This window comes from Mixophyes fleayi, chromosome 8 (assembly GCF_038048845.1).
Source record: "Mixophyes fleayi isolate aMixFle1 chromosome 8, aMixFle1.hap1, whole genome shotgun sequence".
NCBI classification, from domain to species: domain Eukaryota; kingdom Metazoa; phylum Chordata; class Amphibia; order Anura; family Limnodynastidae; genus Mixophyes; species Mixophyes fleayi.
In genome coordinates, this window is record NC_134409.1 from 11,381,792 (window position 1) to 11,433,337 (window position 51,546).

Consider the following 51,546-nt stretch of genomic DNA (forward strand, 5'->3'; position numbering starts at 1 on the left):
AATTGTCCAAGTTTATCGCAGCTAAACTTGGATGGTTATGGAGCATTTTCAATAGTGGGTGGGTCTGACCAACACTAGAGATCAGTGGTTCCCAAATTTTTTCAGTTTGCAGCACCCTTAGAGTCTCCATAATTTTTTCAAGGCACCCCTCCAAAATAATTACCGTGCAGTACCATTTTATGAGTAGTTGGGTCAAAATAATGTAATAAGTATTTAGGTCAGGACAGAAATACTTAGTAAGTTGTTTTTGGAAATACATATAAATCCAAGGGAAGAAAATATTTTTATATATTTTTTTACAATTAAATTTCTGTCAAAAAATAGTTTACAGCTAATACTAAGAGGAATAAGATGAAACAAAATACCCTTTTTACTTACCATACTTGGCCTTCTTTCGTCACAGGGGTGCCACAGACAGGAAGACAAAAAAAACACCCCACAAAACTTGCCAATCCGGCAGCGCCCGGGAACCAGCATTCGTCTCTCACCTGCTGCTTCTCACTGAATACAGCGGATGTGATGACGTCACGTCCAACAATCAGTGAGACGCAAGGGAGGAGGAGGATGCCGGGTCCCGGGCTCCGCTGGATTGGTAAGTTTTGTGGGGGGGGGGGTTTCTTCCTGGCCGCGGCACCCCTGGGAGCCGCTGCTATAGATGATGTACCATTTGTACAGTAATAGGAATACCACTCCAAGATATGAACATATTTGGACAAAATCTTAATGTGCTATTAGACCTCTGGTGGGGATATAGGTAAGTTGAACACTGGGACCTTATAGGTTTGTATACAATGTACTTCCTAAACAGAAGTATGCAGATATGAAACTGACAAGTTGAAGTCTATTATATGTGAAGTGACCTGCTGGAGACATAGGTTATATAGTACAAGGTGAATAGGATGAATGGGCAATGAAGGCTATGTAAGTATTGACATTTTGTACTGATTAGAGTGGATATACTCTTCTGGCTTTGCTACAAATGATAGGTTTTATTGTGATTGGCTTATACTCTGTATACGGAAGCTTAAACTATAATAACAATGTACCGGATTGTTGGGGATTGTTAAAGCAGGGCAACCTTCTGTGTATGTCTTTATATGTTCTGTTTATTGTTATTAATTTGCTAGGTACCAAGGACCTCACTGAAGCACTGTTGAGCCAATATGTATTAATTCATTGAGTCCATTCAAAAGATACCACTATTGTGTGCAGGTGACAGGCCCAGGTTATTATTTTTCTAGACTGGGCTTCTCCTTTGATGTATCCCTCAGAGACTACAATCTGGGATCCAACACTGGGACATCTCTTGGCCTATGGAAGGTTGGACCACAGGAATTGCACACAACAGAAAAGGCTCCATTGTTCCTCCCCATTTCACTATAGTGCGCACACTAAGCAATGGAGCCCCAAAGTCACACGTGTGCACTGTTATTAGGCTAAGAGTACAGCATACATAAACATTCAATTTGTTTGTGTTCCACACCCACAGGTGACAATTTTGTGAGCTGAACCAATTTTCATGTGTGCACAACATATCAGTAACAGAACTTTGGTAGGAGACCCTTTGTGCAGCCACTGGCCAAATTATCATGTTATGCCTCCCTATTGTTACTACCTCCAGAAAAAGTCATCATCCATTTCCAAATCCACTGTTGTCTTCTTACAGTGTTCTAAGCAGCCAGAAATAAAGAAAGAACACAACACACAGGAAAACGAGTGAGAACAGATCGAACTTTGTTTAATTGAACCAGAACTAGGTGCGAGTCCAGCAAGAGAAGGATTTTCATTTACTGGTTAACAAAAACAAAAACAAAAAAAAGGTAAAAATGAGTGAAGTGTACAACTTCCAGTAAAAAGATCTAACGAAGAATGGAAATTTGAAACATTAAATTCTTCAATGGCAGGGGGAGGACACTAGATTCCCTTTCAGTAAGAAGCAGCGATTTGGAAGACCTGACTGTTAGCCTGAATCTCTGCTTCAGGTTACCCAGAGTGCATTGCATGGCTGATACATCACATCTACTAGGGTTCTGCGGCTCAGTAAGGTTGCAGAACTTACCGCAAGTGAAAGTCCCGCCAGCCCCAAAACACCGCTGCTATGTGCCCTCATCCGTTCATTTGTTTTCCACTATGTAAATATCTTGTAGCAAAACGTAGTCTATTTTTCTCTTAAAACTGCCCTTTTAATGTAATCTAGGGGTGTACAAAACCTCAGCTCTGTTCTTTATAAGCAGATGTATGACTAATATTGCAGTATTAAAAAAAAGACAGGAGGGGGTGCTGTTGTCCAGTAAAGACATCATGCCGAGTATAAAAAGTCACAGGCCTGTTCTTTTCATCCCTTTGTATAGAATTTTAAAAAGCCCCCTTAAAGCTCGTTCATGGCTGCTGCTATCTTCCCTCATTCTGACAATGATTTTCCACTTAAAGGCTGCAGTGCGTCATTCTATACAGAAGGTTCGCTTTCGGGCAACAACTAACATTCTCCAGGTATAAAACTAAGCAGCAAAAAAATTCAAAACAATTTTTATACAGAACTTATATTTCCTGCACCGAGTAGGTCAGTGTCTGATTATCAAAACCTCCATGAGCTTGTAGAACATGGAATACATGGAAATTAACAGCAAACAAAACATTTGTACAACGGAAGAAAACATTACCATGAAGAACATTTACTGTAGATATTTAAAAACAAAAAAGAAAATCCATTAAAAACGGCGCCCACCACTTTAAACGCGCAGAGCGCATCTTGTCCGTGCTGACGGCAGCGTGGCCTCTGCAACGATTTATTGAATAGACATTTGCTTAACTAAAGAAGAAAATTTCTTCTATTTTATATTTATATCCAGCAACCAGTAATCTATACATAATATTACAGTGCGTATAATTTATGAATTAAAAAAAAAAAAAAAAGCCAAAAAAAGATAATTTAAAATTTCACCCTAAAAGGTAATGTGAATTTATACAAGATTGTGGTGTCAAGATTACTCTTGAACATGTTTGAAGAGCCGACTGCAGTGAGGAATGGAGGAACTGAAGAGATAAGACCTGGACGTGAGGCAGAGGGCGAGGATCTGGATTGTCCAATAATATTGCTGACTTATCAGACCATGCAGCTTGTAGCAAATCCTACAGTTTCGGGACCTCAGAATACACTTTACACTTGCAGAGGGACCACAGAGAACCAGTTATGCTTTGCCTTTAAAGGACCTTGGACCACTATTCCCACTTACATCCACTGTAGATCGTCAAGTAATTTCCAAGTTATAAGTCAGGAAAACGACTCGGGTCCTCTTTGTAGTCATCCGGTATCGTAAAAATGGACTCCTCAAATTCTCCGTAACGGAACTCTTGAAATGTTACAGTGGCTGTGATTGTTGGGAAAACGGGAATATCTACGGACACAAGAAAACAGCAGAGGATGTTGGGAAAGAAGTCTGGAGAAGAGAAAAAGATTTTACGCTCAAATCTTGTAAGCAACCTACCTAGCTTCACAGGAAACCCCGGGGGAAGCTTCATCTGTACAAATTCTCGGAGTTTATTAAAGTGCTTGAAAGGTGCGATTACCTCTAGAACATTCAGCAGTCTGTAAGACAAATGAATAGAACATTATAGGGCTTGGCTTTAAGGAACACTATATTGAATGGACATGTTTTGCTGAGCAAACAGATATACAATACAATACTTGTTCAAAAGAATGCAGTCATTTTCCATGAGGATTTGGCCACAATGAGTAGTATTTAATTGAACACCATGGTCCGGTGTGCAGTATAATGATTATATCTGGATGCACTGGATGAGAAGTCTGCTCCTAAATGTTTTACTGGGCATTTACGGAAAAAGATTCTTATATCAAAACATATAATTTACTTTTTTAAATCCAGCTGGCATTTGTTAAAAGAAAAAAAAAAATCCCAACACTTGCAGACATTGAGACCTCCTACAGTGGCCAGGCTTGACCTCAACCCCAGGCTCAGTGACACAGGACTGTGGAGGTAAGTGAGGGCAACGGGGCTTACTTTATTTAGATCATGGTGAATCTGCAATCATTAGCAGAGTGTTTGATTTGGGGATTGTGTTTAGTAACCGTTACATGCAGCTTCTCAACATGGGAGAATAGAACTTATAGCTTACGATTCAATTCCCAGAGGGAAGTCCTGGCTCACAGCGATTGTTGCTTTAAAGTTTTTCTTGTTCTCTTTGCAGACAAGTTCCCTTCCAAGATGGGGAGCCCTAAGACAAAAACGCAGACATGCATGAAGCTGCAAAATGTTTCTAACACCATGAGAGATTACAATGCAGACAGAAGGCATATACCACAAGATCAGTAGATAGTTTATGTTTTCTGCTGCAATGGTTTTACCAAGAATAACTTTTATACCTATCCCCACCCCTTCTTGAGAGCACCTCTGGCAAGGATGGACGATGGCTTTTCGCAGCGATTGTTAGAATGATTATGGCAGTGACCTGGGCAATAGTTATGGAGCTATGGCATGACTGCTTGGTTACTCGCTACAATTTATCTATGAAACCACCAGGGCTCTGATACTAAAAGGAATACACCAATCTGTGTGGATCATCCTCATTCCTGTAGTAATAGGTCAAACTGCAGAGAGAAATCCTGCCAACCCAAGTCCACTCAACCTCGTGGCCCCACCAGTCCATGTTATTTTATTTTTACTGGTCAATGATGCAAGGATAAATTGCCCTCTAGCCAAAATGGACCATTGTGGATGACAGACAGCAGCTGCTATAAATGCGGACACAAATCCTGCTTCTGTTCCCACCCCCAGCAAGTACAAGTCAGCCACGACAAGACCGAACATGCAGTCCCGACAGGCCTTCAGAGCCTTTTAAACAATACAACTCAGTTATCGTTTTATATTAGAGGGGAAAAGTCAGTGGTGCCAGGGCCAAGAGAGGGCTGAGCCACTACGAGCCGTCAGTAACTACTACTATAGGAAAACCTATAAAACGTGGTTGAAGACAGAGTGGCAGAGTGAGCCCATCATATCACAGCAACATATTAGCGTGTAAAACTCCCTAAAACAATGTTTTCCTATAAATTTAATGCATGTTGGCTCTTGGGGTGTAGGAAGCACTGTCGGAGTATGTGCTGTGCTACCTATGAAATGCACTCATGTATTACAAACAATCCAAGTAATCAGACACTTACTTTCCGTTCTCGGCAGACATATACTCCTCCCACGTAATGGTGTTGGGAGAAGGAGGTGTCAGTGACTGTCTCCGCACAGGCTGCAAGAAACACACGAGATCAGCAGCAGTATTACAATGCGCACAGCTCTGTTGTCCCTGAAAGTCTAACCCAGCAAACAGTCTGTATCATTCAGGTAATATAAAAGACCATTGGTAAATAAAGTCACTCCCAGTTGGATGCACACGTTATTTTGGCTGGGTGGTTCTGTACAAAATGAACAGGGAGCTTGGAGAGAGGGGGCTAAACATGGGGAGATGGAGAAGGGAATATTTTGATGGTTACTGGAGTATAAGTATAGAGAAAAGTGAAAGATAAGAGGCGAAGGGTATGACAGGGAGGAAGAGAATGGGGATTGTGGGGAATTAATGAGGAGGTTTTAGGAGAACATTATAGACACTGGATTATAGGAAGGAAGAAACAGCTAGAATGAATGTTATCAAAGAATTGAAGAAAAAGTCGATAAGGGACGGAAGGAAACGGAGAGGACTCTGGAGTGAGTGAAGAACAGGAACACAGGTGAAACAAGAGGAAAAATAAATCAGAAGGACATTAAGAAACGAACATAAGCAGGATTAAGGGAGGAAAACACAAGGAGTACATGGAGACATATACGGGGCAGTTGGAGAAGTGGAATATAGGAAATAATATATCCCATTCTACTGGCTTCTAACTAGGCCTCACATAGGGATCAGTAAACTGAGCAGTCTGAACACCCCTAAGTTATAGAAGGAGGATATCAGGAATGATGGAGGATCAAAGGCTGGTGGACAGGAGCCGCGTACCTCAAAGTTTTGTTCCATCAAGTTTCCCCCTTTACTCAAACTCTCCATGATGGCTTTATTTCGCAGGATGTCCTCTTCACTAAGATGCTCCCTCCTCTTGCGGGATTCCAGTATTAGCCCATTCACCAGATAGAAATCTGCTAAGAAGTTCCCTACACGTTCCTGAGGAGAAGTAAAATTACTGACATTTATTACAGAAAGCAGGTACTCATAAGATCAACAACAGCCGACGGCTGTTTAACGGAGCACAGAGAATTCCCAAAGAACCTTTTAGTTACCAGTCAGCCCACTGATAATTTCACAAATTATGAGAATGTGAGGTCTGGCTGAACTTCACATAGCTCATTAGTATAACTTATCTACTGTACACCAACTGACACAATCCTCAAACCCCCCCCCCCCCCCCCCCCCAAAAAAAAAATAACCCCACGTTACAATACCTCCTATGACATTTTTTCCCTTTTAATCTTTTTTTTGTCTGGCTTCAAGTCCTCCTCCCACATAGTTTTAGCTCTCCTGGGGTTCCCAGATAAATGTACTATAAAAGTAAGACTCAGGACACCAATAGACACATTATAGGTTCTTGGTTCTGCTCTATATTTACACTGCGCTTCTTCCTCAGCTTTACTGTTCCACTTATTATAAAATTTAGACACAAACCTGCTTCTGCCCCAGACTTTTACAGCATGCTCACTGTAAGGGAGCACTCCCCCCCCCCCCCTTCCCCCACATAAACCTATTACACAACACCTTATTGCATACTGGTGTGTGCTTCCTCCCTGCACAATAACATTAGCGCAGAGGCATGGCTACACAACACCCTACAAGAGGGATTCTCTTTTTGTATGTTCTACAACTTAATCACAAACACGTTAAGGTGCTCATCACGTGTGATAATATGTCCAGTGCACAACACTCCAGCAATCATTCTGCTCAGTTGCTCATCACATGAAGGTGGAGAGACACCCCAGCAACAAGGATAACGCAACACACACAACCGGCAGATACACACGTCAGAGGAACAGAATAAAAGAGTTGTGCAAGACCGGCCCAGACTCACTGACACAACCAAGGAATAAAGCACACAATCTGCAAAATACAGCAGAGAGGTGTATTCACTGCACGAAGCACGTTTATATTAATGTTATGTCTGCAGCATTGTGGGTTATCAGTAGAAAGTCTGTGTCCACGTTACAGCATGGATACAGACAGCAGTGTGTGTTACAGATTAGTAAAAAGGACTGGGGGGGAGTGGGGGGCCTTGGTGAGAATAGCAAAAAGAGAAGTGTGAAAAGGAACAAGGAAGTGCAGTACAAATACAATATATAACACATCCATTAAATTCACCATGAGCTGGGCCATATATCTCTAGATTTTACCAATATACAATTAACAGCCAAGCGAGTTGTTTATTAAAATGTTCTAGAGGATCTCTACAGTAGCAGGATGACGGCTCTGCTTTGAAATGAAGAAAAACAAAAACAACCTTATATATTTGTGACATGTAACCATTGAAATACAAGGACAGGCGGTATACCGTTTTATCCTCTCTGAAAAGCCAGCCAGTTTGGGCACGTGAGAACGAGATGGATTTCGTTGATAAAGTTGCTGAATATATATCACTACTCATTAATATATCCACTTCCTCCTCTGTCTCCATCTCGGATTCCTGGAAAGGAAAAGATAAACATCCTCATTTTTAGAGAAGACGTCATACATGTTTAGACAAGAGATCTGGGGCTCAGGACATACCCTGCTGCCGACACTAAAGAGAACAATGTGCTCTTCACAAATCTACAAGATACCAGGATTAATCAATTCCTCATACATAGATCTATACACATTTACCACAACACTAAGGGGTAAGTTTATCAAGCTGCGGGTTTGGAAAAGTGGAGATGTTGCCTATACCAATCAGATTCTAGCTGTCAGTTATTTAGCACAGTCTACAAAATAACTAGAATGTGATTGGTTGCTAAAGGCAACATCTCCACAGTATCCTGCTCATGAACAAGTGCTGGCCTCTGTATACAATTCTACTAGACAAGAAGGCTCCTGACACTCGCTACAAAACTACTCCCAGGCACCATCAAATGTACAAATTCACTTTTGTAAAATTGCATCTCAATTAAGGTCCACACACACCCTTTGTCTAGAACACATTTTCAGTGAACCGTCCATCAATACGCCACAGCTGATATTGGTTACCCTTGTCGGAACAAGGAGCAATGCAGCACCCATTGTAAGGCATGCTGGGGTAACATGTATATAAGACACTGCTCAGCTTTGTAACCAGCCCTTAGACTCACCTCGTGGTGTATTCTCTGGTAAACTTTCTGTTCATTGTCTAAGACTACGAATGATTCAGAGGGTATAGCATCGCCATTAAAGATGAAGCTGAGGTCCCCTCGTTGGCACTTCATGTCTGTGAAGTCTATGAGAGTTGTGTCAAGCCTGAAACAAGAAAATGCGGTTCAATCGCCCACTCAGTAATATGCCAACAGCTACACTGGCTCTCTCCCAGAGTGTGATGAATGTGTATCTGTGTAACAATGTTACTCCACTTGTGGAGGCACAAGTGCTGTGCTGGCCTTTAGCCCGGGACATGGTCATTTTCAATTAAGTCATACACCTGGGTGTCCAAATTGGATGGACTTGGCCAATAATTGCTTGTAGAGGGGGCCTCCAAGTGCCGTTGAGAGGTCACCAGCAGTCACCTGCTGACTGCATCATCCGTGGGCAGAACAGCCCGATATCACGTTTGGCCGGTTTTAGAGTGAACCAAGCAATATAATATGGTTTCATATTGCTTACTAAGGACCTTGTTAATTAAAAAAAAAAAAAAATATTCAGCAGCCTTCTGGTGATTTAGAAACATTAACGTTGATGACATGAAATCAATAATTTGACTAAGAGGGTGTGAAAGGTGGAAGCAAACGGAAGAAAAACAAATATAAAAGCAAAGATGGTAGAATCCACAGCAGATATAATACCGTAGGATCACATGGTAATGGACACTTGGGCATATTCAATTCCGATCCGCGGGATCGCGCCGGAACGGCCGCGAACCTAATCTGCGGTACCGCAATAACGTGGATTGGCTGCGTACGAAAATCCGCATTATTGCGATACCTTATTACCGGCAGTAGTGCGCATTTTCCGCGTTACCACGGATCGGATCGGAATTGAATATGCCCCTCATAATTTAGCATTTTTTGCTGTTGATGATCATGATAAGAATTTAATTACAGACTAGTCTTCATGAACAGCTCGTCACAGCGACACCTGCTGGCTACAGGACTATTACACAACTGACAGTTGAGTCACAATAAAATCACAAAAAAAAAATAAAGACTTTAAGACCTGCAAGTGGATAGTCAGATCGTTTATTGGTTCAGCACACAATGTGACTACCAGTAAGCCTCAGGGCCGTCACTGGATCCTATGAAGTGTCTAATATTGGTTACAGTCAAAAGGTTTAGGTGTCAGGTGCTTCATATTAATTACTGACCAGAGAACAGAACATTCTACTCAAACAGCATAAAACCATCAATAGGACAAGCTTGTTAATATGCAGAATATCCCGCCCCAAACCCCAGTATAAGAGATGGACACACACCTGATATTAATACCTTGTTTATAGATCTTGCAGGCATCGGAAGGCAGGATACGGGACAGTAAAGGCACTGAACGGGGAGAAAACAGGGGATGCAATTATAGAAACGATTGATGTGTGGAAAACTAGATGGGTGATTTTCAATTAACTAATTTGTATATACCTTTAACGGTGTCTCAGCCCAGTTTGTGTATTGAAGTCACGTTTATGTACATCAGTGGTTTAATAACATATTATGATATATTGCAAACGTTCATATTCAATGTCATTATTCATTTATTCCTCCTATTCGTTCAATTAGCACACTATCAGTTATTTGGATAGGTTGGGGAAGCAGTGTTTTACTTTACTTGGGAGGAATGTAGAATCACATCTATAAATTTATTAGAAAATGTCAGTCATTGCTTTCACTATAACCTAATCTGGGCAGCTTTTAGTAATATACCTAATAAAGTCATGAAATATCCATAAGCCTAAATTAAACAAAAATTGCGAGTAGAATGTTTAGACTTTTGTCTTGCTCTGAAAAGCCAGGATACATCAGAGCCCCAACCTAATGACCACTTACCCCAACTTTGAAAATCCCAGTGAAGTTCCAGGTAGAAATCTCCCAGCTGTAAATCAAAACACAACATAACAAAAAAACAAGTTAAAAATTTATTGCATACCCTTTACACAAAGCGTATATACGATGTAAGACAGTATATACGATGTAATGTACGATGTACATTTTTAGATTCAACGCTCAGTACTGGCATCATACGAGGATTAAGGGAGAAGGGATTTTAAAATAAAGATCGCCCCTGTTACAAGCTCTTTCAGGCGGGTGTTGCAACTTTTTAATCATCTAATAAAAAACATTTGAGGTGTGAAAAGCACCATCGGTAAACACAGAGTGGGCACTAATTTGTGTGTTGAACAGATATTCATAATGCAGACAATTCACTAGGAAACAGTGACAATTTGTCGGTAGATAAGAACCGCTTGGTCCATCTAGTCTGCTCAATTGTTTTTTTTTTTTTATTATTAACCTATGGTAACCTCAAACCCTATTTGATCCTTTATAAGGATATCCTTATGTCTATCCCAAGCATGTTTAAATTGCTCTACTGTATTATCCTCTACCACCTCTGATGGGAGGCTATTCTACTTATCTACTACCCTTTATGTGAAGTAGTTTCCCTCACATTTCCTCTGAACCTACTTCCCCCCCAGTGTCAGTACATGTCCTCGTGTTCTAATACTTCTCTTCCCCCCAGTGTCAGTACATGTCCTCGTGTTCTAATACTTCTCTTCCCCCCAGTGTCAGTGCATGTCCTCGTGTTCTAATACTTCTCTTCCCCCCCAGTGTCAGTACATGTCCTCGTGTTCTAATACTTCTCTTCCCCCCAGTGTCACTACATGTCCTCATGTTCTAATACTTCTCTTCCCCCCAGTGTCAGTACATGTCCTCGTGTTCTAATACTTCTCTTCCCCCCAGTGTCAGTGCATGTCCTCATGTTCTAATACTTCTCTTCCCCCCCAGTGTCAGTACATGTCCTCGTGTTCTAATACTTCTCTTCCCCCCAGTGTCAGTACATGTCCTCGTGTTCTAATACTTCTCTTCCCCCCAGTGTCAGTGCATGTCCTCATGTTCTAATACTTCTCTTCCCCCCCAGTGTCAGTACATGTCCTCGTGTTCTAATACTTCTCTTCCCCCCAGTGTCAGTGCATGTCCTCGTGTTCTAATACTTCTCTTCCCCCCAGTGTCAGTGCATGTCCTCGTGTTCTAATACTTCTCTTCCCCCCAGTGTCAGTACATGTCCTCGTGTTCTAATACTTCTCTTCCCCCCAGTGTCAGTGCATGTCCTCGTGTTCTAATACTTCTCTCCCCCCAGTGTCAGTACATGTCCTCGTGTTCTAATACTTCTCTTCCTTCCAGTGTCAGTACATGTCCTCGTGTTCTAATACTTCTCTTCCCCTCCAGTGTCAGTGCATGTCCTCGTGTTCTAATACTTCTCTTCCCCCCAGTGTCACTACATGTCCTCATGTTCTAATACTTCTCTTCCCCCCAGTGTCAGTACATGTCCTCGTGTTCTAATACTTCTCTTCCCCCCAGTGTCAGTACATGTCCTCGTGTTCTAATACTTCTCTTCCCCCCAGTGTCAGTACATGTCCTCGTGTTCTAATACTTCTCTTCCCCCCAGTGTCAGTGCATGTCCTCATGTTCTAATACTTCTCTTCCCCCCCAGTGTCAGTACATGTCCTCGTGTTCTAATACTTCTCTTCCCCCCAGTGTCAGTACATGTCCTCGTGTTCTAATACTTCTCTTCCCCCCAGTGTCAGTGCATGTCCTCATGTTCTAATACTTCTCTTCCCCCCCAGTGTCAGTACATGTCCTCGTGTTCTAATACTTCTCTTCCCCCCAGTGTCAGTGCATGTCCTCGTGTTCTAATACTTCTCTTCCCCCCAGTGTCAGTGCATGTCCTCGTGTTCTAATACTTCTCTTCCCCCCAGTGTCAGTACATGTCCTCGTGTTCTAATACTTCTCTTCCCCCCAGTGTCAGTGCATGTCCTCGTGTTCTAATACTTCTCTCCCCCCAGTGTCAGTACATGTCCTCGTGTTCTAATACTTCTCTTCCTTCCAGTGTCAGTACATGTCCTCGTGTTCTAATACTTCTCTTCCCCCCAGTGTCAGTACATGTCCTCGTGTTCTAATACTTCTCTTCCCCCCAGTGTCAGTACATGTCCTCGTGGTCTAATACTTCTCTTCCTTTGTAGAATGTTTCCCTCCTGCACCTTGTTATAACCCTTGATATATATGAAAGTTTCTATCATGTCCCCCTGTTCCCTTCTCCAAACTCTACATATTAAACACACATATACATCACTGGAACATTGCAGATAATGGACTGAATTTCACAGGCTTGAACTCTGTGCAGAACAGAGAGGGCATTTTTTTATTTTACCCGGTTAAACAATGCAACCGCACGACAAAGGGTACAAAATGCGTTTACTGGCAAACAGAAGAGCTGCCCATCACCCCCCCATCATTGAAAAGCTTTGAGTGTACCAACAGAAAGCAGCGTGTAGACTTCATATGCTACAAGACACAATGAAATATATATTTAAAATAAAAACACTGGTTTCATGTCTAGTATATAAATATAGGCCATCTACATAGGATGATATAACGTTATATCAGGCAAGCAGAGCAGCCCATGTCCTCTTTCCGTTACCTCTTTTAAAGCATTTAGAAGACGAGGTCTCTTTTCCTCCACACTTTCCCTGGATTGTTGCTTCAGCTTTCTCAATAACGCTGTAACTGAAATAGAAATAAATACCATACTCTGCCAGGATTCACTGAAATACTTCACCCATTACATTAACCATCTACTGGCTATAATAGATGTCATTTTAAATGACTTTTGCACACCATACGAGTTTTAGATTAAAGCTGAATATATTAATGACTGTTCGATACTAACAAGGCATTATGCACTTGTAAGACCGTCCTAAACTTTACATGGTCCCAGTTTGTGTGATCAACTGCAGCCACAAGTATAGCCAGTAGCAGAAGGAATGGAGGCTTCTGATTGGTCACTGGGGCATCATTACAGCCAGTTTGTGTGTTTATGTTATAGTGTATAGTTTACTTTTTAAACTTGGCATTTATTGAAGAAACTTTAGCATACATAACAAATAAAAACGACAACAGAATGTTAGTTTCTTCTTGGTTTTTTTTCTATATAAAAACAAAAAGGGGATGTTTGGGTACAGGTACAGAACAGGGAGACATTTCAAAAGTTATTGTGATAAGTAGAAATACTGCAGTCTTTGGAATGGCTAAAAACAGCAAATAAAAATGGGATAGGACATAATATGTATTAGTTTTATTTGTGAAGCATCAACACATTACACATCACTGTGCATTGAGGGGCTTATCATGGAAACAGGCCTGCCCTCCCTGTACACACCGTCAATTATCTGAAACACAGTGAGTGAAATACGACTTCCTAAACAGCATTTAACCACATTACATATGGATGACTAGGTCCCCTATGACATTAGGGGACATTTATAAATCCTTCTCTAGCAATGTGATGTTTCCTATAGTGACAAGACATTTGCTTTAATATTTTAAACTATTGGACAAGTTAGAATCTCCGCTATGGTGAACACCATCTTTTTTGCACCGTTACCTGTAGAACAGTTTGCATTAGTCTGCTATGTATGTTTTCATAGCTACGAAGGTAAAAAAGTGGCTCCCGTTAAGGACAATAGAAGTCTTTATGTAAATTTCTGCAAAGGCATGTCTGCAAGTCATTTGCATGCAAGAGGGGGACGGATCAGGGATGCAGAGCCTGTACATTCGGTAACTCGCTGCTGTTAACAGCATTTAAGTAGAAGTACAGAAAGAAAAAGGATATTCATAAACTATACATGTAAAAGGAGTTCTGGGAACTTAATGCTTTACTCATGAAATTACTGCTAGTGACGTCATTATACTGCTTCATAAAGTGAGGTCAGTGCTGCTCTCAGGACAACAGAAAGTCTTGACAAGCCATTATTTCCCAATCAGCATATAAAAGACAATCAGCGGAGACATGAATAGTCTCCTTGTCTCTCTAGTTTACAGTCAAAGAGACAAAAGATGAGGAGACTAAAGCCTGTAAGGATGAAGTAGAGGAAAGATGCTTACTCATCTGTCTGTCTCCGTAGCTGATGGCTTCGGCTAGGGGGCTCCATCCCTGCGCGTTCTTCACCTTCACAGGAGCATTGTGCGCCAGGAGCAGGTGGGCACATTCTACGGAAAAGAAATCCCCAAGATTAGCAGGACCCGAAGAAATTCATATTTAACATTGTTAACAAATTAAATGTGGGAACAATCTTCAGAATCAGACTACAAGACACGCCAGGGATTGTAGTTTAACACCTGGAGATTCGGGATCAGCGAGCGGGTGCACAATTGGGGATTGTGTGTGAATAGTGGGGGTTCGATTTTGCCAACTTTGCCTTGTGCCAAAATAGACTGTTCCACCACTGAATGTGTCACTTTTAAAGGTCCGGCTGTTGGAGGTATAATTTCCAAAAAGGCTGGACTCAACCTACCCCAGCCTTAAATGTGGGTTACTACATGTGAAAGCCATCATAGACCTAAATGTGCAATTATAATTACCAAGACCCATCATGTGACAACTGCAGGATTTACTACAGTAACATTCTAAGGAGAGTGGTAAATCCGGTTTCTAATGAGGAGGAACAAGTGCTTTGTCTGCAGTTAGAAGGTGACTGAGTGAACAGCGAGCATAGTGCTAAGAAACAAAGTGACAGATCATCTGAGACTGCAGCGTCAGCAATGTTACAGTTACGTATGGTCAGAGAATGGTGCTTTAATGGACACAGAATGTGCATGATGTACAGTTAGGTGTCTCTGGTAACACTCTTTTGATCCGGATTCACCTGACATGCAAGTAGGTATACTGAACAGCCAGATCACATTAACAAGAAGCACAAGTTAAGAACAGAGCAGGGAGGTAATTTGGAAAATTGCATGTTCTGTGCTGCAAGCCACTGAGATTCAGGCTGTGTCTCTGGTTAGTATACCTGTGCTGTACCATTACCTCTCGTAATACTCACAGTAACAGTTGACTAATGTGTAAGCTCAAGCCACTGTCATATAAGACAGGTCAGAGACCAGCAAGCCTAGCGAGTATAGAAAACACTTTCCCCTATAGAACACACATCCGTGGATTTAGTAGGTCTTTCTGAATTATATAGCAGCTCTAGTGATCTTTTAAGAGACAATTAAGACTAGTTTTGAAAACATTAAGGAAAAGCACTTACCCTTATTGCCCAACATCACAGCGAGGTGTAATGGAGAATTACCTGTAAGAAATGAGAATCAGGGAGTGTGAGTCACTGCAGCTGGGAAACAATTCTTACATATATTATTATTGTAGATTTGTAAGGGGGCAGCGCCAACATTTCTGGAATCTTATTCAAAGGACTCCTGTCTATATAGCAGCCAGTCTGATTATTTTCTAGTATATCAGCACACCATGAAACCATCTGCTTCATACAGTTACAAGCTCACAGTTTGTCTTTTGTTTTTAACTAGATACCTTAACCTGAAAACTGTTATTTCCTCATACGTGCGCAGCAGAAGAAAGAAAGAAAAGACAAACTAGGAGCAGACTTAGGGCAATGCCCCTACCACCCCTACGGCTCTTCTGCATTTTCAAAGCAGACGGACTGAGGCTTCTTTTCACCAAACCTACCGCGCAGCTCCATCGTAAGGAGCAGGACATGATTCATTTAAGACTGGCAGGAGTTTTTTGGACAAAGACAAAAGCACTTTACAGCAAGGTAAAACTTTTAACCCAGTAGTAACGATTACATTAAAGGTAGGGAAGGTCCTGCAACATGATTATTAAGGTTCAGGTCTTAAAATTTTCATTACAAAAACAATTGGTGGGCCTGCAATATTGGAACACTTGCAAAACTATTTTGTTATCAGCTAAAACTCATCAACACGGTCACAATTTAATTTAATTAAAAAAAAACAATTGGTGGCTGTAACTTCCAGGGCACTGGACATTTTAATTCTCCGGAGCTTGTGACATTTACAGTTTTGTCGTCGGCAAATTTTAGCTCACTTAGTTCAAAATATAAAATACAAACACCTTGAGATGTTATTAAACTCCAACCCTGGGGTTAAAGCCCCTGTAATATACCATGCTGTCCATTCTATTTAAGCACTCAAAGTTTAACGCTCTTAAAGCATTAACTCCCCTCACAGGTACTATGTGCCGTTTTGTAACTCCATTCTAAACAAGATCAAAGCCCCTCATTACCGGTCCATGGCCGGCTACAAAGGTGTGATTAGCAATACACCAGCACAGAGTCACCGGCTCCCTACGGACTGCTTAAGCTGTAGGGTAATATACGTTAGTTTGTTACTGGCTGACGCTGTAACACAGGGGTAGACTAAATAATCAGGCTTCTCTGCCAGTGATTGGCACAGCGTGACCCAACATCAAGTGCAGATGAAAGTGATCAGTAACACAAGCAGACATTTCAGCATTACACGAGTACAAAGACTAATTAATGGGTCAGTACTTAAAAAGGAAATAAGAAAAATCTTCTGAAGAAGTCATGAAAGCCGATGACGACAATCTGTGCATGGAAGGTGACAGATGTAGGGCAGCAAATGCGCAAGTTATTCTCATAAAACTTTAAATAGCACTTTACTTCCCTGTACCTGAAATATTTATATATTGATAATAACTCAAGTTTCATATGTTAAGTCTGCCTGATAAAGGCACTTAAAGTGAACGTCACCAAAATAAACAAAAAACAATTGGTTTCATTATTGGAGGGAGTTTTGTAAACCTACTAGTAAAGTGAAACAATTCTTGTTATTTTTTTTTTTGTTATAAAACAGATTTGTAGGATAATAAACTGAAAAATAAACGATACTTGATCGGTCACCAGAAATTTATCTTTTAATACCCTAAACACTGATACCTCCTGCCATATGTACCAGAGAGGCTCAACTTTAGGCACACTCGCATACAAGGGCCTATTATATAGGTTATTTTCATCCATGTGTAAGCAACATTGAAGTTAGTGGAGTTAGAGCCACCCTCTAACTAAAGTATTACAAGGATTAGACAGCCCATAGCCAGATCAGAGCACTAGAGGGCTCATAAAAAAAAAAAAAAAAAAAAAACTTTAGCAGAGTCAATCATATACAAGTTAAAGGGTGTGAAATATTAAACACATATCAAGCGTCCAGTGCGTCTTGTTATATCCTGCAGACCCATTGGCATCTATACGCATTTCACAGATCACTGTAGTGATCTTTAAAACTTTAGTAAAATGCATATAGATGCCAATAAGTCTGCATTAGCCAATGCATTTAAAATCTGGTAAAAACAAAAACCAACTAGCATTTGGTAAAACGTGCAGGGTTGTGAAAACAAGCAATTCCAGTGTCCGTCTTCTTTGCATAGTTGTAAAACATTAAAAACACATTTAAAATAAATAAAAATAAATACTATAATGAGGCCTTAAACTATTTCGTCCGTCTCATTTGCCGGTAGCCCCTGCCAAACGCAAGTGGCACAGGTTCAGAAAGCATTCTAAAAATGTAAAAAAAAAGATGGACCATTGAAGCTTTGGAACACCAACAGTGATTAAAATTAGTCAAGGGGCGGCTGCATAACAATTGTTTTACAAGATCTGCAACACTGTGTGGCAGAACATAACAAATATCAAACTATCGTTCTAGGCATTCTGCCATTATTCTTATATCACAACACAGAATTAGGACGTACCCTACAAAATTGCACAATACCCCCATAGACTGCTAAAACCATTTGGCATTATTTTACATCTCCCATTTACAAAATTAAATTTGCAATTAATGTGAAGTTAGCCAACAACAGAAGGGTTATTAAACATATTTTCACATGAAATAAAAATGAAATCGCCTCATCTGCTTGTGCATCTAAGCGGTAGTGATTGAGTAACCTTCTGTGCAGGGCGATCAGTAACATTCATTAGGTTTTAATTTACAGATTTCTCTATGGGATACTATGCACTAATGACTTTTAAAATGGCAACTAATGGTTGGTTTCTCTTTAGGATAAAGCAAAATGTGGAAGCTCGGAACTTAATTAGTAGAAAGAAAAAAAAAAAATAGCTAACATAGTGGTAATATATTCACTTGTGTGAAAGTACGCCCAGGTTTTGGTATATAAATATAGTGCTATTGATTGTAAGTGAATGTCACAGTATGGCTCTGCACCAAGAGAGCAAATGGTTTGAATGAACAGAAGGTTTTTCACAGACAGAAGGGATATAAAAAGATTGCTCAGGGTGACTAACTCCAACTAATTCCAAAGAATCTAAAGAATACAGCCAAAAATAAAACGGCAATACGGAGTCTTTTCTTAGAAGGCCTTTGTAGACGCTCAAGTGTGGTTTCTGTGGAATGTAGCTCCCATATATATGAATACAGCCAATCAGTTCACAAGGAGCTAGTGACATCACCGAGGCACTCGGCACTGCGCCTCAAGGGTGTAACTTGTTTCTAATGAACGAACAGGCCGTATATATATTGGTTCAGCTCACATAAGTCACCACTGTGCATAGACAACGTCAGGAGAAGGGACTCATTTATGCTCTTTGGCATATACCCAAAAGGCGGTCAAAAAGAGCAGTTGGTGCAATGTGTCACCGAAAGCTGGCACCAGAACGGGCCACAGCGCGACATCGGCTATTTATATGGCGCCACTAATTCTGCAGCGCTGTACAAAGAACTCACATCAGTCCCTGCAGCATTAGAGCTTACAGTCTAAATGTCATCACACAAAGAGAGAGAAACCAATTTAATAGCAGCCAAGTAAACTACTTATAGGTCTTTGGAGTGTGGGAGGAAACTGGAGCACCCGGAGAACTTACAAACTCCCCACTGATAAGGCCATGGGCGGGAATCGAACTCACGACTCCCAGCAATTAGGCGTCACACCAGAAGAAACCTCTTTCACTGCATATATGGAGAATATTCAACTTATAAGCCAGTACTGTATTTTTAAACATTGCTATCTGCAGTCTTGTGCCATCTCTTTCTTCCGGAGAATAATTGTAATAGCTTTTAATATACAATGAATGAACCATCCTCACACAGAACTACGTTACCTTTCAATAATATTGTGCCTGTGTTAAATACAAAAAGGAACTTTTGTGATGATTGTTTGTCAATTCAGCTCATGGCGATACTGCGTCTCCGAGCGGAGCAGTTTGCGTTGTCCGTTCTGGCTTTATTTATTTCATTATAATTGTAATAAACATTAAATATAAAAATTATTCATTTCCTGTAGATAACAAAAGGAATTCTAATTAATATGAATAAATTGATGAACACGGGTTTGGGAAGTATTTCAATAAAGGTTTCTAGCAATTGTGCTTTTCAATTACATTTTGTAGCTATTTTAGCATAACTGAAGATGGCCTATTTTTATTTCATGGCGCTTCCATTCATCTCAATAGTCCATTCATTTCAAAGAGGTTACTACAAGTAGCGCACATTATAAATAGGCTATGGAATTGGAAAAGCTCTGTGCCGTCTGCGTTTTGGATTAATTCGCAATTGGCTCCAGCAAATATCAGACAGTTATACCCATGTGAACCGCAAATGCAGAGCGTGAATACGCGATTCCATGTCCGGTTTGCACTTGAGGTTTTTTACGCAACTGAAACTCCAGTAGGTAAAGTTCCTAACAGATAAGTATTCCTAATCCTGCATAACACAGTAAAGGACTAGATTTTAATTTTTTTTAAAAAAAAATAAAGACAGTTCAGTAAGTTTGATTAATGAAAACGACTACAGCCAGATGCAGATGTATACAGAACATACTGTAACAAGATGTTAACTACTAAGTGGTTCACATTTAATTCACACAAAAGGTCCACACCAGTCTCTCCCAAGTGACCATCTGCATTATAGGAAATCTGTCAGCTTATAAGAAAGATAGGACTTTCAGCTGCATATTTATGGCAGATTATGAAATTATGTTAAAAAAAAACAAAGGTATAGTTTTTTGCCCACCACCCTAGTTAGCTAAAAATATAGCCGTAGCCATATTTCAGCTGTCAAAAACACACAATCCCACCTGTCTACACTTTTCTAACCAACGTAAAAACCTGCAGAACAGTAGACAAAAATAATTTCAGAAATTATAATTATGCCGAACGCTCCCATAAAATCTATGTGCTACGCCAAATCATTTATTTTACCCCATTATAAACCCACACCCACCAATATTTATATATAACCACGGTTTTCTAATAGTTTTTTCTTCTAATTTCTATATGGTCAAAAGGTAGGTTGCTATGCTGCAGTCAGCATAGCAACCATGACATCAAGATTGATGTTCTGGCTCCTGTGCGTGAAATATATAATTTTACGCAGGAAAACCCTGGAGTGTAAGGAGCACAGAATAAACAAATACGTAATCAGGAACTTCCATAAAGAGAATAATTCAGACAGACAAGGGTAAACCGGCCAATGCATAACGCTTTATAGATTCGGCTGTGGTACTTAAATGTATAGCTTATGCCATTCTTTTGAGAACATACATATCAATGGGTAAACCTATTTAATTAAAATGATTGAGTGGCTAGTAAGTTTATCGGAATTCTACATCACATTTTGTACGGATGCAATTACAGGGGGCATAATATTACAAATGTAAAGCACCATTTTATAAAGTTGCTCTTCTGAATAAAACATTATCGCCACTTAGATCCAAAGTTGTGATGCCCATAAACAATTCAGGCCAAACGACGAATGACCTGAACTCCGTAATATTTGGCCCCTACGTGGTAAAATCACAAACATCCGGCTGATCGGCACTCAAGTCAAACATGACCGACTAAAACGATGACAGAAGAAACTGTCAACATCTGATAGATTCCAAAACATGGATTGAATTATTAGTTTTTTCAAATCCATGCATGCAGCGATTTCTGGCTAATTTGAATTCAAACATCCTCAACAGGCCATGAAAATCATCAGCGACTCTTTACTGCATTTAAGGCACAGTTCTGTAGTTACGGTTTTATTCTTCAAGGTACGCAAAGTGCTGACTCATCTATATATTAATAGCATAGGTACGACTTTTATGAGGGACATATTTCTATGATGACGTTGTCTCAGGAGGACACATCATATACCAAATTAAAGGTCTTAATCTGTAGATTTGCAGAAAAATATTGGCGATATAATCAGAGTTATTTTGCAAAACGTCCACCTGCCATTTACAGCAATGCATTACCAATGTCCTCTGAAAAATTTGACAGATGGCAATACATCTGTGCAGCAGCTGGGTGACCTGGAACATGTGACCTACTGGGTGGTCTGGAAACTGTGGCAGTTGTTTGCAGCCACATATATCACTGCGTCTTTCAGGGGACCTCAATCACTGACTGCTGTGTTATTTCATTATTCACTTATCCTCGCTTTCTTTACAACAAACATACAAAGAGGCTGCCACCGAGGATGTTGACATGGTGGGACCTTTACAGGTCACCCAGAGCGCGCAGTTCAAAGATCTTACAGTGAAGAATATTAGTCACAAATCAACTGATACGCCGCTTGCACTGGACATGACATTCACCACAATACTACTCTATGGGTCCTATGCAAGTGCAATATGTGAACTATGGTGCCGTACATTTTTTAGTAGACGAGATCAACAGCCATTTTTCACACTGCTGTAACAATGGAAAGTATTCATTGCCCGATGTGGTTGTTCCACAATATTTAGCAGTACTGTATGACAACTACCCTCAAATTACGTACTCATTATCTCCATAATATCCTCAGTTACAACTCATTACATTTCAGTTTAATTTAAGGCGGTTACTGCCGGGTTTCCCTAGGATTTCTTAATAGACACAGAAGTTTCTCTATGCAGGATATCTCTGGCCTATGTTTATCTGAACAACTAATAAAATGTGCAAATAAAGTCTTCTTTTAGAACCGCAGGGCTGTAATGTACTTATTAACTTATGTTTGCATGTGTAATAAGAGACAATAGTTTGTTTAACTTGCTTTGTCTTTTTAAACTGCCACTGTTCCTGTAAAATCTATTACTTCCTAAAGCTGGGGACACACTACAGAATTTTCCACCAGCTTTTTATGCCAATCGATTTTACATCCGATATATGGTCCGATCGCTCGGTTCATGGACTGCATACACACTAGCCTCATTTTAGACCATAAAGGGAAGAGCGTCCGTCCCGTTAGCGACTTTTTATAGCCATGCTGTCGTGAGCAATGATTTTAATTTCCTACACACTGAAGCAACATCGATCTAATCAGTCGGAAATTGATACACTACACCACGGAAAGGAGATTGGAACGAAAATATTGAACGGTACGAGCAACCAAATGAGACGACAATCGTTCATTTAGGCAGACTTTCGACCATCGTGTCACTACACACACTGACCCGACTTTCGAACAAGCGGTCGTATGTCGGCTGGTTGAGCCGATTATTGGACAAAAACCCTGTAGTGTGTACCCAGCTTAAGTCGGCAATATTAAGTAATACGATAAACCCTTTCTGCATTGAAGGCTACAGGTCGCTTTACGGTTATGTTATACTATCACATTATTATGCGGTTTGTTTTTTCATTTTGGATTTTTTGTGAACCAAGTGCATTAATCTGCATTTTTGGCATTAAATTCCTATGATACTTCTCAATGTCAGATGCTCTACAACACGAACCAACGTCTCAGCAGGTTCTCAGAGCACACTCCCAACCTTGCCAAGTTCTCTGAAATGCTAAGTATTCGTTACACTGCATCTTAATTCACATCTCTGATCATGAAGCTAAAAGTTGCATCATTTAAACATTACAATCATGTACTCTGGAAATTGTCAAATTACTGATACTCTACTTAGGAGTTAAGCTGGGTACACACTACACTGTTTTCGTCCAATAATCGGCTCAAACAGCCGACATACGACCGCTCGTTCAAAAGTCGGGTCAGTGTGTGCAGTGACACGATGGTCGAAAGTCTGCCCAAATGGACGATTATCATCTCATTTGGTTGGTCGTACCGTTTAATATTTTCGTTCCAATCTCGTTTCCACTGTGTAGTGTGTATAAACTTCCGTCCGATCCACAACAGGGAGTACGAAATTACAGTCATTGCTCACGACAACATGGCTGTAAAAAGTCGCTAAAGGGGCGTCCGCTCTTCCCTTTATCGCCCTAAACAAGGCGAGTGTGTATGCAGTCCATGGACCGAGCGATCGGAACATCGATCACATGTAAAATCGCTCGGCATAAAAAGTTGGTCAAAATTTCTGTAGTGTGAACCCAGCTTTAGGCATTTAGTTGGTCTCTGGCTGTTGTGGAACTACAAATGCCAGAATAGCCTACCAGGTGCAGATCGTACCACAGCAACTGGGGACAAATGCAAAGGAATCTAACGTACTAATTCTCATACGAGGGTATTCACTTACACACATTTACAGTCCTCCTGCATCAGAGTGGAAGCATACTATTAAGAATTCCAATCAAATATTGGATTTGCAATATAATACGAGAGCCTATTATCTATGCTGGGCAGTTTTACCTATTAAATCAACGTAGCTTCTAACTGCATTGCTGGGTGAGCATTGGAAGCTGCAGGAATAGTTCAGCGACAAAGGACTGAAGATAAAACTATTCCTGGTTCAAAGAACAATTTCATTTTCATAAATACAATAACAGAACTAGATTGCTTTCTAAGCATTCTTATTAAACAAAAAAAAAAAAATCATAGTACAAAGCAAAACAATGAAAACAAAGATATGAACCTGCCCAACCCTGTCAATTCTTGATATACAACTGCAGCAGCAACCTTGTTTACAGTCATATATTCATGAGAAATTATATTATATTGTGGAAGCTAATTGTTTTGAAACCTAGGTCAAATTAGAAAAAAAAATCCCAGTAAGCAATCCAAATTATAATAAATTAAACAAGCATTTTTACTTATACCAGCTTCTCTCTCTGCTGGGTACCATAGTCAATAATTCATAAAACATATATATATTTGGAGGCAGTCAGTGAGATGTTTGCCCTTACACAGTATATATAGCAGTCAGTAGTATAAAAAATATTTTGCATAATACATGTCTTGTACACACACACATATATATATATATATATATATATATATATATATATAGTACAAGCAAATATATTTTCCAAACAGTGCCACTCAATATTCACAACAATAGAGAGTACTAATATATATATATATATATATATATATATATATATATATATATATATATATATATATATATATATTTATATTCATCAACAACCAAAAGCATACTAGAAGGTTAACTAGCTGCTGACATGATTAACCCTAGTCTATGTGTGTATGTTAGACATAGAAATGAATGGATGTACTAGGTATCAATACACATAGATAGATGGCAATGGTGGGAGTGAGAATAAGGGAACTGACGAGCCTCAAATCAAAAGAAGCTTAAAAGCTTGAGGAGATATGAGGGCCTCACATTATATACATGGGAACTTGTATACATTTTTGACACTGGATTAAGGGGTGAAGCTACAACATTAAACGCATGCTATGGTCCCAAACTGTTGAATGAGATATCCAAATTGTTAAGAAAAATATCAAGAACATTTTTCTTTATTTTTTTTTTTTAACAAATCAATAGTCATGATTTACAGATCGTTTGGTTAATCAGTGACCATTGTGCTATGCGGATGTGCAAATATGAACTGTGAATCAGCCTATGCTACAGCAAGATTCCAGGGAGGGTGCAGTGCTTAGAAATCATTTACTTAGGTTACTAAAGTTATGGATACAAAAAAATTAAAAAAATCAATACCTGTGGGAAGCAAGAGAGAAACAGGAAATAAGCTATTACATGACTCATTCAGGAGTGGTTTACACGCATTATTTAACGTGCAGTAAACATTGAGTAATGTTACACATAGATAGATCGACTGAGTACTTAATTTTACCAGTGACACTTGAAACATGGACTTGTCAATTCTTTTATCACTGGTAGTACAATCTGTGCACCAGCTGGCCCCAGGTCTGCCCCCCAACCAACCAGTAAGGCACCTATGTGTGCTCATAATATACACCTGTCTCTCGGTCAACATGTCCCCATATAGACAGATAGTGTGAGGTGAGAGCAACCTGTCTGAGGGGAAGATTCACTTCTGCCACGAATAACGCGGAGTTAGAAGTTTTACAGTTACTGCGCAGAATTACCCTTAATACAGCAATTTCAACGCTGGATTTTTACTCCGAGCCAGGAGAAGAAATCCAGGTTAAAATTACCATATTAACGGTAATACTGTTAACGCCGCGTTATTCGTGGCAGAATTGAATCAGCCCCTGAGTGTCAGGGTCTTGGAAATAGACCATGCCAGCAATGCATGTGGGTTAGAACCATATTACTCCCCTCCCTGCCACCTCAGTTGCCCACCTTACTCCCTGATGTCCTTGCTCCCCTCCTCCTGTGTCTGTTCATAACATCCACCTGTGTCTCGGTACACAGCCCACGCGGCTCTTAGAGGTAGGGGGCATGGTGGAAAAGTCAGTCATCAGAACCAGCTCACCACTCACTCAAGATAATCAAATGCTCCATCATATGAAAGAAGCAGGCAAGTGGCACCTATATCACGTATATCTAGAGCGCAATCAATACAGACAAGGACAACTATACACTGTTTACTTAATTGTAAAATTAATCAGATTTGATCTTCTTACATTTTCAATACCACCACTTAAAAAAAAATAAAAAAAAAATATATATATATACATACACACCCACACAAAGATGCACTCAATTCACAATAAATAAATGGATCAAAACTTGAAAAGTTGTATTTAACCTATAATGGAAAAAACAGGATCCATAGTTGTTCAAACAGAGTAGCAATAAGAAAAATACAGAAATGCCCCTGATAAAAGCAACAGAGCTGAAGCAATCATTGGACAGAGCATACTATTGTGATGTATCTTTCTGTTTTTTGCTATTAAATGTTGTATTTTTCTTATGGCTGGTACTGGTCAGTTAATTTGAGATAGATTATATATATATATATATATATATATATATATATATATATATATATATATATATATATATATATCTCCAATAATAGAAGGCTAACTGGCTGCTGACAAGATTAATCCTGGTCTGTGGGTGTTAGGGAATTTAGACTGTAAGCTCTATTGGGGCAGGGACTGATGTGAGAGACAAATACTCTACAGTGCTGCAAAATTGAGTGTGTGTGTGTGTGTAATATATATATATATATATATATATATATATATATATATATATATATATATATACACACAGATACATATTTTACCACCTACTAGCACCTGTCAGTGTATTTGGGTCCTAGAGGAACAGAACAGGACTTAGTCTGCGGCCACCACTATCTGACATCACTGGTGAGTAATAAACTCCGCAGCTGCTGCAGAACCTCTTCCCCCCACCCCCTGCCTGGCACTGACCGTGGTTGTCCTTCTGGCTGATGCTGTGGGTCCGGATGAGGGAGGACAGCCGGCGGATGTCGCCCTTGAAGACACACTCGTGCACGGGGTAGTGGCTGCCGGGCTTGGACTCCCCGTCGCTGCTGGTAATGGCCGGGTTAGAGGGGGCCCGGATCACCCGGTGGTTGGTGAAGCCCTTGCTGCCGCTCTTGTTCTTGCCGCCTCGGGTGAAGCTGCCGGCCGTGGCCTCCTCCTCGGGCTCCAGCAGCTCCTCGTCCTTGCTGGGCTTGTGGTCCCGGCGGAGGGAGCGGATCTTCTCCCCGGTCATTGGGGCGGGGGAGGAGGACGCGGCGGTAGAAGACGGGGCAGCACCCCGAACATGCGGTCCTGGCCCCGGGATATCCGACACCGGGTGAGCAGAGAGCGGGCACCTCACATCCCCTCACCCGGAGCACAGCAGCGCAGCGCCCGCCGCGGCCATCTTACACTGACAAGTCTCGCGAGATCCGCTGCTCGGCTGCACGAGACTCCCAGCTGGAGTAATGGGCGGGGCGCTGTCACCATGACGGCGGGCGGTGGGCGGCGGCGCATGCGCAGTGTGGTTGGGGCAGTGACGTCACGTAAGGAATGGTGGAAACAAGAAGACACTCAATGACTGTGAGGGGAGAAACTAGATGGATGCTGGTTACATGGCTGTCATCTGCCATGTAGACATATTACTGTGTTATATGTAAATAATAAAGCTATAAAATTATTATTGCACAAGTGACATATGTACCATACTTGTCCACTCTCCCTGAGTAGGTCATTCTTAGGTGCGGGCTGGCATATTTCAGCCCGGGGGTCGCACAGGCGGCCGCATCACATGACACGTGATGCGCGGCCGCATCGCGTGTCATGTGATGCGGCCGCCTGTGCGCTGACGCGGCCGCATCCCGTGTTATGAGATGCGACCACGGGTCAAAATCAGGTCATTTTCCACCCCAGGGGCGGCCTTCCGACCTGCCCTAACAGTGGTGTAACTGAGTGGCCCGGGGGACCGATACCCTCCTGCCCCCCCGGGCCAGCCCTCCCCTGGTCACTCTCCCGCCTCTGCCAGGATTTGGACGCAATTGTAAGTGAATCCTGTCATGTTGGCCCACCCCCGCGATAAAATGACGCAGTTGAATTTGATGGCATTGAGATACAACCATCAGGTTCCAAGATTTTGAACAAGAACCAGTGATCCTTTAGCAGTAGCAGTGGATGTAATGTCATTGAATTGGGATTTCAAACTGGGATATCTTTTTCCCCAAATTCCAATGATTTCACGAGTACTGCGAAGAGTAAGAATGGGAGTGCATCCAGTAATTCTAGTAGCACCAAATTGGCCAAGACGAGTTTGGTTTACAGACATCTTGAGGATGGCAGAAGGTCAGAGTTGGGCTCTTCCCCTCAGATCCAATCTGCTAATTCAAGGTCCATTTCATTATCTGGACTTAACTCATTTGGCTTTAATGGCTATTGAAGCCAAACTGTGGAGCTCCAGAGGTTTCTCATCTAGCGCAGTGGATACCCTGATGAAAGCTTGTAAACCAGTATCGGCAAAGATTTACCATAGAATATGGAAGATTTACGTACAATGGTGTGAAAGTAATAGTCATGATCCTGTGTCTTTTAGTCTAACTCGGTTTCTGTTGTTTCTCCAGGATGGGTTACAGAAGGGTCTTAGATTAAGCTCCCTGAAAGTTCAGGTCTCTGAACTGTCTATTTTCTTTCAACTCCGCTTGGCCTCCATGTTATATATTCATACTTTATTTCAGGGGGTTCTGCATGTGCAGCCTCCCCATACTCCTCCGTTGGCCCCATGGGATTTAAATTTAGTTCTGAATGTTCTACAACATCCTCCTTTCGAGCCTCTGGAATCGGCTGACATCAGATTTGCGACATGGAAAGTTGTTTTTCTCTTAGCCATCGCTTCAGCTAGAAGAGTATCTGAATTAGGAGCCTTATCTTGTAGAGTTCCTTACTTAATTTTCTATGAGGACAGAGCGGTCCTCAGGACAATTCCGTCTTTTTTTGCCAAAGGTGGTTTCAAGTTTCCATATGAATCAAGAAATAGTGGTTCCAGCTTTTAAGGAAGAAGAGTCCTCTCCAGGGTCCTCTTCTCCATCTTTGTCAATAAGTCTGGATGTGATCAGAGCTTTAAAAGTATATGTGGAAAGGACTTCTATTTGTCGAAGAACTGATTCTCTTTTCGTGCTTTACGACTCCTCAAGGAGAGGATGGCCAGCTTCCAGACAGACAATTGCTTGCTGGATTAAGTCTGTCATTAGGCATGCCTATATGAGTGTGAACCGGCCTGTGCCTACAATTGTCACGGGACACTCTACCCATGCGGTGGGGCATCCTGGGCAACTGTGTAGGGCAGCTACCTGGTCTTCTGTCCATACTTTTACTCGGTTTTACAAATTCAACATTTTTGCGTCTTCGGAAGCCAATTTTGGCAAAAATGTATTACAAGCAGGTAGACCAATTAATTTCCACTCTTAGAGGGGCTACTTTAGAAGGTCCCCAAGGTAGCAGTGTCCCCCAGAATGGATGATGGAGAAAAGAGGATTTTTGTACTCCGAGTCCATCTGGAGGACACTGCGTTCCCTCCCTTTTGCTGTTATTTTAGACTTGCCCAATTTTTTCTTGGAACTTTAGTATTAACTGAAGTGGATGGGATTGCAGAGGGGAGGAGTCAGCAGCAAGTTTAGTTCTTAACTGTTGAAGTGCCAACTCCAACGCCCTCAGACATCCCCAAGGTAGCAGTGTCCCCCAGATGGACTCGGAGAAAGAGATTTAACATAAGTACAAAAATCCTCTTTTTACTGTAAGTTCGTTATATAGGGGCAATTGGCAAAATTATATGGAATAAATACACTTTTTCAGGATTCTTCTTATTGTAACTTTTACCCAGTGCCTAAAGCTATAATCAGCTTTACACTCCAGAGTTTAACAATACCATATTTGTGTTGTTTGTTTTGCTACTCTCTCACGCTGTATCTTCCTGTAAGTGTCCCCAGAGGTTGGAGCTATCACAAAACAGAAATGCCGTAATTTGAGTGGTCAGGAATCGAGCACATAGATGTGACAGAGAGAAGTTTTTTCAGACATGTCTAAAGAATAGTTTTATCTTGTAAAACTCTTGCCACTGGCTTTGAGTGGAACAGATTGTTTTAACCGACTGGGTAAACAAAACTAAACCTAGGAAATTCTCAACAGCAAATCAACATTAACATTTGTAAATGGTTAGTGACTTTAGCAAGTTCTGAATAATAAATTAGTGCATTTTAACTTTTGGGTTTTAACAGTTGACAATTCTTAAACAGTAGAAAGGAAAAGCAAAGCACGCGTGCCTGGGGCTATTTTTTAGTTGCAATATAACATAACAGTGAACAGCAGATAAGATGAGTTACAACAGTTCAATAATATGTGAGAAGGTTCTATTATGTCAAAAATCATCACAAGACTGGGATATATAGCATACTTGCCTAGTCTCCCGGAATGTCCTGGAGACTCCCGAGTTTCGGGTAATCTACGATGACTCCAGGCAGAGAATGCCACCCTCCCGTATTCCATTTCACATCAATCTGAAGTGGGCGTGACCTTAATGACGCGACTCTATGCAAATTACATCATCACGAGCTACCCCACTGCGAGATGACACAAATCGTGTCATTGAGCAGCTCGGTTGGGACCATGAAGATGCAAATTTGGTCGTCATGCCCCCCTGCACTATGGGGGTCACATGGCGTTTTGAGTTCATATGACATCACAAAGAAGCCTTGTCACGTAGCATCAGTAATTAAGGAAAGGAATCCCATTAGAGAAAATGCAACTTATTATTCTAAGGAGGAAACAGAGAGATCTCGGAGGGCAGGTCTAAGGGGAAGTGCTGGCACTGAGGACCGAATTTCCCCCACCCCTGAGAGCCATGTTGCTGCCCACATGAATACTTAATTTACAATATATTTGTATATATAATATCAACGTTATTCTGGTAGGGGCAAGTTGTCTTGTTGCTGGCAGGTGACGTACAACTGACCGCGTGAGAAGCACAGATTCCTGACCACTTTGAAGGACTGTCCCTGAGTGACATAAGAGCTACTAGTTTGAAGTTTCAACTTTCTAGATCTTCCGGAAGTGGGTTAAACATTTCCGAACATACTGACCCCCACTCTATTTTATATAACAGCGCATTGCAAAATTATTCAGCCCTTTGAAAAATAGTTTTCTTCATGTAATATTGTTTTACCTTACAAAAGCATTTTAAGAAAAAAAGAAAATTGGTTTGAGATCAGAACTGGGCCATTGTAGGACATTCACCTTTTTGTCCTTCAGCCACTCCAATGTTAGTTTGGCCTTGTGCTTGGGATCATTGCCCAGCTGAAAGATAAACTGATGGCCAAGCTTCAGATTTTTAGCAGACTGAAACAGGTTTGCATGCTTAATGTCCATGTATTTTGCACTGTCTATTCTTTTATTTTAGCGAGCTGCCCAGTACCTGGTGATGAAAGCAGTCTCACAAGATAATACTACTACCGCTCTATCTTGGTCTCATCTGAGCACAAAACCTCTCAACTGAATCACTGTCATGCTTTTTGGAAAATTCCAGACAAGCTTATATCATCATCATCATCATCAACAATATTTATATAGCGCCAGCAAATTCCGTAGTACTTTACAATTGGGACAGACAGTAATAAACAATACTGGGTAAAACAGACAAAGAGGGAAAAGGGCCCTGCTCGCACGCTTACAATCTATAGGTCAATGAGAGTCAGATACATGAGGTTAAATCTACATACTGCATATTGGTCCAGCCAGAATGCAAAAAATGAAAAGTGATTTGTATACTATGTGATCCAGTCACGCAGCAGTGTTGGTCTGGCGTCTGAGGATTGTTGTCTTGTGTGAATTGTATAAAAGGTGGTAATAGGGTAATCCAGTGTGGTTAAGAGGGTGGTTGAGGAATATTATAAGCTTGTCCGAAGAGGTGGGTTTTCAGAGAGAGCTTAAAAGTTTCTAGACCAGAGGAAAGTCTTATTGCTCGAGAGAGGGAATTCCACAGAGTGAGTGCAGCTCAAAAAATGTCCTGTAACCGGGAATTGGAGGATGTGATGAGAGTGAATGAGAGACACAGATCTTGTGCAGAACGGAGGTGTCGAGTTGGGAGATATTTTGAGACAAGTGAGGAGATTTATGTTGGTGCAGTTTTGTTAATGGCCTTGTATGTTAGTAGAAGAATTTTATATTATGTTCGGTAAAATACAGGCACCCGATGTAGAGACTGACAGAGTGACTCAACAGAGGAAGAACGAATTTCAAGGAAAATGTCACAAATCCATGCAGGAATACAGCTAAGGAGCCATGAATAAGGTGAAAAAACATACAAGTTTATTGCTGAAGAGTCAGAACAGATGTTGTAATAATGAGCTTGCAGTAATTACCAGGTATACAGCAGTTGCAGGTAAACAGGAGGTGTGGAAAGATTCCAGGCAGCAAGTACAGGGAAAGGCAGGGGTAAATACCAGGTTCACAGGTGAAACAGGTCAGCAGAATGTAAGTAGAGATCTCAAGCAGCATAAACCCAGGAGCACGTCAGGAGGAAGTGACCACAGAGTGTAACATCAGTAACCAGCAATGAATGCTGGGGGGAGACAGGTATTAATAGGGGAAATGAGAACACACCCAGGTGCATGGAATAATTAGTGAACAAGTTAACCCCTAATGCAAACAAAAAAGGCATAATAGCAGCACCTCTGGTAATCAGAGGTACTGCTGCCAAACAATAATAAGGACAAAAGGCAGGAGCTGCCAGGCAAAGCAATATGTAATGCATAAGCTTGCAGGCAGATCCTGACAGAAAATGAGTCTGGTCGCTGCATGCAAAATAGATTATAGGGGCTCAAGTCTGTTTAGGGGAATAAGCAAGGAGGGAATTGCAATAGTCGATGCAGGAGATGATGAGTGCATGAATTAACATTTTTGCAGTGTTTTGTGTAAGATATGTGTGTATTCTGGAAATGTTCTCTAGATATATGTAACTTGATTCAGATATAGAGTCGAAGGACATTCACCTTTTTTGTTCTTGAATCATTCCAATGTTAGTTTGGCCCTGTGCGTGTGGAATAAAGGATAGTTGTGAGTCAAGGATTACACCTGGGCAGCGAGGTTGCGGGGTGGGATTTATGGTCATGTTGTCAACAGAAATAGAAATGTCAGGTAGGTAACTTCTGTTAGTGGATGGGAATATTATTAACTCTGTTTTGGAAGACATCCAAGATGAAATGGCAGAAAGACAGTGAGACATGAGACAACACAGATGGTGAGAGATCAGGAGAGGATAGATAGATTTGTGTATCATCCGAATAGAAATTGTACTAAAATCCAGAGGAGCTTATTAGTTTTCCAAGAGAAGTGGTGTAGATAGAGAAGTGGAGCAGAGTTGGATTTGGCTGGATCAGTAATTATCCCAGCTGTTTCTACATGTTTTTAGGATTTCTGTCTGTAGAAACAGCTGGGATAATTACTGACCCAGCCAAATAGATTAACTCAGCTGTGCATGATTAAAGAAATCCTAAAAACATGAACTGTTGATGGCCCTTGAGGACTGGTTTGCCCACCTCTGTTCTAGAAGATACTCTTAGCAGTAGTGGCAACATTAGGGGAAGACGGAATTTATCATAATCTTAACAACATCCTTCTGCACATCTCCAACCTCTTGTGAACTCGCTGTTCTTCAGTTTGAGTGAAGAATCAATAAGGAGAAGAGTCATGCACTTCACACTCTTTACATTAAGGCACTTTTGCCATAACACAATTTAGAGAAGGGAACATAACAATAGGGGTCATGTGGAAAAATTGTCGACAGAAGAGTGTTCAAAGTTTTTGGGAGTTCTATTATCAATTATTCAAACAATGAGATGGGCACAATGGCATCTGAGAGCCTTCCAGATTTCTCAGTCAGTAGAACCACTGTTATTTGTCACAATGTATCAATATAACCTACAACCCACTTAAGGTCCCATTCTGATGAACGAAAACCTCCAATCTCAAAATGAGCAAATTCTTTGCTCCTGGCTGCTTGATAGACACTTCAGATACCAGTACCCTGGGCTGGAGAGCTCATTTATGGTTTCAAGCCCTTCAGAGATGCCATATAATCCTCCAATGTCATTGAGATCCAAGCAGCTTTTCAAGCCCTATTGGCCTTTTATCCACTGACAGTCCGGAGGGCAAGAAGACGATGGACGACTACAGCGGTCTCACCTATCTCCAAACCAGGAGGAAATAGCAGCTGGACTTTGCTGTAGGAAGTAGCTTAGATTATGGCAGAGATGGCCCAGCCTGGTTTACATTGAATGGTGCCGGAGTTGACATTTGAATTCACCAAATAACAAAGGTCTGCAAACATAACATGGTGACTTAGTACATAAAGAAGATTCAATTTTTTTTCTGCAGTTTCATGGTAACGGACATGAGAGTTGCCACTTCCATTTCCAGGGTCCTCAGGGAAAAATAGCAGTCATTGTGATTTTTACATTTTGGTCACACAGGTCATGGTTTCCACTTCTACAGACCCTGAGATTGGAAATACCTTGGTCAGTACTACAATTTCCTTATCTCCTTCAGCCTGGTCCTTGTTATCACAGTGAAGGATAAAAAATCATCTCATAATTCACCTACTCAAGAATTTTGTAAAAATTCATGTTCGCCAGCCTTTTGAAATGTAACCCCATTGTGTACTCACGTGCTACATATGTCAAACTTTCTCCAGACATAGATAAGGGATTGATTCAATCAAGGTGCAAATTTTGGATTTGCCAGCGCTTTCGGAAATTCAATGGGCATCCTACCCCCTTTTTTATCCAGTTTTGTTAAAACAGTAAGGGGCCCATTTCAACCTTCCAGGACAGATTGGTTGGTTCTCAGACCTATGGAAGGATGTATTCGCAAAGTATCTCCTTCCTTTCATTACAATCAAGTTACTCCTACACTTTTCTCCGAATCCCAGATCTACGCAAGAGAAACAACCGCATTCTGGGTTTATTAAGGGCAATTCATTGCTGCATTGAGCTTACTCAAGCCATCCTCAGCCCAGAGAGATTCTTCATTGTTCCAGGAGGATGTCGGAAAAGCCAGTAATCTACCTTAAGATCTATCTCAGTTAAAACAAATGGATGTAGCGGTGAGTTTAAATGGATAACAAAACTGTGCTCGTACCATAACAAATGGTGACAGAGCTGGCGCTCAGAGTTCTCAAAAGTCAATGGTATAGTACAACATATATATCTTCTTTAAAACTCGATATGTGTCCTCCACAAGTTCCAGGAATAGTGGTGGAGGACACATATTGAGTTTTAAAGAAGATATATATGTTGTACTATACCATTGACTTTTGAGAACTGTGAGCGCCAGCTCTGTCACCATTTGTTATTGTTCCAGTAGTTTGCTGCACATTGTTTGTGGATTGTGTGTGTGTGTACAGAGGGCTGCTTTCGGTTAGCCTGCGCAGATATACCAACTACTATAGTATTTTATATTAGTGCTCGTACCATAACCACGGCAGAGTAACACTACGCTGTGGAGCACTGTGGCAGCTGACAAATCAACTATAATAATAAAAAGGCAACATTTCTGAGGAGCATCTTCTGTTTCAAACCATTACACACCAAAGTGAAAAGAGACCAGCTTAAATAGCAACCGCAGATATCATAAAGTTGACATCATAGCATTAAACTGAACATATATTTAAAGATACATACAAAACAATGCATACCAGCAAACTTTTAATAGCAATCGTACCGATCTATGTACGACATTACATAACAGATAAGTATATTGAAAATGTATTGCAATCATATGTAGTATGTTTCCAAAATAGTTTCCGAGAAGTTGATGCAATGCTGCAAGCTGCAGTCCAATAATTCAAAGAAATAATTAACATATTGCAATAAAACAATCACAAGGCAATACACTTTCTTCAGAGAAAACATTGTAATCCATAGTCCTCTTTAACCTATGTGGAAACGATGTGCTCAGATCAAAAATTCAAGGTGGTTCTCCCTGAAGCAGTTTTGTTGTCAACTCTTTACCTCCAGCATCAAAATAAACATTTTTATTAAAAATTATAGTAATAAATAAATAAAAGTTATTCATTTATTTTATATAATGTTTTGTTTGCATGCAATGTGACTTTATATTGCACATATGAATGAGTGTATCCTGCAGTCAGTTCCGTCTGTCTACGTACGGCAAGTAAAGTTTAGCCAGAACGTACCTATACCCAGAATAGATGGAAGCGTATCTTGAGATCCGCTTGTATTTGAATACGGGTGTATGTGCTCACAAGATACTTGCGTGTTTTTTAAAAGCAAGTTGCGTTCAGGTTACGGTCGAAGATGAATGAAGCTCTAAGGCTGGGTACACACTACAGGTTTTTCACCCTAATATCGGGTCAATCACACGACCAGATCGCCACAGAGTTTACAGAGTCACACTCGTTTCAGCCGATGGTTATGACAGATGAAGAGCACAGATCTGATGGTAAATCTTGTAAAACGTGTATAGTGTGTACACAGGAATCTGCTGCTGATCGGGACTTTCAGTCGTTGGTAAAATCGTAAATGCTATCGCATCGGAAGAAATTTTCTGTAGTGTGTACCCAGCCTGTATAAGATTTTTCTAATCTTCACTTTTAATAATAATTGAGATGAGCAGGTTTCCAAAATATAATATTTCTATACTTTATTTAAAGATATTATGCATAGAAACAGCCATACTGGACGAAGCAGACATACGCCCGGGGTCTCAAATGCCAATTGACAATCTATTTTTGATTAAGTCATTCTTTTATAGAAAATGTTACTTATCATTTCCAAAACCATACATTTCCAGCTTACATCACTGATGACACTCTAAGGGGTAATTACCGTTATTACGGTAATAGTGCGCGTAATTATCGTTATTACGGTACTTTTATCGCCGGCTTCCCGCTGCGAGCAGAAATCCGGGTTAGAATTACCGTAATAATGGTAATAGTTTTAACGCTGTGTTACTTTTGCAAGTAATGTGGCTAATTCAATTCCCCCCTAAGTCTCTATCATCTTCATTAAAGTGATATGTTCTTGGAGGTGCTTTATGGAAGGGTCTTCTTGACCTTATTTGGAGCAACAATGTCCTTGGCCTTGTCCGCGCATTGTCAAATAAGGGAATTTTACTAAAAACCTGTTTCTTGTTGTTTTTCTCTATTGTGTAATATGTAGGAGAAAGGTCAGTACTTTTCCTCTTAAAAGCACAGACACATAAAATTCAAGTTCATTAGTTCATTCTATTGAACTAATTGATAATATAGGGTTTTTGTTAATTATTACTTCGACAGCCTTAATCTGTAAGATCTACCTCCAATTGGATTGTCAAACTGTATTACGGTCTCAGCGGGGCTCCTATGGCGGAAGAGATAACCGCTCATTCCAAAGTTTCTCCAGAGATTAACTGTAGAACGGCCAACAGAGCTTCAGCCAATACATTCATCAACTAATAAAAGGCTAATGCCAGCTTTCAGCACATCAAATACTTTCCAGCACATCAAATACTAAATAAATGTTGTAGCAATTGTTTCTGAGTTTTGTGCACTGTTTCCTTGCTTTTCTTTGCCTCCCTGCTAGTTAATACCAATGAGTATTCCATCATGGGGCATAACAGGAAAATGGAAAACCTGCAATATTCCTTTCTTGGTAGTCCTCCGTGGTAGCTTAATTTCCTTCCCTTCTTTGTCTAGATCAGGGGTAGGCAACCTCTCCAGGTGTTGTGAAACTACAAGTCCCAGCATGCTTTGCCAGTAGATAACCAGCAGATAGGTGGCAAGGCATGCTGGGATTTGTAGTTTTACAACACCTGGCGAGCCGCAGGTTGCCTACCCCTGGTCTAGATACTCTGGATATTGTGAGGAAGGGTGGGTTTCATATCTTTGTAGGTATCCGTGCTGTGCGGGTTGCAGGTAGAGACAACCCATTACTATGCTGCCATAGAGAATTACTGAGTAAGGGAAATTACGATCACAATCTGAAAGCAATTTCCCATGTTTGAGCTAACTTACAGCAAACAAAACACCCCATTGGAAGGTAGGAAATGAGTTTGTTTGGCAATGTCTTGGACAATTTCACCTGCAGGTCAGTATTGTTCCCAAAACTTTATTTTTGAACTTGCCCTTGTACAAAATGGCCAGTACTGCCTCAGAAGAATCCATTTGTTATCCTGTTTCTTGTTTGGGCCTATATATAAGTGGCTTACTTACATCTAACCATCCATTACCAATCTATATTTGGGACACTCTCTTGTTGCTCAGTCTCCTCTACTCTGCAATTCATCAGCTAACTATCTAACTGGGTACACATGAGAAGCAAGGCTAACAAGCTAAGCGTCTGAGATAGTAAGACCGTAAGGACAGATGAGTTACAAATAGCAGAAATCAGAACAGAATAGGTAATGCTCGGGCAAGGAGCATAAGTTTCACAGCTTAGTACATAGAGACTTGGGGGTATATTTACTAAACTCCGGGTTTCAAAAAGTGGAGATGTTGCCTATAGCAACCAATCATATTGTAGTTATCATTTATTTAGTAAAGTCTACAAAATGACAGCTAGAATCTGATTGGTTGCTATAGGCAACATTTCCACTTTTTGAAACCCACAGTTTAGTAACTATACCCCTTGGTGACAACAGACAAATACACCTATTGACATTTGCCAACGTTAGAGTATATCACCAATAAACTGCAGAAAGATGGGCACGGTCATCTAATTTCATGCACGGATACTGGCACACACATTGATATAATAACATTGTGGAGGTCGGCATCCAAGACGGCAGGCCTGACAAGGAGCAGCACACTGCATCACGCCAAAATTTGGGGAAGGGTCTCATGATACAGCTCCAGCCGCCCAGGACCCTGTGCAGCTCTCTGAGCATGTGCGGCCTGGGAGCATGCACAGTGAAGCCTCAGGAGGCTGACCTGGTATTATCGAGCTTTCTGGTCCCCATATCGCTGCACACCCTGCTGTAGCAGAAGTTCCGCTACTGGTCCTGACAAAACAGCCACAGCAGTATGGCACACTGGCCCTCTATGGGGCACATTTATCATTCATCGGCAAAAGTGAGAAATAGTTATCAATCCTTATCGCATGGATAAGGATTGAACTATTTCTCAAATTTATTAAAAACGGATCACATAAACAGCAGTTCCGAAAAACTGCTGTTTCTGTGATAGAAAAAAATCATACTTACCCCCCCTCTTTGGGACGTGCTGTCTCAGGATCTCCTCCAGGTCTTCTTCGCTCCTCTTTATTCTTCAATTGCGCATGTGCAGTTCCAAGAACTGCACATGCGCACAAAGATCCCTGCTCTGTCTCTGCAACTATCGTTGCAGAGAGAGAGCGGTGAGTGACAGGGAGGGATCATGTGATCCCTCCACACATGCGCAGTCCAGCTCTGCTATTCGGAGCAGAGCTGACAGCATTGGATTTTTTCAATTTTGATAATGTTAGATTGCGGCCAGAGCAGTCACCATTCTGTTGAATGGTGACTGCTCGCAAAAACGATCAGGAGTGCAAAGCAGCAGATATCCATGATATCTGCTGCGATGGACCTTTAATAAATTTGCGGAGGGCACATCGGGACCTGATTTCCCCGGTAAGTGCACAATAGTGCACTACCGTGCTTTCTTAAATATGCCCCAATATCTCTTGTTGCCCAGTATTAGCAGAACTTTGGAGAATACAAAATACTAACTACTATTACAACGTGTAGTCAGCAGCAACTAACCTGTGGATTATTCATTCTGTGCTACCGCTGGTAGATCATTCTCGGAGAACTCAGCCATTGTTAGGGATGGTGACTTTGTACATTAGACTACAGCTCAAACAAGCAGTTATTTATTATGTGTTATCTGCTATGTAGAAATTAGCCCCTGCAAATATCAGATAGTTATAGTTCTGTGTCTTCCTTCACACAAACAGACACAAGAGGGGTCAAAGACATTTGTATTCCTGAGTCTGTGGATCTATCCCCTTCGAATGTCAAGTACAAGTGTATTTGTTGAAACATTAGCACTAAAGTCATCAAGCACAAAATATTCTGGAAGCGACATTATTTTAGAGAATAATGAACAGAACATTGCAAAGACCAGGTTCTGACAGTTCAATTAAGAACAAGTTGGATGATATGTATAATACTCTCCAACGTGATGAAATAGGTGCTGGTGGAGGGAAGCAGGTCCTGCAAGGTCAGATTATTTGGCTGGTCAACCATTTATGCCGTCCAAGATTAATATTTGGCAGCGTATACTGACAGGTGTTGGTGTTATATGTGCAAATACGCTCGCTGAGATAGTGCAAGAGATGAAGGGAGAAGGTGGAAAAGATGTAACAGATGGGAACAGACGTCAGCTTCCACAAAACCTTCTCTTCCGACCACATGAAGAGGCGATGGAGCAGCTTATTGAAACAGAATACAAAGGGCTCCTGGAATCAATAACAAGATGCCATCTGCATTGGACCTGCGATGTCACTGCACATTGTAATATTGTACAATGAACAAACGCACATATTCTACCGTTCAGATAGTTATTAGCCTGCTGTAAAGATGATATGTCACAATTTCCTTGTGATATTATATTTCTGTAAATTATAAATTGACATTTTTAAATTTATATCTATAATCACCCATATTATAATATGACTTATATAATGTGGAAATATATTGTGACAAATCATCTGCTTTTCTTGTACAAGGACACTGCATTAGTCCCAGTTTGTTGTGCAGTAGGTTTCCTGGTGGATGGAATAGGCCGGCCCAGAGAGATGTGTGTTTGTGAATGTCAGTGTTATTGGTGCAATTCAATTAGGGTCTTTGGGTTTGGAACAATGGAAATTGGAAGCAGTGTTTCATTCTTCATAACCAGCTTCAGAAGAAATCCAGAACAGGTTTTCTCCTGAAAATAAATAGTCCAGGTATTTGGTATAGATCTGTATTGGGCTATTTTGAAAGTAATTGGTTCATCTGAGCTAATAGCGTGCTTTATAGTCCTGGGGGGTAAATGTATCAAGCTGTGAGTTTTCCGTCGGGTTTGAAAAGTGGAGATGTTGCCTATAGCAACCAATCAGATTCTAGCTATCATTTTGTAGAATGTACTAAATAAATGATAGCTAGAATCTGATTGTTTTTTCAAACCCGCCGGAAAAATCTCAGCTTGATACATTTACCCCTGATGTTAAGCTGGGTACACACCTATAAAATCTTACTACAGATACAATTTCTGTAATGATTTTACCAATGGCTGAAAGTCCCAATGAGCATGCAGATTTATGTCTACACATCTACAAGAGCTACCTTCAGATCTGTGATCTTCATCTCTCATAACCATCTGTGGAATAGATTGTGACTCTGTACCCTCTACAGATATCTGCCTACGCTGCTGGTCGTTAGTGCGTGCACACTTCCACATTAGGACAGGGTATATATCGTATCGGGTAGACTGATTTCCTCCTAACTCCTTAATTCTAAAGTCAATCAGTTTTATTAATTGTTAATATTATTCATGAGACTCAGAGGACAGGTGCACCCACACCTATAGGGAAATTGAATATACTAGACAGAAAAAAGAACGAAATGTGTTCCTAGGGCACTCACAGTCTAATTGTTAATATGTAATACATTTTATTGATATGCATTAAAATATATACATTTTGATAGGACCCATATACTTGGAGAGCATTATTTAGCGAAAAATATTAAAAATTGGAAATGATGTTGGTGTGAAAACAAATAGTAATACTGTTAAAATGGTAGTGAAACACTACCGTAGTACGCCGCTAATAACGTATTGATATGATAAACCCCCTCCTCTGGTTGTATATTATGATAGAGCTATCTATATGCTCACTATTCTAAGTAAGAAGTATCAATCAATGCTAACCTCAAACTCGTTAAAGGTAGAGTCAATCATTAGGTAGAACAGTAGGTATCATGAATAATCTAATTGCCTCTGGGAGTTAATAACATATAAGCTACTCCCTTGTCAGCGTGGATATATGAGGGCATCTGATTTTTGCCTTTATCCAATATGTACCACATATGGAGAGGACCCCCGAGTGTATAAGGTTGTATCAAGTAAGTTCCCCTAGAGGTCTACTCTTATCTAATAGTTTGATATCTAATTAGCTCTTATTCTGGACTAGTAGCCATTTAAATATATAAATAGTAGCACGCTACACCGCTGACGCGCGTTTCGCTAATGATCTTTTCTTCAAGATCATTAGCGAAACACGCGTCTGCGTTGTAGCGTGCTGCTATTTATATATATTTTACCACTGGTATAAGAACCAACTAGAGGGAAGGGGGGGTATAGCTTTACATTTAGGGACACAAAGGTTCAGTCTCGTCATCACGCCACGGGGGGTGGGGCCACAATGGCGCAATTCGACATGAATCACATCCATCATCCACTTTACTAAGAAGTGGGCAGGATGCGGAAGGGGGTCTCCCCAAAGTTCTGGGAGAGTAGTCAGATATGCTGGAATGTATGAAGGTCAAAGAGATGAGGTCATATCTAAGGGGCCTATTTACCAAAGGGCGAAAAACGCTTTTGCCGGTGATAGGACTTGTTTTTGCTTCACGCTATATAATAAGGCTCCACTACGTATTTCTATGGGGGAGCCTATTTATCAGGTATTGTGGTGTTTGTAGAAGGAAGCAGTGGAACAAACTGGAAGTGGAAACCAGTTTTCCAGTACCACGCATGCGCCAGGCCACCGAGCATGCGCCGTAACCCAGGACGGGGCCACCACAGCAAGGAGTAACTCTGTTTATTGTTGTGATATTTATTGCCTACATATTAAGATTTTTTAAAACATACAGCAGATTAGAAATTATGGACACAGAAAAAGGCGCGCTTCTTTAAATTAATGAAATGTGTACAGTGAATTAAATCATTTGAGATGGCAGCCAAGGACATATAAGGGCCCTTCTCCCTCCTGTCTCTCTACCTTCTCTTCTGCTCCAACCTCAATATTCTTGATTTTCCTGGAGCATCTGAAGTCTCGGTATTACTCGTTTATTGTTCTGTACTGTTATTCCCTGTACTGTCCATTGTTTGTAAGCTCCACTGCCAGTGTCAAGGTATCTCTTGTAGGTGAGTCCCTAAGCTACTTATATAAATTTATATTCAGGGTGTCCCATTTAAAACCTTCCCCTGAACGTCCATCTTATAAAGCCTGCAGCACCTGGAGGGAGTGGTCAAGTCCCAGAAAAACAAACTAGAAATTAATGAAAGAGAAAAATCTGCGCTTCTTTATATGAATGAAATCCCCAACTCCCAATGCATGGGCAGCACAGTGGCTCAGTGGTCAGCACTTCTACCTTACAGCACTGGGGTCATGAGTTCAATTCCCAACTATGGCTTTATCTGTGAGGAGTTTGTATGTTCTCCCCGTGTTTGCGTGGGTTTCCTCCAGGTGCTCCGGTTTCCTCCCAATGGGGCAGGGACTGATGTGAGTTCTCTGTACAGCGCTGCGGAATTAGTGGCGCTATATATATATATAAATGATGATGATGATGAGTCCGAACCTGGTACTAAAAATGAGCAAGACGAACTGGTACATTTGGAGGTCAACCCTCATCGTTTTAAGAGTGCTGTTAATTTGTGGTATCTACAGCTAACATTCAGGCTTCAAATTGTGTTCCTAGTAATCCGGATGGGCTACTTTTCCTCATTTCCAAGTGTGCAATAACCTATCGAGCAGAGAAAAAGATCACACAGTTGCAGGTCACCCTTACCTTTGGTAATAGTGTAATAGCCTCAGCTGCATGCTCATTCGGTCACGGTCATCTTTACCCCCTGTTTTATGTCCTTGTATGTTATTTGTGTCATGATCCCCTCAATGTGCAGCGCTGCATATTATATTGGTGCTTATTAAATAAAAGATGATAAAAATTGTGTTACATTCAGTCCAGTTACATCCTAGGGAGACATCTAGTGGTAGAAAATGAGGTTTTCTACTACGACTTTTTCCTCTGGTCCAGAAGAGCCAATGCACTGCTCCTTTTTAGGGCACATCGTAGCCTAATTGGGCCCCTATTAATAATTGAAGATGGCCTTGGACATAATAAGCCAACTTGCAAAAAGCAACCAGTGACACCGATATTTTCTCGACTATACTACATGCTGTCCTGATGTTATACCTCTATCTGCCCCATCAGAGAAGACCAGGAGCACAGGCGCTTATGGTGATGTAATGAGTGTCTCAAACGAAATTGTGGGACCAAACAAACTATGTAATCAGTTACACCTCAAAGTTCTGTTAAATACCACCAGGCACACGGAAATGTCCCCTACAGTTCAGTTTGTACGAATTTTAATATAAATGTTGTGACTCTCTACAAACCGTAGTTAAATAGCCAATTTGAAACAATCCCATTATCTTTTCTGATAAGGCGTTTTCCAGGTGCGCGCTAAACATTTCCATCCCACCTCTATCTGCACACTCGCCTTCCACAGAAGATAAAATACTTGGTTTTCAGACATTTGCTTACAGGATAAAGTTGTGAGGGAGCAGATGGGACAACAAAAACCTATTATGGTTTCTAGCTGTATGTAATCTCACTGTCTTCCACAGAAGGATCTTTATCTAGAACACTGGGGCAAACTCAGGATTTCTAGAGGGGAAGTTGGGATTCCAAATGCTTGATTTTTTTAGGGGGGGTGGGGGAATTGCCCCTATAAGGCTGCAACAGACACTTTTTGTAATAAAAAAAAACAGTTTTACTGTAAATAACTAAAGTTGAGTCACGAAAGTGTTGCTGATTCACATAGTATAAAATGTATCTAATAATAAGATTTTGGGTAACGGTCATTTTAGAAAAATATGTTTTTTTGTTTGTCTTTAGTATTTATTTATTAAATACTTTAAATGTTGGTCAAACCCATTTGGATTCCAATAACCTGTAATTCTTCATCCACAGCAGGGGAAGTAAGGCCAAACTCTTCAGAAGACCCTACCGCATAGTTTTTAGAAAATGTATAGAACCAAAGCTGTACCCACCCTCACATAGTAACTGCAGATATGTATATTCGGGACCCGTTTCCTCTATTCCAAGCCTCTATTTAGATTTGGGCATACAAAAGTTTTTATGCAGTCCCAAGTAAACGTTTCAATCCATGTTCAGTGAACACTTTCCATCCATCCATGACCATATTTACATACCCAATGCAACCCATCCATAATATGTTTATTAACTGTACCTACGCAACACTTTGCATTAACAGGTGCGCTCATTTGTGTCAATGTAATACTTTCCATCTGCTCAGACAGAAATATGACAGGATGGATTGTATACAGTTACCCCTAGTGCCCCTTCTGACATCTTGTTCCCAGGTGAGACTCTTGATCTTAGCAGCCATGCGTCCAGCTTAACGCTCCCCCCCCCTGTGTCAGTCCCCCCCTTGCCATATATGCCACATATCTACCCCACCCTAAACTACAGGTGAACAGACTGAGCTCAGCCGCACCGGACCTACCTACTCCCAGTGACTGAGCCCCCTCACAGACGTACGGTCAACGGAGCCATGCCCCCATATCATCATCATCATCATCTATTTATTTATATAGCGCCACTAATTCCGCAGCGCTGTACAAAGAACGCATTCACATCAGTCCCTGCCGCATTGGAGCTTACAATCTAAATCCCCTAACACACACACAGACAGAGAAAGACTAAGGGCAATTTAATAGCAGCCAATTAACCTACCAGTATGTTTTTAAAGTGTGGGAGGAAACCGGAGCACCCGGAGGAAACCCACGCAAACACGGGGAGAACATACAAACTCCGCACAGATAAGGCCATGGTCGGGAATCGAACTCATGACCCAGTGCTGTGAGGCAGAAGTGCTAACCACTGAGCCACCGTGTTGCCATAGAGTTTGACAAGTGATAACAAGACTGTGCCCAGACCTAATGGAAGAGTTAATGATATAAAGCCATTACTTACCTTTCTATGGAGAGAGAGGTAAGGGAAATGAATTTATGAATGTTGATATATAATTATTGTGTTTTCCAATTAAGCACAAAGGGAGGGAATGGAAGGGTCAATTACATATGTTTACACTTGCATTCATTATTTTAGGACAAGATGTATCTTTAATGTATTGGTATTCATATATTTGTGAAAATAGGCAAAATACACCACATAAATGGACTTGTGTTCCTTAATTAATTGTCACACTCCGTTCCCCGGTTACCTCTACCCGAGCTTTTAACCACTGACTGCCACTTTAATTTCTATTCCTAGTGCAGACTATTAATCATGGTCTGCACCTCTGATTACTACACCTGTGTGCTGGTCAGTTTTGCCATTGGTCAGTCTCCCTTTATAAGGTCCCTTCTTTCATTCTTGCATTGCTGGTTCTTCAAGTCATATGTGTTTTATTCTGATGCCCCTGCTGGGCTGCATACCCGTGGAAACTGTGCTTTATTGCTGTTGCATGACTGGACTTCATTGTCCTGTATATACCTGTTCCACAATCCGTGGTAAGCTGTGTGTTCATCGCTGCTGTGTGTTCATCGCTGCTGTGTGTTCATCGCTGCTGTGTGTTCATCGCTGCTGTGTGTTCATCGCTGCTGTATGATGGACTTCCTCGATCTCTGCATACCTGTTCCACTGCTTGTGGTAAACGCTATGATCTACACCTGTTACTTACTCGGCCTGCACTGCTGACTATTGTTACCTGTTCCACAATCCGTGGTAAGCTGCTATTCATTGCTGCTGTACGTTCATCGCTATTATATGGCTGGACTTTATTGATCATTGCCTACTTGTTCCACCGCCGGTGGTAAATGCTATGATCTACTCCTGTACCTATTTTGTCTGCGCTATTGACTATTGTTGTCTGGGTCTACAATCCGTGACAAGCTGTGTTTTATCGTGGCCGGGTATGTCTGGACTTTGCTGATTCCTGTACCTCAGTTCTATTATTAGTGGAGACTTGGACTATTGCATGTGCAGCCTGTATTAATGGATGTTGCTCACAGTTACTATTCTTGCGTGTCTTCATGATTATCATTTGCAAATTACTCAAGTCTTCATTGAACTCTGGTATTTATGTTTTATAATAAAGTGGTAATCTTTATTATCACCATTTGATGCCCGAATTGGATCATTCTTCTGCCATGTAACTTGTTCTCTAGCTGTCACATTGGGAGCTTTCCTGGAGGGCCACGACCTGCAGGGTGGAAGCCACAGAAGCCCATATTCCCTTGCGGAAATCCCTGGTGAACACCTTCCACCTTGTTACACTCAGCGCCTCCAGGGTAATTTAGTCAATACTCATTGAGACAGCAGGATCTCACTCAATTATTCGTGAGCTAACCTGACATTAATCAGGCTCTTTGTTAGTATCTTGTCCTCTCCCCTATTAGTATTTGATTCTTATGTAACACTCCTATACTTGTTTTGTGGGGAGGTGCTACCTTCAAACCTTGTAACCTTGTCAGACTTATTATCTGATTTTTTTTGTGACTTGGAAGAATATAAGTAGATATTGTTGTGTGCACTCTGGACTTCACTCGCTCAAATCATAAAAACATTAAACATTATATTTTTTGCTAAAGTCAATAGTCAGGTATACAGTATATTATAATAATGATTAATAGTAACTGAAACCAAACCTATATAATGTGTCTGGAGTTTGCTGCAGTATAAATGCAGTTTGCAAATCACTTTTGAATTAGTAACAGGTGTCAGGAAAGCCACAGATCTCAGACAGGTTTATATCAATGTTTATTATAGCAACTTGCCAACACCTGGCATTAATCACACCCATTCACCTCGCACAGGACATCGTCTCATACGCGATACGCAGTGAATAACCTAACATCATCCACCTAAATCCCCAGTTTAAAACCCCTAAATGCCACAGAAGGAGACAGTGTTGGTGCTAACCACCTGTGGTAACTCCTTGTTTGTTACGTCAGTCAGAGGTTTGGCTAGGGTGCTATAATGTTCCACACATTTTTGATAATACTCAGCTGTACCTAATAAAGACATGACCTGCTTTTTCGTGGTAGGGGTCACCCACGCTGTAATAGCCTCTACTTTGCCTGGCGCTGGGTGGAGGGTACCTCCCCCTACACGGTGCCCCAAGTACTGCACTTCACGCATGTTAAGCTGGCTCTTCTCTGACTTGATAGTCAGATCTGCCACAGTAATTAGGCCTAACACACTATTCAGATGAATCAGGTGCTCCTCAAAGGTCTGGCTGAACACTGTCATCCAGGTAGGCAACTGCATGTCCCTCCTGGCCCTCTAGCAGGTCATTGACCAGGCGCTGGAAGGATGCAGGGGCATTTTTCATTCCAAACAGCATGACCAAAACTCATATAGCCCAAATGGGGTGAGCGACGGGCCACGGGTAACAATGGGATCTGCCAGTACTCCCTACTGAGATCCACTGGCTTGCAGACATTCTATGAATATATATATATTTATATAAGCACCACCAAACTCTGTACTGGTGGTGCACCGATCACGCAGCTGAATCAACTTTAGGAGACGGTCCTGGTGCTTGCTGGACTTTCTTGGGCGCCCTGAAGCCTTCTTCACAACTATTAAACCTCTCTCCTTGAAGTTCTTGATGATCCCATAAATGGTTGATTTAGGTGCAATATTCCTAGAAGGCTTTTTTGTGCAAAGCAATGATGACTGCACGTGTTTCCTTGCAGTTAACCATGGTTAACAGAGGAAGAACAATGATTTCAAACACCACACTCCTTTTAAAACTTCCAGTCTGTTATTCTAACTCAGTCAGCATAACAGAGTGATCTCCAGCCTTGTCAACACTCTCACCTGTGTCAACAAGAGAATCACTGACCTGATTTCAGCTGGTTCATTTGTGGCAGGGCTGAAATGCAGTGGAAAAATTGTTGTTGGGATAAAGTTCATTGTCATGGAAAAGAGGGACTTTGAAATTAATTGCAATTCATCTGATCACTCTTCATGACATTCTGGAGTATATGCAAATTGCCATCATAAAAACTGAGGCAGCAGACTTTGTGAAAAATAATATTTGTGTCATTCTCAAAACTTTTGGCCATGACTGTAGTGTCCGGTGGATGAATATTGAAATATATATATATTTCCAGAGACAAATCTCTAAAACATGGGGCTAGAAATTAGGGTCAGGTTGCTGATCTATTTTCTACAAAGAATAGTGATTTTGTCCTTGCCCGGTATAAAATATGGCCTATCCCAGACACTTTGTATGTAACTTAACAATCTGTAGTATATTGTTTCCTGTTGTGTTATACGATACATGTTGGTTTATATCTAGAAATACAGAAATCTATACAAAGAAAAAGGAGCCTTTATTAAAATAAAGTGTAAAAATATAAAACAAATTTTTTATTCAAAATCTGTAGTTATATTTTAGAAACATCCTATCTCTCCCCTGCCAAGATTCGGCTGTGCTATCTGCAATGGTTACACTTGTATCCAGAACAGAACTCTGGGTCCCATCAAAGAGCAAAACAATCAACAGCTTTGTCTGATGCTACAAATATTTATCATAACAAAACAAACAGATATAGTAATGTATCTAGTAAAAACTTCAGATACAAATGTACGAACCAGTGTTCTAAACATGAGAAAACGACTTTCATACATTTAAATTCGAAATACTAAAATGTCCCTAGTAAAAATTAACTTGTGGTGTTATGCATCATTAGTCATTTATAGAAAATAAAGTGAAATTATTAACAGTACTATAACTGAGCCAAAACAATGAATGTATAGAGACAGTCTAAATTTGGTTTGACAAGAAAAGTCCACGGATCATGTGATCTAGTTGGTTTTAAAGTACAAATTCCAGCATGCCTTGTCAAAAAAATGTAACTTTAGTGTCATATAGAAGTAGTAAGAGGTTAATAGAGGTTTCATGACACATGATTTCTTTCACAAAGTCTATGACTGGTTTATAGGGTTTGAGAATACTGGGATGGGGAGTTATCTCAGTATGAATAATATTAATAATCCATAACCAGTCTACATAACAATGTGGTATTTTATGTAAGTGCTACTTATTTTTCTAATATTGTCAGGCGCCGCCCCCACGCTGTCCTTTTTGTGTCGGGGACGGACGCATGTCTCCTGTGCGGTGTCGTGTACCGTTGCCTAGCAACGGGACGTACTTCTGGGTTATGCTGTGCGCGCATGCGCAGTAGGTCCGTGTAGGCAACGGGACACGTCTCTCCCCAGCATGTCGGCGGTCAGGTGCATCTGACTGCCGGAATCATTGCCCACCTATCAGGGGCCATGTTAGAGTATTTAAGGCACCTCCTTCCTATAGTCTGGTGCCAGAGTATTGGTTTTACCAGCTCCAGCGTCACCTGTTCCCTTGCTCCTGTTATTTTGCTACTTTGTTTCCAGACTTCTGGTTCGTTCCTGACCACTCTCTCGTCCTACGATTTGGTTCTGTTTATTCTCTGGATTCTGACCTCTGGCTCGATTCTGACCTCCCCTCTGGATCTACCTTGTGTACTGCACCTTCGTTTGGTATCTGTCCTGGACTGTACGACCACTCCGGTTCTCTTCCACTGCACTGATAACTAACTTGCGCACGCCACGTAGCCAAGTCCAAACCTCCTTTCGGGGGTCCCTGTTGAATACCGGGGGGTGCGTTAGACTCTGCGCCTCCCTGTTTAGTTGCGCCAATATCAGTCAGTGACACCCTCAAGTGTCATTATCGTGACAAACATTAGGTAATAACTGGCCAATAGAGCCCTATGTAGGAGAGTACTGGTGGACAATTTAGATATTATATAACAAAAAACGTGTGCTTTTTGGATGCTCATATAATATTGGGTGTAACAATTTCAAACTTCTATGAACAGGCAGCAATTGACAATAAGTTTTCTTTGTATGCTCACGAGACTGGAAAGTGTGTGAAATCCATAGAGGAATATATAAATGTGTAGTGAAGAAATAAGAAATACACACAAATATTGGATCATTTCAACACTTTAATAATACAATTTTGCTGTCAGTAAAATAAAAGAAATAATTTAATTTAATTTAACCCTGTTGAAGCTGGCTCCATCTAGGGGTTGAAGAAAGATTATTTTAATTCACTCATTTCTTTCTATTTATAGCTTCTTTATATATTTTAACAATATTTCTCCATTGTAAGAATAAATATTTAAAATGATCAGGGATATTTGTCCATATTTTATATTTTAATTGACATTTAATAAAGATTATGTTTTTACTATTATTCCCCTCATATGGAACTGTAGTGCCTTCCTATAGTCCTAGGAGTAAATGTATGAAGCTGAGAGTTTTCCGGCAGGTTTGAAAAACCAATCAGATTCTAGCTATCATTTATTTGGTACATTCTACAAAATGACAGCTAGAATCTGATTGGTTGCTATAGGCAACATCTCCACTTTTTCAAACCCGCAGCTTGATACATTTACCCCCAGGTCTTAATTTTATCCCTCACTTAGGTAATTGGTTCTGCTTAAACTTCCAACACATCAGCGGGCCAGTGGTAACTTGAACGGCCAAAGAGGCAAATAGCCTGGAGACTTTTTCTACCATTGTCTGTTATACACAGTCCTGACCTGACAATAATGTGACGTGAGGATATTCAGTGATGAAAGAGGAGTGTATTATTACACTTCTAATACTACCAGTGTAACCACATGAGTCAATGGGAGAAGCACTTGTTAAAACTCCTATAAATCATTGTGTCATCCTCATCACTGCAGAGGATACTGTGCTGTGATACCTGTCTACAACTTCCTGA

At 40.8% G+C, this 51,546-nt stretch overlaps 1 protein-coding gene across 1 annotated transcript; it reads right to left on the reverse strand.

Annotated features, from left to right (window-relative positions):
• Window positions 1-1,717: 1,717 nt before the first annotated feature.
• ANKRD13C (ankyrin repeat domain 13C) lies at window positions 1,718-27,179 on the reverse strand. Its single transcript, XM_075181900.1, has 13 exons — window positions 26,685-27,179; window positions 15,443-15,484; window positions 14,298-14,402; window positions 12,835-12,920; window positions 10,185-10,230; window positions 9,620-9,686; window positions 8,310-8,454; window positions 7,538-7,669; window positions 6,001-6,162; window positions 5,177-5,256; window positions 4,135-4,233; window positions 3,486-3,586; window positions 1,718-3,395 (listed from the first exon to the last, which is right to left on the reverse strand). Exons 1-13 carry the CDS (start codon window positions 26,989-26,991, stop codon window positions 3,265-3,267), a joined length of 1,503 nt encoding a protein of 500 aa, XP_075038001.1. The 5' UTR covers window positions 26,992-27,179; the 3' UTR covers window positions 1,718-3,264.
• Window positions 27,180-51,546: the final 24,367 nt, after the last annotated feature.

Excerpts from the sequence above, each read along its gene's own strand:
- ANKRD13C (XM_075181900.1), bottom strand. The coding sequence starts at position 26,991 with ATGACCGGGGAGAAGATCCGCTCCCTCCGCCGGGACCACAAGCCCAGC. Across the intron at positions 3,587-4,134 it reads TTCCCTCTGGGAATTGAATC|ACTGCTGAATGTTCTAGAGG; the intron begins GTAAGCTATAAG and ends TTTGTCTTACAG. Across the intron at positions 3,396-3,485 it reads GGGGTTTCCTGTGAAGCTAG|ATATTCCCGTTTTCCCAACA; the intron begins GTAGGTTGCTTA and ends TTGTGTCCGTAG.